This window comes from Hylobates moloch, unplaced genomic scaffold, assembly GCF_009828535.3.
Source record: "Hylobates moloch isolate HMO894 unplaced genomic scaffold, HMol_V3 SCAFFOLD_17, whole genome shotgun sequence".
NCBI classification, from domain to species: Eukaryota; Metazoa; Chordata; class Mammalia; order Primates; family Hylobatidae; genus Hylobates; species Hylobates moloch.
In genome coordinates, this window is record NW_026652292.1 from 75425208 (window position 1) to 75495438 (window position 70231).

General features: G+C 50.9%; 1 protein-coding gene across 4 annotated transcripts; it reads left to right on the plus strand.

The window, feature by feature from the left end:
• Positions 1-13148: 13148 nt before the first annotated feature.
• On the plus strand, positions 13149-54375 carry WDR1 (WD repeat domain 1). 4 transcript variants are annotated; one of them, XM_058430091.1, is made up of 15 exons: positions 13149-13330; positions 13750-13871; positions 26146-26236; positions 30969-31116; positions 32215-32395; positions 41537-41614; positions 41905-41985; positions 42341-42574; positions 43421-43513; positions 44768-44919; positions 46499-46586; positions 49686-49796; positions 50756-50929; positions 51234-51378; positions 53224-54375. In XM_058430091.1, the coding sequence occupies exons 1-15, from the start codon at positions 13315-13317 to the stop codon at positions 53328-53330; spliced, it is 1821 nt and encodes a 606-aa protein (XP_058286074.1). In that variant the 5' UTR covers positions 13149-13314; the 3' UTR covers positions 53331-54375. The 4 variants fall into 4 exon arrangements, with proteins under 4 accessions (XP_058286074.1, XP_058286077.1, XP_058286076.1 ...); XM_058430094.1 differs by lacking the exons at positions 13149-13330; positions 13750-13871 and having other exon boundaries at positions 30969-31120; XM_058430092.1 differs by lacking the exons at positions 13149-13330; positions 13750-13871; positions 26146-26236; positions 30969-31116; positions 32215-32395 and adding exons at positions 37394-37659; positions 37975-38038; positions 40860-40967.
• Positions 54376-70231: the final 15856 nt, after the last annotated feature.

Consider the following 70231-nt stretch of genomic DNA (forward strand, 5'->3'; position numbering starts at 1 on the left):
AGAACAGAAGCCATCCCCTCTCGGACTCAGGACTTAGTTTTCCTGCAGATGCAATTCACTAGCAGTGACCCCCAATCCCTGCGGCTCCATCTGCATAGCCCACATAGCACAGCTGCCAGCTGGATGTCCTAGGAGAACAAGCATTCCCCAAGCTCTTTGCCAGCCTGTGGGACTGAATGACATAGAAGCCAAACCTTTAAGCAATAGTCTCTAGTGAACTTTCCCTGTTAAGAGGTCTCAAAGGCTTCCCAAGGACACTGTCAGGAAGAGCTGTAATGCCTTCTCTAGTCTTGACGGCCCCAATTGCATCCCCCCACCAAACCCTGTGGGGTATGCTTTGACGGCCAGCCCTCTTTAGTGAAGTCCCCCCTGATAGACCCTAGCACTGTGACTCACTGGGTATGATGGTACTGTCAACTTGATTGGATTGAAGGATACAAAGTATTGATCCTGGGTGTGTCTGAGGATGTTGCCAAAAGAACATGAGTCAGGGGGCTGGGGAAGATTGTGCCCACATCTGGTGGGCACAATCTAATCAGCTGCCAGCTAATAAAAAGCAGGCAGAAAAACGTAAGACTGACCTAGCCCTCCCAGCCTATATCATTGTGCTGTGCTGGATGCTTCCTGCCCTCAAACATTGGACTCCAAGTTCTTCAGTTTTTCTCCAAGGTTTCAGAGCCATCGGGACTGGCTTCTCCTTGCTCCTCAGCTTGCAGACACCCTACTGTAGGACCCTGTGATCATGTAAGTTAGTACTTAATAAACTCATATCCGTTCTTTCTGTCCCTCTGGAGAACCCCAATACTGGGCTTGCACACTTGTACCTACAGAGCAGTGGTCTGTTCCACTTGTGGTCTGCACACTTCCCCTACCAGGGAAGGGTTTTTTGCATCCCTTCACTCAATGCAAGATGGAGCTCCAAAACGCCACTTCCACTAAGTCCTTCCAGGTCATAAGGGGTAGGGGAAGCGCCCTCTTGCATCTTAGCTTACATATTCTCTAGTTGGTTCAAGATTACCATCTTTTCATCTCCCCATAAGTAGTCAGTGCCTCACTCAGTGATATGAGGTCGATCTTACACTAGGGCCATGATTCTCTACACAGAATAGTTGTGAGCATGGACTTGGGCACCTGGTATTCCTCGGTCCTAGTCCACTTCGGCCTTTCAGCTGAGACATCTTGGGTAGTTGGGTACTCTAATACCTACAATGTAGTAAGAATTTAATAGACACACATGTTGATTTGTCCCACACCTGGAGAACATTCCGTTTGCAAAGCACCGTGATCTGTCTCCAAGTCTCAAACCAGTCCTGCCAACTGTCCGGTTTTTTTTGTTGTTTTTTGAGACAGTCTCGTGCTCTCACTCAGGCTGGAGTGCAGTGGCACGATCTCGGCTCGCTGCAAGCTCCGCCTCCCGGGTTTCACGCCATTCTCCTGCCTCAGCCTCTCGGAGTAGCTGGGACTACAGGCGCCCACCACCACACCCGGCTAATTTTTTTGTATTTGTAGTAGAGATGGGGTTTCACCATGGTCTCGATCTCCTGACCTCGTGATCCACCCGCCTCAGCCTCCCAAAGTGCTGGGATTACAAGCGTGAGCCACCATACCAGGCCCAATTGTCCGTTTTTATGAGTGAGACACTCAGGTGTTGAGCAAAGCTAGAGTTATCGATACCTTGTGTCTTGTTAGACTGATAGGTCCAAGACTCACCCACATTTACACCCTGTGTGCCTCTGGGTAAAGCTCTTTCCATCTGCAAGACAGATTAAAAGCTTGTTCCAGATCAGCTCAAGAGGACAGAATGACAAGGCCAGGTCTACTTAAAGACTGCATGAATAAGTGACTTCAAACAGCAGCTGATTATCAAGAGTCGCTACCCTCAAGTGTTTTATCCTCAAGTGACTGGTATCCTGTCAAACCAGTTTTGATCATGTTAGTGATTTTGTTAGAATGGAAATTTGTATCTTTATGGCCAAGATACCCCCCCACTTAAGCCTAGACCTAATTTACCAACACTAGTTTATGTACTATCCTTGCCCTGTTAAGTTCAGCCAATTCCCTTTAACACGAAGCATAACAGGCTCACCATCATCCTCAAGCCAGAGGGAATCGGTTTGCTAGTCAGATACAGCACTGTGGGAACTAACTTTGGGACCAATGCCACAACATTAAGATGAGGACCTCACAGGAGTTTTCATTCATGTGGAATTAAAGATAGCTACAAGTTAATTGTGCATCCTAAATCCAGGATGTTTGTGCTGAGTAGGGAAAAAGCAGGAGATACGGGACATGGTTCCAAGGAGACAATCAGGGCCCACACCTTGTGTGACAACTCAAGTAGAAGTGGGTCTAGCTGAGAGTCATTAGGATGACAGATCCCAGTGTAGGCCCAGTGTAGTACACCTGATCGTGCCATCACCTTGATATCTGCAGCTAACAGCATGATGACCATAAACCCACACATCCTCAGTACTTGTGACTCTACAGAGGAACTTGAAATGCAATGGATCTGTTTAGTAAAGACTTGACTGCAGAACTTTCTCAGAAATAATGGTCCAACTTGCACATCAGTTGAGAGCATCACTGTATAACATGCGAAGTGTTTGGGAGAGTTACAACTTAAGTACTACCTGAAGACACCAGCTACAACATCCAGATGTTTCACGTACAGTGGGGTAGGGCTTCTGTGAGTACGAGATTGCTGATACAGAAGGATCAATCCTCATGGTGCATGCGAAGGAGGCAGTCAGATCCCTTGCTGCTTGGTGGCTTCACTTTTAAGTGACTGGCATCACCCACCACCCACTGTATTGTCTAAACCCATAGGTTCATCATATCCCTGGGCTCCTTTCCTCTGATATCAAGGACAATGCTGTGTTCCCCTGCCTGCCTGCCACATCTCAGGCTTGCTGCCCTCCATCCTCCGTAGGCCACCACTCACACTGGCCCAACTCCAGTGTCCCAACTGGTCCATTTCACCCCACCACCCTCCACAGTGAGGTCAAAGTAGTGACCCCAACAAGTCAATCTGATCCACATCATGCTTGACACATCCTGATGGCATCTGATCATGAGGTCACTGGGGACCCTCCATGAAACAGCCCCAGTGCCACTCTCCCTGGCTCCCATTTCCAGCCCTACTTCCATTCCCCACAAGTATTCAGGGAGACTCCATTCCTTTGCCAAGCACATCACATAATCTACTCTTCACATCCTTCACGTATCAACTGTAGTCATACAAGAGCCTCCCTGACCTTCACAGAAGGGTCAACATGGTTCCTAGTTTCCATAGTGCCTCCAGCCACCTAGCATGTACGTCGTGACATTCAAACACTTCTGATACTACCAAGCCTTAACACAGCCTGCGTTTTATCCTTATAACACACCAACAATTTCTTTTTTTGGAACCAGGTATCTATTTTTTGGAAAGTTCGTCGCTGGGTTAACAAAATCGCACTTGCCAGTTTGGGTGACACCTCTGGCCACCATGCACTGGGCCCCAAGAAGAGACCACCCTGAGCCATAGCCCTGCAGGCAAGCAAGGACAGCCACCCAGACTCAGGGCCCAATAACAGTACAGAACTAACCAAATGAATTCACGGCTTCCAAAGCCTTGAAAGGTAGCAGTCCAGGCTATAAAACTCTAGAGGCATTGCGTAAGTGTTAAGTCTACAGCAAACACATCTTGTAAAAACTCAATAAGTTTTATATAGAGAGATATAAACTTGTAACATCAACTAACATCTGAACCTGCATGCAGGGCCGGCCCCTCCCTGGAAAACGTCTCCCTGCCTGGGACACACAGCAATCAGAATTTGTATGAAAATACTAGTTTGCTTTGAAGTCCAAAAAATAAATCTCCTAAAGAAAAATCCTATAGAAATCTAATTCTCCGGAAAAAATATCAACTGGAATCACCTCCAACTATTAACCTTTTAGGCTTGGAAGGGATCGTCCAAGCTCCGGGGCAGGCTGGACGTACATTCTTGGCCGTCCCTCTATAGGCGGGATAAACCTTCTCAGCTGTTAAAAATTAAAACTCTCCGCCATGTGGCTGGCTAAATGCTAGAAGCGTTGGGGTGTGGGAACAGGGGTGCCAGGGGCCCATAAATAGCTTTACAAATATACAGGTCGTTTTAAAACAAAACTGCAGAACACACCAACAATTTTACAGAGGGGGATAAGTTACTAGGCACCAAGCTCCAGAATACTGCATCCGTGTCTGACCCCTTGGTGTCCTATAGACATGTGAGGTGCACGACTCCAGATGTTCACAATCCCACAGGTTGTGATAGCCGCCCACATGGTCAAGGTGTCCTGCTATGTTGGCTTCACAATTCCTCCATGGTGGTCAAGGGTGACACTCAAAACACCCTTTGCTTGGAGGCTCCTTTTGATGCTGGGTAGTGATGTGGAGTGGGAGAACATTTGGGAGGGCTGAAATAAGCTTTGTGAACCAAAAAGAGTGGCTGACAACATCAGCCCTTATGACTGAGCACTTGCAGTTTCCAGGTTTCAGATGTTACAAGGAACACTGAACATTGATTTCACCATTCAGCATTGGAAGACCATTCCTACAAATCATATGGGGGAACAATTAGAGACCACTTTCCTATACCAAGATGGGATTGAGAATCGTTTAACATCCAGTATGCCAGGCGAGCGCTAGGTATGTGGCTGACCTGCTGACACTACACTGCCTCAGTCATCTCTAATCTGCAGGGCCAGGTCTCTCTCAGGGTCCACCCTCCGTGTGTCCCACATGTCTAGAAGCCTCCACTGTGGCCACAACTGCAGCATCTTTCCCAATAGGACATAACTGTACCAATTTAACAGCTGTGCCCAAATGTACATTGAAAGCTGTACAAATTAAAATCCTTTTACGGAGTCCATGCCAGTTGCCAGATATTCCAGAATGTGTCGTGCTACTTGGTCTATCAAGCTTCATCCGAGTCTGAGCTCATTTGTCTAACTTCCCCCCATCCCCCGCCTTTGATGTCTTCCCTTATTGAGAAGCCTCTCTACGTGAACCTGAGTTGCCTGTGTACGGAGAGACTTTCTGTCCAATCCCAAGCAATGCCATCGGGAATGACTGCAGCCCTCCCCAGACAGGAGCAAAGGGGACCCAGGTCCTTGTCTAGACCTAGGCCCAAGCCAGGGACTTTGAGACAGTACCCACACTCCTGGTTGGTTTGTGGCCACTGCCATTCTCTGGTCATGCCTAGAAGCAGAAGTAACTTTTACGGCCACAGCAGCCGAGGTAAAAACTGGTCCCACAGTCCCCAAAGGCAGGGGGAGATGCCGAGCAACTCCTGAAATGCTCCAATGCTTGTTTTTAAGGCAGCTGCATTAGAGCATTTTAGGATGAAAGCCAGAACCAGGAGCAGGAGTAGGGAAGAGCTTTTCAGTCACTTCTCCTTGGTGATTCCTTTGCCAGGCAGATGTAGTGCAGGCACACCTAGCCTATTGGATCCAGCTTGTGCCCTAGAGTCCAATTTCCCCAAGGACTGGTGCCCCAGAATGGGTGGCAACACTTTACAGTGTGACCACCACTGCCACTTGTCAAGGTGGGTCACCGCAACTCAACTGCCTCTGCCTTTTCCAAGGCACTGAGGCTGGTGGGTGGGGCTTTAGGGGTGGAAGGATGAGAGGGCAAGCCCTGCCCTTCACTGTAGGGGCTGAGTTTCATCTATTTATATTGAAGTCTATTTTCTCAAGTGTGTGACCTTTTGTTTAGGAACAGGGTGGCTGTTGATGCAATTAAGATGAAGTAAAAACTCAGTGGGTCCTACACTCCAATAGGACCAGTGTCCTTTATAAACAGGGAAGTGGAAACAGGCACGCAGGGAGAAGGCATATGAGGATGAAAACAAGGATGGGGTGGTGGTCCCACAGGCCAAGAAGCAGAGATGCCAGCAGACCATCAGAAGCTAGAGCCTGAAACATTCTCCTTCACAGCCTGGGAAGGAGCCAACCCCACCCACCTCTTGATCTCGGATTTCCTGGCTTCCACAGAACAAAGAATTTCCGTTTAAACCACCAAGTTTATAGCACTTTGTTATGCCAGCCCTAGCAGAGCAGTACACAGCTTCCCAGCCACATGCAGATCTGAAAGACCACACAAGATCCCCACTGCTGGGATGGGCAATGTCTACCCAGAAACACCACCCACTTGGAGGAAGAAGATCAGAGGCACCTGTTTGCCACAGGCAGGCAGAGCCTGAGTCAAAGGAGGAAAGGGCTGAATGACGCATGTCCAAGTTCCCTAAGCCCATCTGCAGTTGGATCCCCCCTCCCTGACAGTGAGGCATTAGAATGGAGAATGGAGAGGCAGGGCATCCAGCTGGTCAGTGTCTCTCCATAGCAACAAATTCAAGAGCCCTCCTCCACTAACAACGTATTGGTCCATGCTGTGTTTTGCAGAGGAGCTGACCCTTTGGGTCCATGTGTTGGGGGAAGCAGACTATGAAGGCAGCTAATAGAAAAGTGTTTTGAAACGGCCAGAGGCCACCGCCAAGGAACCAGGGGCAGCATTGGGAGGTGCTGGCAGGAGCTGGGATGGATTTGTGGCTGTGTCAGGGCTCAAAGATCCTCTCAGCACCCCCTGGAAGAGGGCTGGGATCCAGTTCTGCTTAAGTCTTGAATACTCAAACATGGTGTTGAGATCTAGAGTTTCTATGCCCATGGAGCAGAGGAAGGACCCAAGCACCCAGGCCAATGGGCAAGAAGGCCACCGGGGCGTCTGCGCAAGGAGACTCGCTGCAGAAAATGGAGCCTCATAATGGGAATCTCCATGTCAGCAACAGGCACTGGCATAACCCTCAGACCAGACCCCCACGGCACCACAGGATGCCCAGTGACCACGTAGCCAAGCCCCTGCACTGTGGGCACAAACCAAGCCAGACACCAGTGCTCAACAGCCAAGCACGTTAGCTCTGACCACACAACTGGAGGCCAGCAAAGACCCAGGCACTGTGGACTGAGTCAGAAGGAAAAGGCAGAAACAACTAGGAGTCTAAGTAGTTGCCCTAAGAGACAAAGCTTTCAACTGGAGGGCGACTGACGCTATCCTTGAACTTAGCTGTGTGTGCGCCATTCGATTCTACCTTCACTGGAAGAAAAGTTGGTTATTTAGGGGGCACAATTAAAACTTGCATATCTGATCTATTTCAGCCCTTTCACGTGTAAGGGACAGCTTAGACTGAAGAGAAGACCCAACCCGTTTAACTCCTGGTTGCATCACTTTTCAACCCGGCAAAGTTCCAACCCGAGTTCCCTTCCCTGATGTAAGATGAAGGGCAAGGGCCCACAAACCCAGCGTCTGGTTCACAGGAAGTGCTCACAAGTATGAGGGTAAGGAAACTGTTCCAGGAAGGGTCCCGGGAAAGGACAGGCCGGGGCTCCCGTCACCAGGCCTCACAGCCACACAGTCTCAGAGGCAAGCAGGGAGACAGAAGCGACTGTTCTATCACTTATGGGAGTTTAACAGGAAAGAATGAGACAGGGGAATTGTGTAACTGGCCCAGAGTCGCTTACAGCTACGGGAGCTTCGAAGCAGTGCAGAACACGGCCTTAGGTCCCTCCAGTCTCAAGGCTGAACTCCAGCAGCCAGTTACCCCCTTCACTCACCGGGATCTTGAAAAGGATCAGACAGGTTTCGTTGCCTGAAGCTATGTTTAAGAAATGAAGGTAGGTAACCCAAGTAGGATATGTTCCCTGTACTGTTAAAGTTATGCCGTTGATTAGGTGTTTAAAAGTACATCCTTCAGTAACCTCAAACAAAAGTTATGCCCAAGCTTCCATGACTTGCAGGGATTTAAAGCTGCTGCAGCATACAGGTGTTAGATATTTGCTTATTTGCAAAACCCCACTTTCCAATGGGCTGCTCAAGTGGAAACAAGGGTATTTACAACATAGGCCCCCCCAAGAAGGGATCCAGTAACGAGTTCACTCAGGGTTGCAGATAATTCATTTCTTGCCTTCGCAGAATTAACCGGTAAACACTTTTGCATAGGTTTATGCTGGCAGGTTAGAGGCTGTTATCAGTCCCCTGACAAAGGCATCCAAGTACTTCTGGCAAGGTAGCCCAGTTTCCAGTTCACTTTGGAGAGACAGCCCAGGCCCCACACCCCGGATTTCCAGGTCAAAGGTGGGCACCAGTAGCTGCTTTTGCCCTTTCAACCACCCTCCCTAGTCACAGCTTAGACTATGGACTCGATCCAACCAGTTGATTTGAGAATTAAAGATCTGAAAGCCTGACAGTGTCGCCAAAAGCGTTACACATTAACTCAGGCTGTGGGCAGCCACTTTCCACCATGTGTCAGGCCCTCTAGAGGCCTCGCTGGCAACCACACTCCAAACTCCCTGTGCAGATGGGAGGTGGAGGCAGCGAGACTGGCTTAAGGTGGTAGAGAAAGGTGATTTACTCTAGGGACACTCCGGAGATGAAGCTTTGAGAGTATGACTTAAGCTTATTTATGAGACACAGGGACAGGCCTGGGAAAGGGACTGAAATTCCTAGAGCGGAAAGGCTCCCACCCACTGTACCCAACAGTCCTTTGTGGGGTGGGGGTTCAGTTCACAGGGTGAGCTAGAGGGGAGCAAGCACTACCCTTGCATAGGGCCCTTCCTAGGGGGTTGATACAGTTGAAGGAACAGGAAAGAAAGCCCCCTCTTTTCCTCAGCCTGGACAGAACGTGAAGGTTGAAAGTGAGGAAGTAGCTTGACAGGCTTTGGAGGGAAATTCAGCTGTCCTGTGGCTGTGTTCCTCCCCAAAGCTTCCAGGAGTATAGGCCTCACACCATCTGACATATTTGCAGCTTGTGGCTCTAGAGAAGCCAGGACTCAGGGTGCTCAGAGGACAAGGTGCATTCCAGGAAGCCACACGCCACCAGTGTTTGTGTTACATAAAGCGTTCAGAACCCACTCGAAACTTGTTTTCCCTGAGGGGAAGCTGTCAAACAGCTCCTTAGCACCTGAGGCCAATTAGCAGTTTGCCCGAGTTACCCAATTGGAGCTAGTTTACCCCAAAGGTAGTCGAAGAGTTCTCTCAAATATTGTAAGCTGCTGCTGCAAGAAGTTTCAAGAACATTGTTGCCGCTTTAGAATTAAGTTCAGGTGATGCTTATATTGTTCACTCACACAGCAAAAGGGAGAAAATTGCCACTGTCTAAAAAGCATGCCGTTCATAGATCTAGCACACCTGCATTCTGTTTCAAATTGTCTGGGTGGTCCCCTGCTCTCATCTCTGGCAGAAAGTCGAGACACTGATGAACCCCATAGTCACAGCAAACAAACCAGTGTGTAACAAAATAGGAGTATAGGTTGAGGGTGGACTGGCCTTAAACTGAGGTATCAGTGAAGACCCAGAGACAGGTGCCAGAACAGAATGACGCAGGAGACTCGCTCCTTGAGCCAGACAGAGCCTCGGCACACCAGTGTCTGAGGCCCAGGGAGGATGTTTGGTCTCAAGATAGAGACCTAGGCTACTGAAGGTTCAGCAAGCTTTTAAGGTTACTCTGGCTGCAGTGAGGGGCTCCAAGCAGATGCAGATAAACTGGTCAGGAAGAGGTCAGTATAACCCAGGTGAAGGAGAGCACCGAGAGCAGGGCTGTGCTAGAGAGATTCGATAGATGCAGTTTCTAAAGCAACTAGATTTGGTGAAGGCTTTAAACTAAGTGGGGGGTGAGATTTCTGGTCAGTGCAGCTGGAGATGCAAGGACGCTGGTCACTATCGGAAGCGACACCCCAGAGAAGTCAGCAGGGGAGGGGAAGGCAAAGTGGTCTTTTTCTGGCTGTGGTTCGGTTCGAGTAGGTGCCTTTGACTTTATGGAGCTCCCGGGAGAGTTCCAGAAGAGGCCAGAGAAGTAGCTGGGTCCCCAAGAGATGTGAACCACTGGGGTATGCAGACCTCAGGATCCCCATCCTATTAGGGGGTTATGACAGACATCTGAAAACTCAAGCATATCCTGGCAGTGACCCTTAACATGCTAGACACCCGATAGCAGCTTAGCCACACCCTGGGAGTGCAGGTGTACCTGATCTGTATCAACTGCTTTTTGAAGTGCAGTTCTGTCCAGCCAGCTGCTCTGGACCACTCTGTATGCAAGTCCCCTCCATACACCGTATGTCTTGGCTCTGGGTCTCCTCAGTCTCCAGAACATGGTGCCATCTCTATTGAATTCAGTGGGGGCCCAGCACAACAGGGTACACTATAAAAGGCATGAGTGGGGACTAGGGGAGCCCAAGGAATAGACTGGGCCCAAAGTAAACACGGTTCAGGTGTTAGAGCTCCCACAGCTGAGAACACCAAACTGAGCTCACCCTTCAGGGAAAAGCCTGGAACACCCTAGTGTTCCATTTCCTTTCAAATCCTTCAGATTTCCTGCCACGTTCATTATAGACCCAAGTGACTAGCAGCAAACAGCTCCCCCCACCCCCACTCTAAAACCTCTGCAGCTCCAACATGTAACTTCCTTTCAAAGCTAAAAATAAGCTGTAGAGCCCAGCAGCTGGGGGTTTGGGAATGTTTTACTCAAGTTCGATTGTCTCATTTTCAGTGTCAACAAGGCTTTATGCACAGGTGTAAAGGTTATCAGCTTGTAAGAGCTTGAAGTTGGTCCTTAGTTTTCCTAACAGTCTTGTTACACGAATGCACTACAGGTGAATGCAATTGTATCATTTCAGGGTCTCATTAAGGTGGTTTGATGAGTTCTAAGTTACCAGAGCAGATCCACAGGCCCGGCTTGTTGGCCGCTGTCTGCTTTAGGAATCTGTTTTGTACGAAGACAAACATTCTCCACAGCCCCTCAAGTTCACAAAGCTACTTTCATATCCGTTATTTCCTGATTAACAGTTGTGGGTGGGGAGTGGGGTCATCCCCTGGGAGCATCTCCCAGGTATCAGGGTTGAGACAATCAGTAAGTCATAGGGAACGCGGGAAGGAGAGGTAGTTTGCAAGGGGTTGAAGCTGCAATTTAGAATGAGACAGGTGACACTCATCGAGTGACATTTGAGCAAATACTCGAAGGACATAGGAGTCAGCCAAGTAAATCTCTGGGAAAAGTTTCAGGAAAACAGCCTCCGAGGCCAGTACCCAAGGCAAAGATACAGGTGAGGGGGGACAGTAGGGAGTCAAGTGACCAGGAGACTGTCACCCAGGGCCCTAATGGGCCGTTTTCAAGACTAGCTTCTACTTCATGAAACTTGGAGCCCCTTCAGACAAGCTGAGGAATATTTTACTTCAGAAGGATCACTCAGCTACCCAGAGCACACACGGTGAGGGAAGATAGGAGACAGGCAACATGGCCGCTAACCCAGGTGAGCCACGAGAGACTACGGAAGTAGGTAGCAAAAGACTAACCTAGATACAACCTTAAGCAGAACAGACCTTTCAGGTTAGAGGAAAGCAGGAACCACTCAGCTAGGTTTCAGTGCATTTAGCTACCCCCAAAGTGCTTTGGTTTCTCCCACTTTTACCACCCTAACCCCCAGAGTCCCGAGGGAAAGCTTGTACCCACCCCTACTGAAAGGTGAGACTAGAAGCTTGGACACTTCACAGCCCCTGCTCTCCCCCCGCAACTGAGCCACTGCCCTGCTTTTAGGAGTGGGGCTTGTTTTTGCTTCCTTAGGAAATAACCCTTAACTTCCTTGGAAATGGCAGCTCCCCGACCCCCCCCGCCCGCAATGCCTTTGCCTTTAAGAATTTTTGAGAGAAACAGCACAAGTTCAGGCCTAGCAGAGTAACCCCCACGTTTTTTGCCAGCAACTACTTCAAGGAAGGGCACTTAACCATGCTTGAAAAGGCGTAAACAGCATTCCTCTCCTGCTTATAGAAAGTTTAAGCTACCCCCCCAACAAAGTACTTTGCTTTCTCCCACTTTTATAACCCTCCTAGCCCCCAGAGCCCAGAGAGAAAACTTGTACCCACCCTACTGAAAGGCGAGACTAGAAGCTTGGACACTTCACAGCCCCTGCTCTCCCACTGCAACTGAGCCACTACCCTGGTTTTAGGAGTGGGGCTTGTTTTTTTTTAGGAAATAACCTTTAACTTCCCTGGAAATGGCAGCTCCCCCGACCCCACCCCCAACGCCTTTGCCTTTAAGAATTTGAGAGAAACAGCACAAGTTCAGGCCCAGCAGAGTAACCCCCACGTTCTTTTTGCCAGCAACTACTTCAAGGAAGGGCACTTTAACCATGCTTAAAAGCCGTAAACAGCATTCCTCTCCTGCTTATAGAAAGTCTAAGCTACCCAACAAAGTACTTTGCTTTCTCTCACTTTTACAACTCTCCTAGCCCCCAGAGCCCAGAGGGAAAGCTTGTACCCACCCTACTGAAAGGCGAGACTAGAAGCTTGGACACTTCACAGCCCCTGCTCTCCCACCGCAACTGAACCACTACCCTGGTTTTAGGAGTGAGGCTTGTTTTTCTTTCTTAGGAAATAAGCTTTAACTTCCTTAAAAGCGGCAGCTCCCTCCCCCTACGCCTTTTTTGCCTTTTAAACGTTTAACTTCTGAGAGAGAGGAACAGCACGAGTTCAGGCCCAACAAAGAGTTACCCCTACGTTGTTGCCAGCAACTACTTCAAGGAAAGGCACTTAACCGTGCTTAAAAAACGCAAAAAGCATCCCTCTCCCGCTTACAGAACCCGAGCAGGAGGGCTAGCGGCTCGGGAACGCCCGCGGCCAGTCAGTAAGGAGAGGCCGGAAAGCGCCCGCCACGCAACGCAGTCACAGGTACGGAGAGGTTTTTCCAGACCCCCACCAAAGCCCACCAGTACTTTCAGCGTCTGTAAGAGCCACCCCCCAGCAAATGTTTCCTACAGCCCAGCCCGCTCCTACAAGCTACAAGAAGAACCACACACACTATCTGACTCCCAGAAGCATTGTGACGCTAACAGCCGCCTGCGCCGCCTTTTCAAGGGCCCGCGGGGCGTGCGATACGTCACTTCCGGGGCGGGGCGGGCGGGGCGAGCAAGGCGGGGGTGGGGCCGGTGGGGGAGGGGAGCGCCAGGTCCGCGCAGGCTCGCCAGGACCGCAGCCGCCGAGCCGAGCGCTTGACTATATATGGTCAAAGCTGGGGGCGAGCCGCGCGCGGGGCCGCGCTTCCGGGTTCGGGGCGTCCGCAGCGGCAGCGCGCAGGGCAGGCGCGAGCTGGCCTCGGAGCCCCGGCCTCGGACCGCCCCCTCCACGCCCGGCACGCCCGGTGCCGCCTTCCGGCTCCAGTCCCCGGGCTCGGCCTCGGCGAGGTGTAATTCGCAGCGCGGGCCGGCCCCCGAGGCTCTCGGCGAGCGCGGCGCGGTAACAAGTGGGCGAGGATGCCGTACGAGATCAGTAAGTGCCGCGGCGCGGGGTCCCCGAGCGGCCGCCGCGCTGTCCCGGCCCCAGGCCCTCGGCGCGGTGCGGGTGGCGGGGTGGGGGGGAGTCCTCGGGGCGGGGGAGGGGTGCGGGCGCCGGCCGGAGGCGTGGCGGGGCCGCCCTCAGGGGTGCAGGGCGAGACCCCCGCCGGGGAGTGCGCCCCCAAGTTGGCGCCGTGGGCCGAGCCGGAGGAGCCCAGCTGCCCCCAAGGGCCTGGCCCGAGGCGCGGACCAGGAAGTCGCGCGGTCCCTGGCGCTCCTGGAAAGTGGAGGCCGCCCTCCCGGCGCAGTCAACAGGTGACCGGCCGAGACCGGTGAGGGGCCCCTTCTCCTCCCTACTGTCCCCGCCGTCCCCGCCCTGCCCTGACATTCCCCTCCGCATTTGTGTCTCCGCAGAGAAGGTGTTCGCCAGCCTCCCCCAGGTGGAGAGGGGCGTCTCCAAGATCATCGGCGGCGACCCTAAGGGCAACAATTTTCTGTACACCAATGGAAAGTGCGTCATCCTAAGGAACATCGACGTGAGTACCCCCTACCCTGGGCGCGGTTCTGCTCCGGAGCCACCTTGGGATGGGATAATTTGCCCTCCCCTCCACCCCTCACCTCCTGCCCATTGGCCCGGGGAGGGTGAGGGCGCCACGCCCCCTCTACTGGGAGCCACACCTCGGAGCTCCGGAAGCCGGCCTCAGATTCACCCAGGTCCCTTTCTGCTCTTTCTTGATGAGGAAACTGAGGCTGAGTTTTCGTTTCTGTCTACGGTCATAGCATCCTGAAAGCGCCGGATCGCCTCTGATCTCGGAAGCTAAGCAGGGTCAGGTCTGGTTAGTACGTGGATGGGAGATTAGATTAGTTAATTCTTTAAAAGCAAAGGCTCTGGATTTGAGGGATCAGACTGACCCAGTCGGCCGCTGCATGACCTTGAGAAGACTGGCGATTTGGGCCTCTCTGAGCCCCAGTTTCCTCGTCTGTAAAACAGATGATATGGTGACCACTCTCACTTCCCTTGCTGGTTGGGCAGATGGAATGAATGAGCTGATGGCGTCCCTCAAGCCCAGTGGTGCCTGGTGCACGTTGAGCCCTTGCTGAATGGAATGGCACTCAGCTAACTCTCTGTTAATACCCTGGTCTTCCAGTGTGGCAGAACCCGGACAAACACCCAGGCCTCTGGGCCAGCCTGATCTGCCACCATGGATCTAAGCCCCAAAGCAAGAACAGGAAGCAGTGTGTTCCCATGAATCATTCTCTGCAGGCCTCGGGTACCCAGGCTGAAAAGGCTTCTAGAGCCAGCTCCTTGGGAAATCCTTACGAATTCATGTTATCCCTCTGTAATTGTTGGGGTGACCCAGTCTGTCTGTCAGCCTCCCTCCCTTCCTGGGTTACACGCTTAAATTTTGCTTCTCCCTTCCTCAGCCTGAGTGATGGAATTGGGGGAGTGGGAGTTGGAGGTGCCGGCCTGGCCATTGGGTGATTTCTCCTGTGCTGTGCTTAGTGGGGGCGGCTGGCACAAAGGTGTATGTTTTGATTGATTCCATAGGCCACAGGTATACAAGGGTTGTCAACTTAAAGTCAGCCTGATTTCCCTTGGTAGGTTGGGACTGTTGATCAGACACACTTGCCCTCCAGGAGGCCAGCAGCTGGCTGAGGGAATGAAGAGGTCTCTGGGTCTCAGTTTCCTTCTCTGTGAAAGGAGAAGCCTCTTGGTCCGAAGAGCTGCTGGCTCTGCCCCCATCTGTCTCGTTAAGCCAGCCAGTCGCTGCTGTTCCTCTGCTGGAAGACGGAGCTCTACCTGCCCAGGATTGCTGGGCACCTCAAATGAGGGGGTGGTGTGAATGTGCTTTGAAGGTGCTAACAACTTGCTAGTCACACAGATTCCTAGAAAGCCGAACGGCCTTGCTTAGAACTGGAGAAAATCACCAGGGATCTAATGGTAATGATCTGGAAGTCTCCAAAGTCAGGTCTTGAGGCTTTTGAGAAAATAAAAATTGAGATAGCCCTAAAGAGATATTTAGTAGTTTGGCAAATAAAATCCACTAACACATCCTCGGATACAGAGCAGTAGGATATTTGGTTTTGCCCCTAACCAGGCCTTCCCCATCATTGCAGTCCACATTGACTTCCAGGGAGGGGGCCTCACATAAAGTACCTGCTGTGCATCTGGCCCTGTGCTAGCTTCTTAAACTGCAGCATCTCTTTCCACCCCACATGGGCCCGTTACTCTAAAGAGGAGTCAGACTTAGCAAGGTGAGGCAGGCCAGTAACTGGAGCTGCTTCTAATGGTGTGGTCATTCAGGGTCAGGCACCCCTTTGCAGAAAGCATTTCCCAGCGTGTGAATCCCATTCTGCCTGTTTCTGAGATCTGTATTCTTACTCCTTCCCGGTGGTTTGCCATTTTCTTCTCGGGTTACCCTCTTTCCCTTCTCATCTATTTTTAAGTTTTTGCAATGCCAGGTCAGCACGAGATGCTACTAATATAGCCCTCCCTGGGCTGGATATAGATCAGGCACTGAGGCTCTTGTTAGTTGGATGGGTGGACTGGGTACTCAAGTAAAGGTGGGTAAGTTTTTTTTTTTTTTTTTAGGGCGAAGTACTCTTGGAAAGAAAAAGTGACATGAATTGGCATGACCATTTTGGAAGGAAGATGGTCTGGTTGGAATGCAGGCTCAGGGAGGGAAGAGGGAAGAAATGGAGGACCAGATCATGGAAGATCTAACAGATGTCTCATTGACATCTCAGACTCAACATACACCCCAAGCCAAATTTGGGTTTCCCATGTGCTCTTCCCCTAAAAGGGAACACCGTTCCTCCAGCTGTTCAGGCCCCAAACCTTGGACTCCTGTTTCACTCCCTGCTTCGCTTCTGTGCCACATTTTAATTTTAGTAAATCCTTCTGACTCCACATTCAAAGTATCTTCAGAATCTAACATATTTCCCCAGCTTCCTCTGCCTCCATCCCCAACTAAGCTATCTTCCCCCACCTGAATTATTGCCCCCTAAACTCCCTAAAACCAAACAGGTCTCCTTGCTTTCACCCTTGCTGCCCTGGGGGTCTGTTCACAACACTGTCCCTGGAGTGGCTGAAACACAAGACAGGCCTCTAGTGGCTTCCCACCTCGGTGAAAGCCAGAGTCCTTACCGTGGCCTCGGCTCCAGCATTCTTGCCTCCTTGCTGCTTCTGGAACATGCCACACATCTGTCTTGGTACCTGCTAGTTATTGCCTTTGCCTGGACATTCTTTCACATAGCTGCAAGCCTTGCTCCCTGTCTTCCCTTTGGTTTCTTTTTCTTTTTTAATTTGAGGTGGAGGCTCACTCTGTCGCCCAAGCTGGAGTGCAGTGGCGTGATCTTGGGTCACTGCAACCTCCACCTGCCGGGTTCAGGCGAATCTCCTGCCTCAGCCTCCCGAGTAGCAGGGACTACAGGTACGTGCCAATACACCCGGCTAATTTTTGTATTTTTTAGTAGATAACAGGGTTTCACCGTGTTGGCCAGGCTGATTTGAACTCCCAACCTCAAGTGATCCGCTCGCTCACCTTGGCCTCCCAAAGTCCTGGGATATAGGCGTGAGCCCCTACGCTAGGCCTTTCCCTTTGGTTTATACTTAGATACCGTTACCTTAGTAGAGGGGCGTCCCTGGAATAGAATTTTCCATCCCCAGCCTTCTCTCTTTCTCATTGCTGACAATAAGTAGGAAGCAAGCTAACAAGCAGCAGGCTACTGCTGCCTACAAGTGTACATAGGGATCTGCCTGTCCCCCTAACTGGGCATCAGCTCCAGGCGAGCAGGGCTTTCCCCTCTGTTTCAGTCACTGCCATGTCCTCGCCTAAGAGAGTGTCTGGCACACAGTAGGTGCTCAGTGAGTTACTCATTGATTAAAAAGCTGGAAAACCAGGCTGTGTCGTGAAGGTAATAGGCAGCCACGGAGGTCTTACTGCAGGAGAACAAGGAAAGCTCAGCTCAGTGTAGATTGCCGGACCTAAATTTTGTGGGATCCGCCTTTCTAACCTAAGAGTCGAGCACCCTTGCCAGCTTTGCACTTGGAGCCCCTTCTGTCATTTATTTTGTTGACTTAAAAGCTGTTTTGTGAACCCAGCATAATGGCACTTCTTAAACCTGTAGAAAAAGGGCGTTTCTTACCTATTTCTTTGAACACATCCCGTTGCCTCACCTGGAGAGGCAACTCTCCTCTGTAGAGTGAAAGACTATAATGGTGGCCATGTAGAAACTAATATTCCAGAAGGAGAGAGCTCCAAGAAGGGGATTCCAGTGAATCATGTGTACACTATGTTTGAGAGAAGTTAGTTCCCCACAGAGAAGGGATGGGTAGTCTGTGCTTCGGGGGTCTAAGGAAGGCTTCCTGCAGGTGCTGGTACCTCCTTAGGCCTGGGGTGGTTCCTTCTAGTTTCCTTACCCTGCCTCCATCGCCTCTGCCTCTTACGACCTCTGTGCAAAGACTGGGAAGGGTCACTCCCAGTGGCTGTGAACGAACCTGTTTGTGATTCTAAACAAGGCACGGGACCATCCTACAATAAAAAATTACCCAGCCTAAAATGCCAGTTGTGCCAGTAGTCCCTGTTCAGAAAAAAAAAACAAAAAAAACAACTTTTGCCTCACAACAGAGGCCCTCTTGTGTGCTGCCAGGCAGCCAGCAGATTTGCTGTGCAGGCAAGTTTGGGGCCTGCTTTTTAAAGTATCCAGTTCCTAGATTCCAGAACCAAAATGCACATTTGGAAAAGTGATGTCTATAAAATTGAGTTTCCGGGAGTGCAAGGTTTGTAGCAATTTGACACTGCTGGGAACCCAGGCGCAGTGTCAGTGGACTTTTCTCCTTGAACGGGGCAGACCAAGTTGGGGGTTGGGGAGGGTATTGGGCTCACTCTTGGTTTCCCTTGGTGCGACCTGCCACCATTCACATGCAGAGGACTCCCCTGTGTTTCCTGCAGGTTGGGGGTAATGGTGGCACGACAGAGGGCTTGAGGACTGACCTAGCTGCTTCTCTGGAATTGGACGCCTGCTGAGTCCCTGCATGTATCCAGATGGCCATTGGCCTGTGGGGGTGCAGGATGGAGGCCCTGCCCACATGGAGCTCACTGTCCTGGGTGGGAGTGAAATAAACTGTAGGTGGCAGAAGGAAGTGGTGCGTTGGATTATCACCTGGGCACAAACGAGCTGGCAGCAGCGCCTGCCAGGTACAGAGCCAGGAACCTCTAGGCCTTCAGTCTGAGCACCTGACAGCAGGGGAAGCAGAGGGCGGTGGGGGGCCTTCATCTCAGGAGAATCTGAGTGGCTGCAGGTACCAGTCAGGACGCTGGGCTCCTGCAGATGGGACCACATGTGGGAGGACCGAAGGGCCGGGTGCTTATGGGCTGTGACTGTGGCACTGAGCGTAAGGGGAGTGGACAGGACCCAGGCTGGGAGGTCCTGGTGTGCAGTGGTGGCAGGTGGCTCACACAGCCCTACCATAGCCCAGCCCTGCTCTGAAGGCCACTGGAGCCATTCAGAGGTCTCACAGACAAGTAATCAGATCAAACCTATGGTAAGGAGAAGTTCTGTATCTAAGATCTGAGGCAGGGAAGCCAACTAGGAAGCTGCTGAAAGATGAAGAAGGCATCAACGCAGGTCCCCGTTGCGTGGTGCAGCCATCTCTGGCTCTCATGTTTCCCACACACGTTCACTAAGCCCCTGTCTTGGGAAGCCATACCCTAAGCCACAGAGGACCAGGATTAAAATCTGATTTTCAGGGATGGGTGGTTTTCCCCCACCTCATTCCCCTGAGGGATATCTGGCAATGTTTGCAGACAGTTTTGTGCCACTGGTATCTGAAGTCAGGGATATGGCCAAACATCCTGCAAGGTGCGTGGCCGTCCTTCCACAAAGAACCGTCCAGCCCCAAATGCCAGTGGTACCAAGGTTGAAAACTCTGGTAAAGAGCCTTCGAAGGCACCAGGTTAAGTGCTTCAAAAGAATAATGCCCTGGGTGCTCTGGGAATGTGAGGGAGGAGCCAGCTGTGCCACAGAGTGGGGACAGCTGCTGGAGAAGCGGCAGATTTGAGTTGGGTCTTGAAGGATGAATAAGAGTTCTCCCTGTGCCACAGAGTGGGGACAGCTGCTGGAGAAGCGGCAAGTTCTCCCTGTGCCACAGAGTGGGGACAGCTGCTGGAGAAGCGGCACATTTGAGTTGGGTCTTGAAGGATGAATAAGAGTTCTCCAGGAGGAGCGTTGAGACACACGGCAGAGGTAGGGAGAGACCAGGCAGGAAACAGCATGTGCACCTGGGTCCTCTCAGCCCCACTGTGGCCTCCTGTGGGTTGCTTTTGGTACATTTCTTGCCCTATTGGAGGTAAGGGGAGGGATACTGAAGCCATCTTTGAAGTAAGAGAAAAAGTTTAGCCTCATGCTTAAGACTAGTGGAGAGATGGCCTTGCCCAAGAGTAGTTGGAGATGCTTCTTTGAGTGTGACACCACCTTCTGCAAGGCCCTTGTTAGGGACAGCTGTGGACACAGAAAAGGGCCCTCTGTGCGTCTCTTCACCATCTCAGTGATGGGCGGGCACTCCCTGCCCTGGTGATGTGCCCGCGCCTTAGACCTATGGGTCCTTAGCTTTGGTCACCTTGCTTGTCACTTCTACATATGGGTCCTGCCTGCTCTCCAGGGTCTTACCCAGAGAAAGGCCAGCATCCCACTCCTACCCCCGCCCCACTGTCCAATCCAGTGCATACCCCTGAGCACCTCTCTGTTCTTTGCCGAGTGTATTTTGTGCTGGTCTGTGGCTGACACTTGGTGTGCTTGCCTCTTCTGTTTCCATGTCTGCGAGAGTGGGAGGAATGTTATCATGGGATCAGTGTAAGATTTAACAGAGCTAATTCGTAAAGCATCTTCAGAAGGTTGTCTGGGCCCTGGCGGGGACCTCTGCTTTTGTCTTCATGACTGCCCTGTTGGGTGGATGCCCTCATCTCTCTTTTGAGAGGTAAGGATACTGAACCTCTGGAAGGTGCTGGGATTTGAACCCTGAGAGCCACTCCCAGGTCTACCCTTGCAACTCAGTTAAGGCCCTGGTGGGCCCTGGGTGGGGAGTAGGAGAGGGGAAGACTGAAAAGGGGGGTGGTGGTGTCCTGCTCACACATAGTCCAGTGAGGGGTGCTGCCATGCAGGGCCACACGGTGAGTACCCCCAGGCTTGTTTCAAGGCATCTGAGGCGGAGCTGGGAGGCAGGAAGGGAAAGTCGTTCAGGGCATGGCGGCCTGTGAGTGACCACCCCGTCCTCAGCCAGCTCAAGGAGCTGCCTGTACACTGGAAGCACACAGCTGGTTGGCCAGTGCAGACTTTGTGTTAAAGAATCACACTAACATTGGGACCAACCGTAAGGAACAGAACAAAACCACAGGGAGGAGTAAAGGCCGCCACAGATGGTCCCTGATTTGCAGTGGTGTGACCTGGGATGGCGTGAAGGTGTTGAGCATTCGTTACCTCCCTTGACTCACCGTGGTGTTAGTTACATGCTCATAACCCATGGTGAGTCAGGAGCAGCTGGCCCTGAGTTCAGGTCTGGCGCTGCCACTTAACAGCTGGGTGGCCTGGGGCATATCGCCCAGTGTCTGCCTTGGTTTCTTTGTCATGTGGGATTATGAGGTTACCTTCCTTACAGCAGGTGTTGTGAGGTTTACAAAGAGAATCCACTGAGGGGTCCACCCAGGGCCTATCTGAGAGTAAATAATAAGTGGCCGGTGGGGATTTGTTTCTTCATAAACAGCTACCAGGCTTCAGCCAAGTTCTGGTCTTTGTGGGTATTTGGCAGCTGCAGTGGTGGATCAAGTGTGAACCTTCTCCACTGTGGGGTCCACGTAGTGCAGAAGGCAGGTGGGGCATAAATAATGTGTAGTCCAAGGTGGAAAGTAGTGAGGGCAGTGGGGTGGGAGTCAGGGAAGGTGGGAGTTCAGGGTGGGAGACATCATTTCTAGCTTGGAGCATCAGGGAAGGCTTCTTGGAGGAGATGCCCTTTGCCTGGGCCTTAGAAGATAATTAGGAGAAGGCATTGTGTTGCATAAGTTTACATTCCTTCTTTGGAGCTGAGGTTTTTTGCTATCATTCAGCCTTGGCCTTAGTTGTAGTCACCAGTGAACAGAAGGGCCCTGGCCAGTTATATTTACACAGGTCAGTTACAGCAGTAACGGCTTTCAGCTTCTGTTGCTTGCAGGAACTCGGAGTATTTACAAAGCCAGTGCCCTGACTGGAAGCTGATGCTCACTTGGCCTGGGTGGACCATGGAGGATGCCTGAGACTTTCTCTGGGGTGCCGGGGACAGTCGGCAGCTAAAGGAGAGCACAGGAGGCCCCTTCATCAGTGTTGTGTTGTCAGCTGCTGAAATGTTTTTTGCTTGGGCAGGTATCTCCAACCTTCTAGCATGTTCCGTCAGGTTCACTGTGGGCCAGGAGCTGAGATACCAGTGCCAAGCCTTGAGACCCAAGCCCCAGGACCCAGGGTCATCACAGCCTACCTGTAAATTGGAGTGGTGACCTCTGGCCCCTCTGTCACCACCTGAGACTGGGAGGACATAGGAAAGTAAGAGAGCTTTGAGGGAATCAGGGCTCACTAATTGCAAGTGTTGCTGCCTGGGGCATAGCAGAGTTACGTAAATGTCGCTTCTGTGTGCTTGTTTGCGTGACCTGTGTATTATAGCGAGTCTCAAAGGCGGCATAGAAATTGTACAGGTGCTGGGGGGAGTTTATTTAGGTTTGCCATTCAATAGGATTCTCAGAAAAAGACCAGCTATTCCTGGGCAGGTGGGAGGTGGGGGCTGGTGGGACCTGAGCATAGTGTGACAGAGTCAAGGGATCAAGTCCAAAGCTTCTGCTTCAAATGGGCACCACTGGGCCTTGAACCAGGCCCTGTGTTGGCAGGGCTGGGTGCTGTTACATGCTGTCACTTGCCAAAGTCCATGGGTCCTGGGTCTGCATCGTGTGTGTGACTCCTTGATTGCTGGCTGGTGTCCTTCACGTCCTCAGAGGCCCCTGGCCTCCTCCAGGGGTGATGGCAGAATTCTGGGGCTTGTCTCGAGCTCCTGTCCCAGCCCCAGCTCTGGCCCTCACAGGCCCTGGCCCCCAGGTGTGGAGGCCACTGGGGAAGGGGTCTGGGGCCAGCAAGGTAGAGGGGCTGCACCTGTTCTATCCTCGAGGGTGGAGGTGAGGGGCCATGGGTTGGGGTAGTCGGCCCAAGGAGTGGCTGGCAACGTCAGGGCGGCAGCAGGGCAGCGATGAGTGGGCTGAAGCTTGGAGGGAGCTCAGGAAGGGTGGGTTGCAAGCTGGACCGTGAGGTAATCAGGGTCGGGATTTGAAGACTACCGGCTTGGTGGAGGGTGGAGATGCATTCCAAAGCAGTTATCGCTCTTCCTAGGAGGAACAGGAGGACTGCATTGAAAATGGTGGAGGTAAAAGAGAAGGTGGGTTGGGAGTTGGCAAGGAAAACTGGGCAGGCCTGTGGTGAGGACTAAACGACAGCCTCCCACTGCCAGAGCTGGCCCAGCCTGCAGCAGCACGAGAAGAAAGCCTGGGAGGAGGGGTGTCCCTGAGTGGGCAACTCCAGGGCTGCTCATGGTAGTCTCCCCCAGGCCCCCAGGGAGATGGAGAGACAGAACTTTTGCCTACAGTAGCACTGGGGCTCCTGGAATTGGCTTCCTGCCCTCCCTGTCTCGTTTTCCCCATTCCAGAGTTTTTCCCCAAATAAGCTTCTCAACCCCCAATCTCATTCTTCTTCCCTAAGATGGCAGGAGGGGGAGGAGGCGGGGGAGAGAGGGGCACACTGAGGGTGTCAAGGTGCCATCTCGACCCAGCTAATGGGGAGAGAGCCTCACAGGCCGAGTGACACATGGGGGTGGGAGGTGTCTTTCTGGGTGTAGTAAGCAGCCTCCCCCTGTGAGCTGAGGAGCTGGGGAGGAGGCTGCTCTGACTCAGATGTAAGTCATTATCTGCAGTTTGGAGTATCTCAGCCCCCACCACTGACCCAGTTGTATTTAGAATACAAACGAGAGTGAGTGATTCATCAGCTGGCAGGATTCTGGTGCCCTTTGGGGTTTTTACACACAGCCCTGACCATTTAGGGGAAGGAATTTTTAGGGGCAGAACTTCCTCTCATGTCCCTGCCTAGTCATTTTCCATCTCTGGATGCCCTCTCCAGCCGAAGGCCCGTGGGAGCCTCACCCTTTCTACGGCAGCGTGGCCTGGGGAGGAGGTCGCCCAGGCTGGGAGAGCCCATGAGGCCATCTGTCTGGCAGAATGGGCAGGTGCCCCCGTATGTGAGCGTAGCCCTCCCCCATCCCCAGTCAGCTGTGAGTGGACACCAAACAGGTTCTTGGAGGGGCTGCCTGTTAACTGGATCACTTTCTTGCCAGGTGCTTTGGGTAGGGATTTATCAATGTCAGAATATGAAGCACTAATTGGAGAGGGAGAGGGTTGGATTGGGCAGACATATAATAAATAGCCAGCATCTTAGTTTTATCGAGGTGTAATTTAGATACAGTAGAATTTGTCAGTATTCAGTGTGTGGCTTGGATCTTGAGAGATACCTATATAGTCCCATAACTACCACCCTAGTCATGACAGAACATTCCCGTCCCTCTGGAAGGTGCCCCCCCCCCCCCCCCCCCTTCCACCCTCACCCCCAGCAGCTGCTTATCTGCTTTCTGTCACTGGGGTTGCCTTTTCTAAAATCTCCTTTCATATGAAGTGAGAGGCAATGTGTAGTCTTTTCTGTCTGGCTTTTTCACTTTGCATAATGTGTTGGAGATTGATAGCTGGTGTTGAGTGCATTTGCACTTTGTTCCTTTTTATCACTAAGCATTGCGGTGTGTTGCATGTTTCTCTGTTCACCTGTTGATGGATATTTGGGTATTTCCAGTTTTTGGCCATTGCAAAGAAAGCTTCTGTGACCATTGCTCCCGTGTCTTTTGGTGGACACACGCTTGCATTTCTCCAGGGCAGATACCTAGGAGTAGGGTTGCTGGTGTTTGGTGTGAGTAGTGTCTGTTTAGGTTTATAAATAACCTGCCCAACTCTTTTCCAACTGTACCATTTTGCATTTCCACCAGCGGTGTGAACATTCCAGTGTCCCCATCTCTCTACCCTTGCCAGCACTTGGTGACGCCAGTCTTTTCTTTTCATTGATTCTAGTGAGTATGGAGTGGTATTCTGTTGTAGTTTTGACTTGCATTTCCCAAGGCTAATGACACTGAGCACTTTTTCATGTGCTTACTTGTCATTCATAATATCTTCTTTGGATAGACACCTTGATACATCCTAATTTCACTGGCAAATGATTGTCCCAAAATGGATTAATTTATGACTAGTGTCTATTATATTGCATAATGCTGTGTTAAGTCTTAGGGATGAAAGAGAAGGTCTGTGTAAACTTCTTTTTTTCTCCCCAGAACCACTTATTGAGATGGCTAGTGAGATAAAGGTCATGTTAAGCAGGGCACAGCAGAGTTGGAGGAGATGAACAGGAATGCTAGGGACTACGATGTGTGTTGTGCCATCCCTGTGGACATGTTAAATGATCTGGAAGCACAGAAGAGTGATACGGATAGCTTGGGCCATACTTGGAGGCTTCATGGAGGAGGGAACGCTTCCGTTAGGCCTGATGGGTGAGTGGGTGTCCGCAGGCAGGGAGAGGTGCTGGCCGAGGGCACAGACTACACAGAGACATGGAGCTTAAACAGGATGGCAGAAGGTGGGCAGGAATCAGGGTATGTACTTCTGTGGTCTCAGTCTCGTGAGATGGGGGCAGTGTGGGGATCTTGTGACCTGGAGGCTCCTCAGGTCTTGAGGAGGGGTCTAAGGGAGATGGGTGGGGTGGCAGCAGGTGGGGTCATGCTAGGGGTACCCAGGCATCCTCACAGGAAATCTGATGTGTCCTAAGCCTCAAGCCGACGGGAAGCTGCCTCTTGGAAAGAGCACTTGGTTTGTAAAAAGCTGACAGCAGGTATCAGAGATTAGATGGCCATGTCTTTATTCCCTCCTGAAAGAAAGCTTCACTGTGGAGACAGATTGAGAGCAGCCCAGTGTGTGTGTGTGTCTGTTTTCACTGAGGCCTTGCGTGTGTGTGTATACCGGGAGGGAGGCGCAGGGATCTACTTTTAGCACATTACATGTTGAAACCTCATTGCTGAAGATGCTTCTAGTCTCAAATGTTGGCCCCATTTTTGCCACAAAGTCCACCCAGCCTTTGATCTGTGCTATGAAAGGGAGTGGGGAATAGACTTCCCTTTCCAAACCCAGGTTTTTGATAGAGAGGGCTCCCACAGCTTGTCCTGCTCTGCTCCTGCACAGCACAGCCAGGCGCCGAGTTTGGGGTCCAACATTGATTGGCATCCAACATTGATTGGCATCCAGGAGAGCTGGTCCTAAACAGGAAAGAGAACAGAGCGCTGGAATGAATGCAGCTTCCCACAAATGGGAGGGATTAGAACCAGGGCTTCTTGCTCTAATCCAACTTTTGTGTATATGTTTCACTGATATATTTGTTCTGTATTATGGAAAGTACAGAAAATTAGAAAAGGAAAAAAATCACCTTGTGGTACAATCATAGACTAAAGAAAATGAATTAAAGTAACATAAAATTCTATCACCCAGAGATAGGTAGGCAGGCAGTAGGTGCGTAGGCAGGTGGTATGCTTCTGCGATTTTCTTCATGGTTTTAGCTTCGATGTTTCTTTGTACACCCCTTTCACCCCAAATCTGTTGATGTGGAGAGCTGGAAGCTTGACTGCTTCTCCATTCCTTCTGTTCATTCCGGGGTCTTCTGCAGAACCCAGCCCTCGCTGACATCTACACGGAGCACGCCCATCAGGTGGTGGTGGCCAAGTATGCGCCCAGCGGATTCTACATTGCCTCCGGAGGTACTGTATGGGGCAAGGCTCGTGGACACCTGTGGGGGCCTGGGTGGTGCTCAGAGCCCAGGGCAAAGCTGGGCTTCTGGCCTTGGGAGAGTGGGAGGAGGGAGGTGGGGGGTGGGGGAGCAGGCTGGGGGTGGTGAGTTAGTTGAGGGGAGCCAGTATAATTAGTTTCAGCTGAGGCTGACAAGGAACATGTAAGCCAGGCTTGTCCAACCAGTGGCCCATGGGCTGCATGTGGCCCCGGACGGCTTTGAATGCAGCCCAACACAAATTCATAAACTTTTTAAAACAGGTTTTTTTTTCTTTTCTTTTCAAGCTCGTCAGCTACCATTAGTATTAGTGTATTTTATCTGTGGCCCAGGGAAGCCAAAAGATTGAACACCCCTGGTATAAGCTACCAAAATGCCCCTTTTCAAAACCGGCCTTAGTTCTAGAGCAGAAAAGACACTTTCTAGTTTGTAGTGTTCCAGTTAATTCCAGCTTGGAGGTCAGTAGAAATGCCACCATGAGGTTGGCTAGGGACCTTTTGCGGGAAGCCATGGCATGGTATGTTGGAGCCCGTGTGGCCCATGTGGGCCGTGTGTGTGTGTGTGTGTTTGTGTGTGTGTGTATGGATGTTTTGTTTTGTGTCATCCTTACCCGCTGCTCCTTTCCCAGTGCTAACACAATGCTGGCCTCCAGGTCAGCGCTTACGTTTTATTTGTGGACCGGGCCTTTGCTCTCTGCAGCCTGGGCTTTTGTGTGGCTCAGTGGGAGGCTAGGCAGAGGCAGGTGTGGAGAGATCTTTGCTCTTGAAGGATGTTTTTTTATTCACTTAGTTCTTTGACACAGAGCTTTTCCTGTATACAGATGGGAACAAGAGGCACAGGAGTGAGAGTAGTACCCCTTCCAGAGTGGTGGCCCACTCATTCATTCACTCACTCATTCGTTCATAAGCTCAACAGATACTTACCGCCTGCCTTGCGTGGCCATCTGCAGCCCAGGGAGGCCAAGTGAGTAAGCTGATGTGGGCCTCGTCAGCCTCGCTGGAGAGTGATGGCTGTGACCAAATTGCTGAGAGAGCTAAGCAGCCAGTAGGGGAGGACGGGACTCACGCACGCCGTGGCCCTCTGCCTGTACCACCCTGTGTGCACAGCAGCCTGTCCTGAAGGGTGTATGGGAGATGGTGGGCCTTGGGGTTGGGGAAGACCTGGGTTCGGCTCTGTCGTAGTCTGCTTTGTGCTCACAGGTTGGGTAATTTACAACTAACACAAATGTATTGGCTCATAGTTCTTGGGGCTGGGCAGTTGGACAGCAAGGGCTGTTGGACAGCAGGGGCCGGTATCTGTCAAGGGCCTTTTGCTGTGTCAGTCCACGGCGGAAGAGCAAAGAGAAGGTGAGAGAGAGAAGAAGGGCTGGGCTTGTCCTTTTATCAGGTAGCCGTTCGTGTCATAATACCCATTCCCGAGGGCAGAGCCCTCCTGGCCTAATCACCTCTCCATAGGCCGCCTCTGGTGCATTGGGGATTAAATTTCCAGCACATGGTTTTGGGGGGCACACTCAGACCATGGCAGCCTCTTACTGGTGGCGTAGGCTTAGTTGAGTAACTCACCTTCCTGGGCCCGAATTTTCTCCTCCAAACTGGGGGCTGCTAGTGCCTGCCTTGTAGGGTGTGGTGAAGGAGCCAGTAAGGCATGGACATGCCCAGCATGGCTGTTGCACTAATGGGTACTTACCCCCTGGGTGACTCATTACCTGTCACAAAACTGGGGCTCTGTTCTGATCAAGCCAGGCCACCGGGTGAGCTGGCTGACTGCTGTTGGCGGTCAGCCGGGGTCACGGTGAAGGGTTGGGCCTGGAGTCTGGCTCATAGTAGGCATTTAATGGTTTTTGTGTTTAGTCTCCAGCTCCATCTGTAAAACATGCTCTCATTTACATCCCATGATTTATTTAGCTCTGTGATTTATTTTTTCCCCAAGCCCTGCTTGCCAGCAAAAGTCTCTTCATTTAAAGCCCCAAGATTTGGCCCGAATGTCTTTTACATGTTTAACACGGAGCTGAGTGCTCTGAGAAGTGTCTTCTCAGGAGAGGAATGCAGTTGGCGAGGGCCTCCGCCCCTGCCTGGCACAGTGTCCCTGCCCTGTCAGCTGCAAGCTGAGAACCTGCAGGCCCAGGCCTGCCCTCTCCCCAGTCCCCAAAAGGGTGTCCAATGAGACAATTCAATGGAAGGCTGTTGCAGAGACTGTTGCAAAGGACAAACCACATAAATAAGTGGCCATCATGGGACGCTGTCCTCCCTGAAAAGTGCCCTGATTTTGTAGAGGAGCCAAGGGAGTTTTGGGCCATCCTCAGGTCCAAGTGTTCTTGGGCGAGATCACATTTTAGGTTTCTAATACATTTCTTTGAATAGAGCGAAGCAATTGTTAAGGCTTACATTGGAACGTTTGCTGCAGAGATGAAGTGGGGCTAAAAATAGTGTGGTAGGGGGGTGGTTTGGAGGGAGGGGGCTGAGAAAGAGCTGTGCAGGCCCACTAAGTGGGTTGCCTGGCAGCTGGCCCCAGCCCTCTGTGGGATCTTTAGACCCTGTCAGTCTGACTGGTTCATGACTGCTGAAGGACTGAACCTTGGGAAGGGCTCTGCACCTGGGAGACTCCAGCACTGAACACAACAGTCAGTCTGCCCTCTGGGAGCCCACATTCCCACGGGGCAGTCCTCAGTGCACGGGTCATTTCTGGGGCAGGCCCAGGCCTCCTTTTCCTGAGGTTATTTCCATGCTACTGTTCTGTCTGCCTTGGCGCTGGGGCCGTGGCTCCAGGCTGCCCTTGGGAGTCGGCGAGGGCCATGTGACAGGCGTGTGGTTTGGCTGTAGGCCCAGGGCAGGCTTCCTGGAAGAAGGGGCCTCTTCCAGGGTGGGACGCCCTCTGCCTTGTCCTGAGAGCATTGTCTTCTCCATGGGGCAGCATGCGCCCTGGGCGGGCCTGAGCATAGCAGACCATGCAGTCACATGTGCATGTGTGAATGTGTGTCTGCATATGTGTGCATGTGTGGTCATGTGTGGCTATGTATGCTCCTGAGTGTATGTGCATGTCCTTCCTGCACACACAGTGCTCCCCTCCAATGCTGTCAGCCTGTGGTGACTTCCTCTTCTGACCCCTTCTTCCCCCCTACCCCCCCGGCCTGTTTTATCAGTGAAAGGATTTGACTAAGCAGATCTCTAGGTCACCTTTGGAACTCAGCTCAGGCAGGACAGCAGGTGGTCTTCCTGGACCTTGTGCAGAGGACTGGGCCCTTCTGGGACTCCCTTTAGTTAGTGCTGTTCACTGGATTTGGCATCTCCTCTTGCCTGTCCCCGCAGCTGGACTGAGAGCGGGACAGTCCTTATGTGCATCTCCCGCATCTCAGGGCGCATGGCCCAGTCTAGGCTCGGGCTGTGTCTGCCCACAAGCAAGGCATCTTTGTGGCCTGTGTAGAGCCTCAGTTAATTCATGGACTCGTTCCACCTGACTCATAATGAGCTCTTTCTGTGCACTGAGGACTAGTTGGAGACTTCGCACATGTTAACTTGTGGAACCTACAGCAGCCCTGTGAGTGGCTCTGTTATTTCCCCTCTTCTGGATAAGGACACAGGCCATGTTGCTTGCTGAGCCCCACAAAGCCTGTATGTGGCAGAGGCTGGATTTGAACCCAGGGCCCCTGCTTCCAAGGCCTGGCTCTTAGCTGCTGCCCTCCTTCGAGCTGCTCAGCTCCACCAAGAAAACAAAAGCTCTTTTCACTGGAAGCAGCTGTAGAGCTGTGGTGGTTTTTAACGTGGCCTGAGGATCCTCTTAAAAAGGTGCCTTTACCTGCTTAGCGGATGGGACTGAGGTTTTAAAGCGTGAAGCCTTGAGAGTTAGTCTAGAATGCTCCCATTTCTTCACGCCAACACAGTGCTCATTTGGAGAGGGTGTGTCGGGATTGGGACTTGGTACTTGGTGACAGGATCATGGTGGGGGCTTTGGGGGTACGTGGCCCCCAGTGTTGCTTCTGTTACAATTGGCTGCCCACGCTCCGGTGAAAAGAGAATCAGCATCAAGTTCTGTGTATAGTTCTCCTTCCCCCGCAACACCCACCTGCTACTCTCACAAAAGAATCTTACGCTTGGATTCCTGTGAGTCGTGGAACTGCTCGGTGTGTGAATGAGGCTGCCGATTTGCCAGGCAGCAGCACGCTGTTGGGAAGCTGCACAGGGAGCTGGGTCTGCAGGCCCAGGTGGAGGCCATGAGGCCACGCTGAGGCATCACAGTGGGCAGCACGCTGCACCCTCACAGCTGTGCACCTCATTTCCAGAAGTTACTGCAGCAACTACAAAGGAGAGGCAGGTGTAGCCAGTGTCGTCCCATTCCACAAAGGTGGCCTGAGGCCCACACGTCATTCTGATGCCCCTACAAGAAAAGAAACAGTGAGAAAACTAAACTGCTTCCTGGCATATCGGAGTTTGCCATCATGTGTCCCTGGGCTTTTTCTGACGTCTAAGCAGGGTTTGTTATCCAGATGATTTCTGGCAAAATGCAGAGGCCCCGAATGGCAGGCCTCTGGATGCCATGGGCTCTGACTTAAGAGTGGCTGAATATTGTTGCCCTAAGGCAAGTTCTCTTCACTAGGCCTTTTCCTCTAGAAAACCTACGCAACCAGACGTGCTGAGTGGGCCTATGGCCACGTGGCCCTGGCCTGGCAGTGACCTGTGGCTCCCCCCCCACCCCCCTGCTGTGCCCCACAGATGTGTCTGGGAAGCTGAGGATCTGGGATACCACGCAGAAGGAGCACCTGTTGAAGTATGAGTACCAGCCTTTCGCTGGGAAGATCAAAGACATTGCTTGGACTGAAGACAGTAAGAGGATCGCCGTGGTCGGGGAAGGAAGGGAGAAGTGAGTCACTCCTCTCAGCCCCTCCCTGCCCTATTCCTGTGGCTCATGCGTCCATGTGCCATGACCCTGGAAGGGGGATGCACTGATGTCTGTAGTAACTTGGACTTGTGAGGGTTGAGCTCCCAGTAGGTGCTGGGCCCCGTCAGGGCTGGCTGCAGCCCCAGGTAAGGTAGAACTCCACATCACACTGGGTTTGTCACCAGGGCCCAGCACTCGTGTATCTCCTCTGACGTCCTGAGTCCCTTGCCTCCTAGAACCCCAGCTCTCATGCCCACCTGCAGGCAGCAAGAAGGGGACAGAGTGAAAGAGCAACACCACTTCCATTTGGGGTCCCTCACAGCAGCTGCCCCATGAAGCTGCCAGGGAGGCTGAACTGTTTCTTCCTGCTGGGCACCTCCCCCAAGGGTCCCTGATGGAGGAGGGAGGGGCAGTGGATGCTGGCTTTGTGGCACTGGGTGGCTACTGACCTCAGGGGCCTAGTGACTGGTGAGGTCAGTGCTGAAACCCAGGTTTTTTTAATTCAAGAGAGTCAGAGCCCCCTGCAGCACCATGGCTGGCCATAAGCCCTTGAACTTGACAGTGGCATGTCTGTTCTTCACTGAAAGGCACTTTCTCGTACATGTTCTAGTAGGTGTTTTTCCATGGCTTTTCAAGTCATTCCTGTTGGTCTTAATTCCTTCTTTTTTCAGTAGCAAATAGTAACTAAAACAGTGTTTTTGTTGAATGTCAGCCAAGAGCGGGCCATCTCATTCCTGTAGGGGAAGGTAACTGTTCCCTCCCAATAGAACTGTAAGGAGAGCAGTGAAACCATAAAGATAGCCCCGGGCCCTGTGGCGTGGGGCCCCACAGACACACACATGCATTCCCTTCCCGAAGGCGCCAGCTTGCCCCATCTTGTTCTTGGGTCCTTTGGACAAATGCCTCGTGGAGCCAGAACCCCAGTGCTTCCTTCATTTGTCCTTGTGGCATTCTGAGCTGCCTGCTGACAGTCACTCCATTCTCTGTGCACTGGCAGCTCAGCTATCAGATTGCTTATCAGCCTTCTGGGATTGATTTTTTTTTTTTTTTTTTGTCTTCTACTCTTGTCATTGGGTCAAGGTTTGGAGCAGTCTTCCTGTGGGATAGTGGCTCTTCTGTGGGCGAGATTACAGGACACAACAAAGTCATCAACAGCGTGGACATCAAGCAGAGCCGGCCATACCGGCTGGCCACGGGAAGCGATGATAACTGCGCGGCCTTCTTTGAGGGACCCCCATTCAAGTTCAAGTTCACAATTGGCGTAAGTGAACTTACTTTTTGGGTGAAATTTGTGGTTTGTATATGAGGCTAGCAGAGGCTGAGCCTGTTTAGATGCTGATGGCAGAGACCACAGCGCATGCCACGTATGCCATGATACACAGATAGAAGTGGGCTCCCAGGGGTGCGCAGAGAGAGGGAGGGCTCCCCCACCCAGCACTCATCCTCCCCAGGCCCTCAGCTGGGCATGGATGGTTCCCACAAGGAAGGGCCCTGCCCTAGGATGGTGTGCGCCTGTCAGGGGTTGGGGCAAGGACGTCCCTGAGGCTGTGTAACCAGGCAAGCATCTGGGGCTGGAGGTGCTCATTAGAGAGGGTAGCCTGCAGGGCCTGCTATTAGCTGAGCCACCAAAGTGGCAGAGGAAAGGAGCTTGCAGGACATCCAGATTGGTCTCTCCTAGAGACAGGGCAGTGATGCGCCTGCAGAGTGACAAACGGTTAGAAGACTGAAAGATACTTTGTGGGAAAAATGTGCCAGAAAAATGCGGCAGGCTTTGGGTGTAGCTGGCAGCATCTCAGAGGCCCACGCCGTGCATGCGCCCCGCCTTAGATAGGTACCCAGGCCTTGCCAAGCCTCCTCACTTCTGCCTTCTGCAAGACGGGGGTGTGCGGGGGCCAGCAGCATCTGAGGGTTTTGACTATGAATTTGAAGTAGGAGAGCCACCTGGCAGGTCTGGAGCATCTGTGATGCCCATTTTCCTGCCCCAGCCTTGCAGTGAGGGGAGGAGCCCAGCAGCCGGTCTCAGCACAGTCCCACGGCTCTGCCCTGGCTTTCCCCATCCCACTTGTGCTTGCGCTGAGGATGGACGAGAACAATGGACCTGGAAACGTGCATTTTAGGGACTATTGATGTCCTTGGAGGAGGTTGTTTTTGCAGATTGGACCAAGGTCTCGGGACTCCTTCTCTTGGAACCGTCAGTGGTTTCACTGTCTGCCTCATGGAGGATTAATGAGATCATGTCCTTAAAGTGGCTCAGTGAGGAGCACTGTCCATTTTAGTGACATCATGCCATGAATCATAAATAGCCTGCACAGTGCAGCTGGAAAGGGCGAGGACGGGACCCACAAAGTGGGCAGAATTTCCAGAGGCTGTTCTTGGCTTAGGGTACAGGAGGGCTTTCCAAGGATGCCCCCTTTGTAGTGAAACAGGCTTTATTTTGTCACGGAGCCACAGGCTGAGCTGGGCCTGGCTGGGCAGGTGAAAGCATAGGGAGGCTCCCTGTATGCAGCTGAACATGCAGCAGCTCTCAGACTCTGCTCTTGTGGCTACCACCTAGTGGGTAGGTAGTAGAGACCTGGCTATTTTGGGAGCTGTGTTGAAGGCTGTGGCCTCAGGCCATGTTTCTTCGCTAGGGTGGAGGCACTGCAGAGTAGGGTGAGTAATACTGAGTCAGCTACACACCTCGTCTCAGCCCAGGGCAGGAGGAAGCAGCTCAGAGGCTTCTGTGGTAGCCAGAAGCCGGCTGTGGGTGGGGGCTCCTTTGCCTGCCCTGGGAGGGATCATTTCCACTCTGCAGCTGTGCGTTAAACCCAGCACAGGGTGCTCAGCGGGGTCAGGGGCACCAGTTTGTTCCAGGGGTGGGCTGGAGCCTGCCTTCTTCACCAGGCTGCTGTGCCCCTGTGTGCTTGCTTGGGGGCTTGGCCAGAACATTATTTCTCTTTAGTTGTCCTTTCTAACTTCAGAAAGGACTTCACCCCACTGCCCTGGCCCAGGAGTGTTGGGTACAAATGTCTGTCCAGCTAGCCCAGCTCCAGGGTGAGTACCACCATGTGTCTTGAAGTCTTTTGTGGAACCCATAACCATGGGCCCTGCCTGAGGACCTGGGAGAAATAGAAAGGGCTGTGGCCTGGCACAGAGCTAGGTGCCTGTGCCCCCCTCGGGTGAGTCATGCCTCTGGGCCCTCCTGGAAACAGGGTGACAGTGACCCTTGCATGCTGCACCCTCAGCCACAGGGAGGGTGTGAGAGGCAGCAGTGACCATCCACATGCTCAGGAGACTTGTGCAGGCTCAACTGCCTACGCATAGGAAGGACAGGAAGGGTGCTCAGGGACCCCACATCTGCCCCCGAATACCTTCTGAGTTGCAGATACACTTTGGTGTGTATCTGCATTTAAGCCCTCCGGACCCCAGAGGAAAGCTGCGGTCATGCTCTCCAGGACCAACCCCAAGACAAAGGGAGCGCATGCAGGCTGGGGGAAGTGAGAGGAGGCGTGAGTGCTAACATGAGGCCCAGCCACAGTCGGCTTTGAGGACACGGTAGGCTGAGCATCGCTGGGCTTCCTCCCATATGTGGGCTCTTCTGATGCGGTCGGAAAGCCTGGGATGTGGAAGTTCTCAGTAATTAATTGAGCCTTTTATAGTAAAAGATTTTAAAACTATGTCTGGGCATTTTTTATTTTAGAGGGAATTAAGTTCCACTTACTGTGAAATCCACATAGCAGTGGTCTTTTTTCCCCAGATCTCTCATTCCGCAGCACATGACGGCTGGGTCTTGGCTGCCTTCGCCTCCGCACCAGCCCTCAGGCCGTGGTGGCCTTGCCTGCCGCTCCTCCCCTCCTGAGAATGAGCAGCTGTGGTGGCAACTTGGGCCTGTCTTCATCTGCACCTTCCCCACCCACTCCCTGTAGAGGCCCCCTGTGGCTGGGACCAGGAAACTGCCCTGAGCTTGAGGGTGCAGAGGTGGGATGGCAGGTGCTTCCTTAGTTACCTGGGTGAGAGAGGGACTGGCGTATGACTGCGGAGGGACCAGCTGGGTCGAGTTGGAGCTGCTGCCTTGAAAAGGAACAAGGCATGTTCTGAAGGTGTTTGAGTACAAGCTGAAGCAGAACTCCAAGATGCTGTGCCTGAGCTGAAATGCAAGCAGCATCGCAGAGGAAAACAAGAGGGGCCCTGCCTGTGGAGTCCGGGAGGCCACCTTCATCTCGCCGGCCCATGTTGGGGGGTCATGTGGCTTTTCCTTTTTGCTGAAGAGCCCATTGTGCAGAGTGAGTGTGGACTCCCAGCTCAGCTTGAGCCAGGCTCCCCTGTGTGCCCCTCATCCTGAGGGACCATAGCCCAGCTTTGGTCTTCATTTGCCTGAACCTGAATGAGGCTCCAGAAAGATGGGAGTGGAGGAACATTTGGCCTGGAATAAGCCTGGGTGCCGGCTCATCCCTACCCAGTGACATTGAAGACGTGGTGGGTGACCTGCGGAAGTAACTCCCGGGATCACAGGAGAACGGTTCTGAAAGGAGACCCTGGGCACAGTGGTCTCAGTCTCCAGCGCTGACGTTCTGCAAACCCAGGGGTAGGTTCCCCTCAGAGGGTCTGACCATGGCCTGAAAAGGGGAGGGTGGCGAGACCATCTCCCTGCCTTCCCCCATCTCACGCATGGGGATGTCTTCATGCCAGGCAGGCTCCTGGGATAGGTACTCCTGGATGGGTTTAAAGGCCCCACTGAGTTTCTCTCTGTTGTCTGCCTTCGCCATGCGCATTACTTGGGCCAGGTTCTTTGCCTCTCTGGCCGTCCACTTCCTCCAGTCGGGTGAGCAGTTGGTGGTCTAGGATGACCACACGCCCCCCTCTGGAGTGTGGCTCACAGCTGTGTGCATGTCCTAGATCCCAGGAGTTAGTGGTGCACCGGATAGTTTGTGTCTGATGAAATGGTTAGTTAGAGCAGCGTGTCATCCTGGGGGCTCAGCCTCATGATGCGGAACTGAGAGCTCACTGCCAAATCTAACAAGCTGTGATTCTAGGTGGGAAAATGTTCAGCACGGAGGACTCCTGGGTTCCCTCACTGGGGTGCCACTGCTCCCTCTGTTCCATCGCCTCTGCCCTGCAGGGACCTCATACCTCACATAGTTCTCCCACTTGAGGCTGGAGCCAAGCGGGGCTGGAAACCTCAGCTGTGGCTGTTATCGGAAGTGCTGCCTTCCTGATAGATAAGGAAAATTTGAGCTCTAAACAGGCAAGGTTTCTGATGGTTATTCTTTTTCTTATTTCCTTACTCAAGACAGGGCAGAGAGCAGATGTTTCAGCCTTTCCGGCATGTATGGTGGCTGCCTGGGCCATGCCCCTGTGATGGGCATGCAGGACCCCCTCCCTTGTCCTCAGCACGTACCACCCCTCCTGTCTGCTGGCCTTGCTCTTCACTGGGCTGATGGCTGACTCCTGAGAACTGGGGACTGACAGCAGGGAGGGTGACCTGGCCCAGGTCACGTGGCCAGTAGGTGCCCCAAGGACGGTTACGATGAGCCTCTTGTCCCTTCATATGGTTCTTGTTCTCCAGGAAACATGGTGACTGAGCTGACCCGTCCCGGGTGACAGGAGAGGCAGGTGGGTAGGTAGCTCCTTCGTGCCCCTCAGCCCAACTAAGTGGGCCGGGCTGCAGGGCTGCCCTAGGGCACTTTGCAGGGAAGTCTGCTGGGAGGGATGGGTAGGCTGAAGGATGGGCCAGAGCCAGCCTCGCAGGTCACGGTGTAAAGGTGTTTTGGGAACACCCACTGACCAAGGGTCATGGAGGCCTGTGCTGGGCTTGTGTGGGGTGGGACTGGGCACAGGGGACTGAGAGCCTGTCCCTTTCTACCAGCTCATAGGCATGTGAACAGCCTAAGGTGGGCTTGTGGTCCTCTTGTGTACAGGGTCAGCTGAGGCTGGGGGGAATGGGGTGGGATCCCAGAGGGTTCCTGAGCTGACTAGGTAGGTAGTGAGCGTGTGTGTGCTGGAGACAGGCCAGCTGGGGCCTGTCGCTCTGTGATGTGGACATGGGTGTGGTACTTAATTATGACCTCAGTGCTTCAAGCCTCGGAATTATGACCTCAGTGCTTCAAGCCTTGAGTGAGAGGGAGCATATTGGTGGGAGGGAGTGAGGACTGTGGCGAGGGGGGCTTGTTGAATATAGGTCAGTCTTGGCTGTGTGTTGGCTGCAAGGGAGGACAGGCAGGAGTGTGGACCAGACACCGTGGGTTGTCCACCAGGGAAGAGGCTGGACTGAGACTGCTGCAGCCCCGCTGATTGGCTGGGGTGGGACAGAGGCAGGGGGCCAGTGAGGGCAGCCTCAGGAAGCTGCTGCCCCTGAACTCCCTGGGAGCTTCCCCAAACCCTCTCCCTCTTTGTTCGCTGGCCTGGCCTCCCTGTGGAAAGGGCTATTTTTAGCCCTCGGTTTTTTTGGTTAATGGGCTTTTCACGGCTTCTCCCTTTGAAGGGGCTATTTCAGGAGCAGACACCAGTCTCTGCATTTGGACTCCTTGGCTCGAGGTACAGGAAAAGGTGATGGGGATGAGCTACTCGAGGGGCATCTGCGTCCCTGGACTGTGCTGGGCCCCTCCCTTGCCCCTGCTGGGTTCTGGGGCCAGGGAGGGACACATGACACCACCCTGCCAGAGCCTGTGGGAGGCGTCCGCAGAGGTGAACCACAGACTTGGATTTGGGGTCCTGGGGTTTGGGCGAGCAGGAATGTCCTCGCTTCTGGGACCTGGAATTGGAGTAGGAATGTCCATGTTTTGACCTCAGGGAGCCACTGAAATGGGCATTTGTTACAGGTTGGAATTGAACAGTGGCTGAATAGTTTTCTCCATTTTGTAGCAAGAGCCATCAGCATCCACTGTCGCACCCACTCATCTGGGCTTGGGTGATTCGGGCATTTGGGGTGAGCTCTTTTCTCAGTTCTTAACTCATTCGTCAGAAGGACCCAGGGGTCAGCCAGGCCCAGCCATCTCCCTGGCCCACTGCACTTCAAGGAAGCTTAGGCTGGCGTGGAGGAGCCAGTGCGAAGTTAGCGGCAAGGCGGGGCTGTGCTGGCCAAGGAAGCGGAGTTGGGCAGTGAGAGAACTCAATGTGCTGGTCAGAGGTCTAGGATTCAAGCTGTGGTTATGTCATGGTCAAGGTCGTGTGACCTCATCTGGACGGAGTAGTGGTGCATACACCCGTGTCCACCCCCCGCCCAACAGGGGGTCTGGAAGGGCTTTGCCTCAGGCCCTCCCACCTCTGCCTTCACTGCAGCCAGCTCCTTCCTGCAGCTCTCTCAGGAACTGCCCTGTGAGGCCCTTTGACACAGGGAATGTGGACCCTGTGGGCTGACATGGACAAGGGACCGTGGGCCATGTTGACACAGATAGGAGGTGGACCCCATCGGCTAACCCCGACGGGAACAGGCCCTCAGTGCCTGACGGCTCCCTCTTGGTGGGTAATAGCAGAAGGGGGGTTGCAAATGGGCCTGCGGAGTTAGGGATCTGACCTCTTGAGATGACTCTGGGCTGGAGCACCCCCAGGCTTGCCGAGCAGCTGCCCAAGGCCCAGGAGCCAGCGCAGCTGAGACGAGAGCTCTGGACAGGAAACTGGAGACCAGATTCGTGCAGGTGATGTGGCTTGAGTTACCAGCAGCTCCAGGCCTGCTGTTCTCCTGTGAAGAATTTGCCCGCAGGCTCTCCGTGGCCCCTCTGGGGGTAAAGCGTCTCTGGAGGGCCCCGGAGCCCCATCTGGAAAGTTGGTTTTCACTCTCAGCAGCTGAGTGGATCGGGCCTTCTGGGGAAACTGCTTTCCCCAACTTCATGTACCTAGAAATGCTAGAAAACTTACAACACAGACCATTTAAGCAAAAAAGGCCAGCCTTAGAACTGTGAAAAAGGTACAAAAGGAACTAAAGAAGCAAGATGCAGAACTGCGCTTAAACACAAGGAAGGGTGACCTCTAGCACCAGAGCCAGAGAGGACCGTGCAGTCCCGTGTCCCCCATTCCATCTCCTAGTGAGCCCTGGGCCCGCCTGGGTACTGCATGCCTTGTAGTTCGGCACTGCTTTGCCTGGCCAAGCCTTGCAGCACCCAGGTGCTGGGGGCAGGCAAAGGGCTCGCCAGCCCCATCGCTTATGAGCTGATCACAGACCTGAGCCCAAGTTCAGACTGAGCCAGCCTGGTGCTTCCATCCCTGTTCCTCGTGGGCGGTGACCACAACCTACAGAGGACGAGCTCTTCAGTAATAGAACGGAATGCAAGCACCATGACAGCACTCCCTGAAATGAGGCAGGGAGGACAATCTGCTCATCCACTGGGATGGAAACGTGACTGTCGTTGCCCTCAGTAGCTCCCGAGGAGCACTAGGACTCCCCTTGTCAGAATGTGTGATTTCTCGGGCTTTCATCTGAGTTAAAACACGGGTCAATGAGGTGGGAGATCCTGGTTCAGGTGCAGGGCCAGGGCCTGCTGGGCCTGTGTCCAGCCTGACCCCAGCCGTGAGCAGGTCTTGGCAGCACCCTGAGGAGGGCTCACCTGAGGCAAGCAAGTTTGGGTTGTTGGCTGGAGGAAATGGTTTAATCTTTGAAGTGCAGGAAGCCCAGGGTTGCTTTGTTCCACAGCTCTGGGGTCGCATCACTCTTGGGCCTAGAGAGATTTCTGGGGCTGGGAGTGGGCCTCTCTACGAGAACTGCCTGCCCTGGGGACATTGCCAGACTGAACCTTGTCTGTATCTTCTGCTGACTCTGACGGACTTTGTGGGGACATCGATTTCCTTGAGGGTGGCCCTTGGGACCCCAGGCACCTGATTCCTCTTTCTGGGCCTACGTTTCCTCATTGGTGAAGTGGGCACAGCTCACCTTGGTGGGTTATTACATGAGTGTCAGAGGCAGCATTGATGACGTGTTAGTCTGCTGCAGCTGCCATAACAAAGTTTGTTAAGCCACAGATTGGGTGCCTTAAACAATGGAAATTTATTCTCTGGAAGTCAGAAGTCTGTAGTCAAGGTGTGGGCAGGGACGCACTCCCTCTGAGTCCTTCCTTTTCTTTCCCAGATACTGACAGCCCTGGGGGTTACTTTTTGAGAGCAGAACTCCCATCTCTGCTTCCAGCTTCACTCCAACTCTGTATCTGTGTCCAGATTTCCCTCTTACAAGGACAACAAGTCCTGCTGAATTTACAGCCTGCCCTAATGACCTCATCTTAACTGGATTGCATCTGCAAAGACCCTATTTCTGAATAAGGTCTCATGGGGTCCCAGGGTTGGGACTTCAGCATGTCTTTTGGAGAGGCACAGTTCAACTGAAAACATTACACAATCAAACACGTGCAGGTCCCCCACACAGGTAGTTCATGCTTTAAAATTAAGTCTGTGATTTACTTCGAGCGCGGGGCAGGTTATCCGCCTTGGGTTGAATTGCTTTTCCTGAAGGTTAGTGTCCGTACCCGCTGAGCAGCGAGCCCTTCCTGTGCCGAGAGAGTTGGTAGCACTGGATGTGCATTTGCTGGGTTAGCGCCACCTGCAGGTGGGCAGCAAGAGGGCAGGGCAGGTGTTGGCAGCTTTGCAACTGCTTGTTTAGAGGATCATTCTCTGATATAGACTCTTGTTGACTGAGGAAAGAATGCATTCATTTCCTTATTCAAGTAACAGAGTCGCCCCTGGAAGTCATGTCATTTCCCTTTAGTCGTTCAGGCTCTTGTTGTGGATGAAGGTCATAATCATTGTTTACCTTTGTTTAAAAGTTAATTATTGGCCGGGCGCAGTGGCTCACTCCTGTAATCCCAGCACTTTGGGAGGCCGAGGCGGGGGAACACGAGGTCAGGATATCGAGACCATCCTGTCTTAACAAGGTGAAACCCCGTCTGTACTAAAAATACAAAAAGTAGTCGGGTGTGGTGGCGGGTGCCTGTAGTCCCAGCTACTTGGGAGGCTGAGGCAGGACAATGGTGTGAACCCGGGAGGCGGAGCTTGCAGTGAGCAGAGATTGCGCCACTGCACTCCAGCCTGGGCAACAGAGTGAGACGGGGCTGGGGCCTCCAGGAAGAGGCCTCCTGGTCTCAGTCATCGTGAAGCTTAAGGATCGGGGCTTGAGCTCTTTCATAGCCCAGAGGGAAGAGGGTGGCTGCTGGGGGCACCTCACTGTGGGGGGCATAACTGGAGGTGGTCTGCCTCGGCTCGGGCTGATCAGCTTTCCCAGCAGGTAGAGCGGTCAGCGTGGCAGGCAGGCTAGAGCAGACTCCTGCCCTCCACTGAGAGACTGCCCGGGATGTTTATTTAAGCTCTGAAATTTTCCAGTGGACTAACAGTTCACACTGATGAACAGCTGGAGCTACAAGCAGACTGTATTTCATAGAGAGCATTCTTGAACCTAGAGTCAGGCCTGCGGCCCCTCATCAGGCAGGTAATTGTTTTCCTGCAGGACCACAGCCGCTTTGTCAACTGTGTGCGATTCTCTCCTGATGGGAACAGATTTGCCACAGCCAGTGCTGACGGCCAGGTAAGAGCTGGGATGGGTTTGGGGGTGGGAAATGGCTTGTCTGCCTGCTCCTGTGACTGCTCAGAGCCACAGGCTGCCTAATGCTAGTCCTGACGTGCAGAACTTAGACGTCGCCCTCCACACCTCTGCAGACATGTCGTCAGAGCCCAGTAAATGCATGTCTGCTTTTAAACCACACTGGGAGCTCAGTCTATTAGCCCTGATTTTCTAGAGCCACAGTCCATGGAGAAACTGCTTACTCTAGAGGGTGTTCACACACACGTGACCCACACGTTTTTATTTCTTGGAAGATATACATCTATGACGGGAAGACTGGGGAGAAGGTGTGCGCACTGGGCGGAAGCAAGGCCCACGACGGTGGGATTTACGCCGTGAGTATGCGCGTGTTTCCTGGCCTAGTGGTGGGAATTTGGCCAAGTCCATGTGTCAGTCCATCCATACTCACTCCGGAGTCAGACAAAAACTTGAAATGAGGGGCTACACGTCGGGGCGGTTTTATGCCTGTGCCCAGAAAAGCTTTAAGGTCGCAGTGAGGTGATGGGAGAAGGTAGTGGCTGGAACAGGAAACCTGGAGGCGGGTTTTGTCCTTGCCTCACTCACGTCTCACCCCCTCTCTGGGCTCCTTCTGGCCTACTCAGAAACAGTCGCAGTGGACAAGCTGCTTTTTGGGGTCTCTCTCCAGTCTGTAGTCCTCTGGCACATGACACACTGCTTTTTTCTGAATAGATTAGTTGGAGTCCCGACAGCACCCATTTGCTTTCTGCTTCTGGGGACAAAACTTCCAAGATTTGGGACGTCAACGTGAACTCCGTGGTCAGCACATTTCCCATGGGCTCCACAGTTCTGGACCAGCAGCTGGGCTGCCTATGGCAGAAGGACCACCTGCTCAGTGTCTCCCTGTCTGGGTACATCAACTATCTGGACAAGAACAACCCCAGCAAACCCCTGCGCATCATCAAGGTAAGGCCTGCCCTGGGGAAGGCTCTGCCCCCTGGGTGGGCAGGGAAGAGACCAGAGTGGCCGGCAAGGAAGGGGAACCGAGGGGAGGCCAGGTGGAAGCCAGAGAGGTGTCCTCAGGCCTCCTTGGCCCTTAGGGTTTTGGTGGAAGGCTGGGATGCTGGTTGCTTTCTTGGGACAAGAGTTTAGCCACGGTGGCAGGCCAGGTGCCAAGTTCCCCTTGAGCTACTGTGAGAGCTGGAGAGTCAGGCCTAGTGGTTCGGGGCAGTGGCCATCGCCCCCAGCTGTTGAAAGCGGTTACTTCCTGCAGGGCTCGGCCTTTCCCCGAATTGGGAGTGCGCAGCCTGTGCTTTATCCAACTGCAGGCAAGAGCAGAAGCTCACTGAGCACCAGGGCAGGTGACGGGGCATCGCTGAGGTCCAGGGGCAGGAGGAGGAGCAAGAGCAGTGGCCTTGGCCGTCAGCACTAGCTGTGGCAAATCTGTTCCCATCAGGAGAGAATCGCACACAGTTGACAAAGCGGCTGTGGTCCTGCAGGAAAACAATTACCTGCCTGGTGAGGGGCCGCAGGCCTGACTCTAGGTTCAAGAATGCTCTCTATGAAATACAGTCTGCTTGTAGCTCCAGCTGTTCATCAGTGTGAACTGTTAGTCCACTGGAAAATTTCTTAGGGCTCGTGGGCCATGCATTCAGGCAGCTGGGGATACTGGGGCCTCAGAACACCTGCACTGCCATGGATTGAGGGGCGTCCGCCCCCTCCATTACCCAGAAGCTTTGTTGGCGGAAAGCGGGTAGCAGAGGGCAGGGCAGTGTGTCCTCAGCTTACCCGCCCAGTGTGTCTCCTCCACAGGGTCACAGTAAATCGATCCAGTGTCTGACGGTGCATAAAAATGGCGGCAAGTCCTACATTTACTCTGGGAGCCACGACGGACACATTAATATCCTTTGACTCAAAGAGCTGGCTCCGGAGCTGCTGGCTCTAGGGGGAAATTTCCTGTTCCCACGGTGCCAGAGGCCAGGCCAGCCAGGTGGCTTCAGCTGCAGCCACAGCTACACGCTCTTCTGACCAGTGTGGCCTCTAGGGGTGGCCTGTCTGTACATGGGGCCCTGGCAGCTCCAGGGCTTATGCTGAGGAGAAGCCATGGGTGGCTCCGACCTGATCAGTCCCTTCTTGTCGTGCAGCTCTGAGAGTGTGGCTTAATGGCCCTGAGCTTGGGCTGCCACTCCCTCTGCCAGTGGCAGCTGGCGCCAGCCTTGGCCCTACTCCACACGGTGGGATTCTTGATTCCTAGAATTCACAAGCACCTGGACACCCTTACGTTGGGTCCCCTTGTTTTAAAAATAGGAAAACCAGAGCCCAGAGAGCTAACATGCCCTCCCCAGAGTCACGCAGCCTGTGGTCCACAGAGCCAGGGCTGGAGCTCCTGCGAGGTGCTTCGTGGCCCTTTGGTGATGTTCTCTGGAGGTGTTTGTGTCCCCCCTTATAAGTCCTTGTCTGGGTTTCTTTAAATGAGTCCTGGTTTCTCCCTGATGGTGGGGGCTTCTGTTGTGTTTTTGCTGCATGGCCTGGGGCTGGTGACACCCTGCTCACGGGTCTGTCTTGAACCTTGGAGCCACCATCTGCAGAGTGCCTGGGCAGGGATGCCCACACACGTTGCTGATGATGGCACCTGCTGTGCGTTGTTCTGCTGCCCTCCCTGAGCACCATGCTGTGTTGGAGACTGCCTTTTGTGTGGACAGCTCTGGTCTGCATGTGCTGTACCTCCCAGAGGGACTGTCCAGGACCCAAGGGGGTCCCCCCAGTGCTGGGAGAGGAGGGAAGACATGCCACCCTCTGCCCCCGAAACGTAAAGAAATGTGGGGTTTCTTTACCCAGGCAGAGGGGTGCGCCTGCCTGATAACTAGCAGCAGAGGAGACCCCGGAGTCTCCCTGGCTTGCTGGTCCCCGGTGGGCCTCCAGCACGGCTCCCTTTCTGCCTCATCCCAGTCCCTGTGTGGTGCACCCACACTTCAGATACCCTTCCTAAGAATGTGTCAACAGTGGACACTGCAGGCTTCCCAGGGGGAATGGTTATGTCCGTTTACAATAAGATTCTCATTTGTTGATGTAAACGGAGAATCTTAGGACTGAAGTCACACCTGAGAGCACCCAGCAGTCCCAGGAGCCGGGCTTTTCCTTAACCCTGCCCTACATTACTGGGATTCAGAGACAGGGGAGAACGACTCCTTCGCTGGGAAAGGCCACACGAACCAGGTGTCCAGGATGACTGTGGACGAGTCGGGGCAGCTCATCAGCTGCAGCATGGACGACACCGTGCGGTACACCAGCCTCATGCTGCGGGACTACAGGTGAGAGCACTCAGGTCTGTGGGGGTTCTGGATGAGCCTCAGCTCCCCGTGGAGGGCTTGTGCCTCCAGCAGTTCCTGTTCTGGAGGACGCCTCACCTGCTCCTTTCACCTTTCCCGCCCCGTCCCCAGCATTGTTCTCCTGTTGTCAGCCCTGAGCCCAGCAGGGTCTGTGTTACAGGTCCAGGTGGTCTGGGTGATGCTCTTGCCCACAGACGACGACCAGGTGTGGACTCTGTCCTGGAAGCAGGGGCAGCAGATCACAGCCCTGTTCTTCGGGAACCTGCTGCGGTCTCTCCCTGTCTCCCTTTCCTCATCAGTAAAGGCGGGTACAGTGGAGCCTGCCTCAGGCTGTTGCGGGTTAGGTGAGCTTGGCACAGGGCAGGTGCTGAGTACAAGACAGCATTCCCTTTCTGCTCAAGGGTGAGATGGGCACACAGTGATCTGGTTAAAAGACAATGTCTTGTTTGTTTTTGCTCTTGGGCCTTTGATTGGCAGTCAGTGGAGCTAGGAGAGTAGCAGTTTGCAAGTGATCTGAAGTCCTAAATGCAGTTGGAGGGACTTGTAAGGGAAATGATCCAGGCCCTGACGAGGCCACTGCACATCCAGTGTCCCCACGCCCAGGTCTGACCCCTCCTCTGACCCTACATTTCTTGTGTAGACCCCTTTGTGACCCGGTAGTCCTGCCTAAGTCGTGTTGCCTGAGAGATGGGGACTCCTGGGGCCTGTTGATGGGAGCCTGGCACAGGGTGCAGCACGCAGCTCCTAGCAGGTGTGCTGTCCTTGTAGCACAGGCCCTGCCTGCCTGGCAGACTGGGCATCTGTAGGTAAATTGGGCCTTCCGATGAGTGGCAGAAGCGGCCCCAGAGCCCAGGCATCTGGGCCCTGGTCCTCTTTCTACTGCCCTGTGATGACCCCACTCTTAACACGTCCCATAAAGGTCTTCCTGGGCCAGATAACCGAAGGCAAGGCCCTTACAGAGCCAGCCTTGGCCTGGTGACCTTGCTGCGGAGCCTTTGGGGATGCCACACTTGGCCCAGTGACACAGAAATTTCCTTGATTGTCTCAGTTTTCAAGAAGTTTGTGTGTATGAGTCTTTCTAGGACAAGTTTTGATAGCATTGGCCAAGGCTAAAGATAACATGATTTTCACCCATTAAAGGTAATGGATTCTTAAAAGTTACCCATCCATTTTAGGGAGCAGAGCTCAATTCTGTCTGTGCTCAGTAAACTCCAGAGTCTTTAGCCAACAGACAGGGGGAAAAAAGCCACATCTGGGTGTAATGAGGGCTTACCACAGATAAATAAGAGCATAAACAATGCCCTTCACTGCCTCCTGCCACTCCTACCCACCCCCCACCCCTCCCCCACCAGGCCCCCATTATTATTTATAATCTCTTTGCACCAGAGTCATGGGTCTTTTTTTCTACCGTCCCATATTTTAGCAAGTCTCTCCAGTACAGATGGCAGTAGAATTGCCTTCTCCTAAGGAGCAAAACTGCTGTGGTTTAACGTAAATATGTATGCATACCTACACTGAGCTGCTGCAGTGTCGAAGTAATGTGCTTCCTTTCTCTCAACAGCGGACAAGGAGTTGTGAAACTGGACGTTCAGCCAAAGTGCGTAGCTGTCGGCCCTGGGGGATACGCTGTGGTCGTGTGCATTGGGCAGGTAGGGACCTGGCTTAGTGTTTGGGTCGGAGCCTGCAGCTGTGTGGTGCCTGCTTGCTGAATTTGACTCACATCCCATTTGACAGTTGCTCTAGCCAGTGTTTTGGTTGAGTGCTCATTTGCACTGCATTAAGGGATCTCACATATTTAATCCTCACCACCATCCTGTCAGTTGTACAGATGAAGAAATGGAGGCACGGAATGGAAAAGTTGGTTGTCCAAGGCCACAGCTGGTCAGAGGGCAGAGCTGGGATTTGTCTCTAAGCCTCAGACCACGCTGCGTGCCCATCAGCCTGTAAGGTCTATGAGAGACTCTGTGGGGTGGGCCTGCCTTTGCTCCTGTTCACATCCCAGCCCTTCTGCGTTGTAGCTGTGTGACTTCTGGCATTTACCTCACCCTCTCTGAGCCTTAGTTTCCCATCCCCAGCACTCACAGATCCAGGTGATTATGAGGAAGTACATGTAAGGCTCCTCACACCATCTTGGTTCCTTTTACAGATGAGGAGGCTGAGGCCTAGAGCAGCTTGGTACTTTCCCGCATGCAGAAGGGTAGCACCTGATTCCCTAGCCTGGCTTCTCAACCCAGACAGCGGGGCCATCTGCACACCTTAGGAATATCCGGACCAAAGCCACCTGAGACCCAAGCCTGACCCACTTTATACAGAATTCTGCCCTGCAGAATATATTATCTGCTGGCGGGCTTAGGCTTGCTGGCATGTAGACCGGGGAAGGCAAGGGGCACCTGTTGGCACAAGTGGCAAGCCCTGCTAAAGAAAGCTGCTTTCAGGACCCTCTGGCCCTCCTTTGCCTTGTGAACTTAATTGCTTTAGGGAGAGTGGATTTCTCTGTGTCCTAGATAATAAGAAATCCCTGCCAAGTAATTATTGCAAACAGCCTGGACAGCCAGTGGGGGTGGGGAGGTGCAAAGGGAATCCACACATGGAGTGCCTCGAGGCCTGGGGGAAATGCTACAAAGCAGAGTTCTAGAAGGCTGGCAGGTGGCCTGTCTCTACAGCAGGGCTCTTCCCAGCCAAGGGGTCTGCACATGGGGCTTTGTGGGTGAGGGGATGAGGCCTAGGGCAGAGTGCCCTGTGTCTCCAGACCCAGGTTTCCTCATCTGTAAAGTTGTGGTCATCATAGGCCACCCTTTGCCCTGAGGCTGAGAGGATGTTCAGATGGGCCCAGGTGGCGCCTGCCACCTGGGAGGTTAGAAAGGACCCCGGTAGGGTTGTGGTGTGTAGGGGACAGGCTCCAGGTCCCTGCACCTCCTCATGTGGCATTTCTCTGTGATCTGCTGTTATCCGATCCGCCCAGGGCATCTGGAACCCCTGCTCTGGGTCAGAATTTTCTGCAGAGCTCCCTGTCACCATTCAAAGGGTTAGGAGGGTGCTGGGAGGGGCCTGGGACTTTAGATCAGGAAACAACCAGGTTCAAGTCTCATGTCGGATGAAGCTTCAAGCAAATGCTTAGGCCCTCATTCTTCACCTGTGAGTAGGTAAGGCCACCCCCAGAGCCAGGCAGATGACAGAGGTGCGTCTTCAGTAGTAGGTTTTAGTCAGGGCGCTGCTGCCATTCATCCCGATCCACCCACAATCCATGCAGAAACAGAAGCCCAGAGGGTAGGGGCAGAGGCTGCCTGCCCTCATGACAGCTAGTGGCGTGGATAGGGGCACACTGGGATAAAGGCAAAACTCAAGAGATGAAGGCCACTCTGTCTGGGAGCGGTAGAGTAAGTTAGAACCGGAAGAATTGACAAGGAGGGGAGACAAAAGGAAGGCCTCTGCTGCACGTGCCAGAGGCAAAGGCCCAGTGTGGGTGCTGAGGCTTGGATTCTGGGCAAGTCCCGGCTCAGCCTGTGGGAACTGGAACCTTGGGTGTGCGGCATAAGCACCGTACCCCATTTTCTCCTCTGAAACGGGGAACCCGATCCCTGCCTTGTGGGGCTGGAACACTCACAGCAGAGCGCTGGCACGTGCCCAGGGGCTGTTGCTGTTTTTGGTTACTGTTGTTAGTACCTATCTTACCCTGAACATTGACTCCCATCTTCATGACAGCCAGGCACCACTGGCTACTGAGGCCCAGGATGGTTATGGGCGGTCCCTTCATCCAGCAAGCAGCTGTGCTGGGGTCAAGCCTCGGTCTGTCAGTCTTAGGAGCCCTGCCCAGTCAGCAGTGCACCGTGGGGGTGTCCCCACTGCAGCCCGGACACCTGAGTACTTGGCACCCTGGCAGTTCTGAGGGCTGACCGGCATGGCTCAGCCCACGCTGAGGACAGTCTCCTGCCTTCTCGCCAAGCAGGTCAGGAGTAAAGGCAGTGTGGGGCTGGTGTGGCAGCCACCATGAGAGGTGCGTGCTTCCCAGTGGTCTTGGGGCATCAGGAGAAGCGACCCCGGCCCAGGGAGTAGGCACCGGCCTCCAGGCCACTGTGCTGTGCTGCCATCTGTCCCTCTCCCCCTGCGAGTCATGCTTGGGTGGAGAGCAGAGTGTGTCTGTAGACTAGAGTGTTGCAGCTCCACTGCCAGTCTGCTGGAGTCAGAGGCGGATGCTCCACAGCTGGGTGCCTGTGTTGTCTCCTGGGCGCCACGAGGTTCTCCTCCTGTCCCCGGGCTGTAGGAGAACCACGCGCTGAGGAACTCTGTTTCTTTGTTTTGTTCTAAGAAGCCAGGACCTAGAATCCCGTGTGCCATCTTCTTTTGCACTGTTGGTTTGGGGCCTTGTTGCTCCCCAGTGCTCCCATCCTGACGCCTAGGAGTACTGTTCAGCGGAGTGCGTTTATTTCCCTCACTGACTGGAGGAACTAAGTTTCAGAGGCCAAGTGACTTTCCAAGAGGTGGTGCTGTGGTGACAGCCGTGGAAGTAATGTAGTGATGACAGTAATGGTCACAGTTAGTTGTGTTTCCTGCCCCACCTGACTGAGGGTCACAAGGCTGGGACTGAGTCCAGGTGGTGTGGCTCAGAGCCCCAGGTGGCCCTGCAAAGAGGTTGGGGATGGAGCCAAACCCAGCTCCGGTGATCCCCAACAGGGATGCACCCCTCCTGCCACTGAGGGCTTTGTCCTGAAGGGCTGGACCGCCTGACCAGCTGCCTGTGTGTGCCACAGATTGTCCTGCTGAAGGATCAGAGGAAGTGCTTCAGCATCAACAACCCCGGCTACGAGCCCGAAGTTGTGGCAGTGCACCCCGGCGGGGACACAGTGGCCGTTGGGAGTGCGGTAAGTCGCTTTCCTCTCCCCTGTGCCCTCTGTTCTTGGCATGTGGGTGATTTGGGGACAGCGTGAGCTGTGTGAGTACCGGGGCTGTCTCAGGGAAAGCGAGGGGTCAGGGGAAGGATGGGGGGGGGGCGGTGGGGGCGAGGGACCTGCTCTGGGGCCCAGCCACCTCCTGCCACCCAGAGCTGGAGCCTTCCCCTGCCCTCCTCGGCACTTCCCCCACCTCACTGCCTGGGTGCCCACAAGACTTTGGACAGTGAGGTAGAAGGAGTGCCAAGGAGGGGACAGCTGGGGCTCAGAGCCAGCCCCATGAGTGGTGGGTGGAGTGCAAGAAGGTAGCAGGTCAGGAAATCAAGGAATGGCATCCCCTGGGGCTGTGCTCGGCTCATAGGTTGAATGAAGAGTGACAGAAATTTCCCAGCATCTTCAAGGTACAGTGCTAACCAGGCATTTTATACTTTCCCTTGAGTTCTGCCTCGGCGTAATTTTCATGCCCTTGAATTTGTGTGTGCGGCCTGGTCACAGTGTGCCTGGCCAAGTCCTGAGTGCTTTGTAGAAGAGCTCATTTCCCCTCCCCAGCCCAGGAGGGCAGCCCTCCGATAACCCAGTCCTGCAGCAGGCATGGCGGTGCCCTCCATGCTAGGGGCTGGATGGGTCTACGTGCTGCCGGGTCCTTAGGTGCCGGATGTGACCGGGGCATGGAGTGGCTTCCTCCACCAGCCAGCTTGAGGGCCTCAGGAGACCAGCGGTGCCCCGAGGTACCGACAGCCGTTTTCAGAGAGCTGCGTAGGTTTCAGGCCCATCCACGGGAAGAGCCATGCCCAGCGCCTGGCATGGGCCCGGCAGAGCAGCAGTCAGTCGGAATGGCACAGTTTCTTAAGCCCTCGACCCCTCCCTTCACAAAGGGTGGGTGTGGTGTGTGTGTTCGGGGGTGGCTCATTTCCTCTCTATCCCTGCCGTAGGATGGCAACGTCCGCCTGTACTCCATCCTGGGCACCACGCTGAAGGATGAGGGCAAGCTCCTAGAGGCCAAGGGCCCCGTGACCGATGTGGCCTACTCCCATGACGGCGCCTTCCTCGCAGTGTGTGACGCCAGCAAGGTGGTCACAGTGTTCAGCGTTGCTGACGGCTACTCAGTGAGTGGCGGCGGGCTCCTCCTCTGTCCCCGTGCTGGGCGGTGCAGGTGGCAGTGGGAGGTTATCCGTGATTTGGTGACCTTGAGCTGAGCCTGTCTGAGCTGTAGCTTTCTTGCCTCTACAAGTAGCAGGTCCCTCGTGCCATGCTTCTGAGGAGTCAGTGGGTTTGCAGGGGTCACTGGCGTAGAGTTAGAGCCTGAGAAACCTGGGTCCTCGTTGTCGCCATGAGGGGTAAGCGAGGTGATATGGGCAACTGTGGTCTGAACCTGACCTGCCACCTCTCTTGTTTTCAACCTGCAATTAGGAGAACAATGTTTTTTATGGACACCATGCAAAAATCGTCTGCCTGGCCTGGTCCCCAGACAATGAACACTTTGCCTCCGGTGGCATGGACATGATGGTGTATGTTTGGACCCTGAGTGACCCGGAAACCAGAGTCAAGATCCAAGGTGACTTCCACCCCCAGGCCTTGGCAGGGACCACCCATGGTCCAGGGCTCCACAGGCCACTTCACTGGCTGTCCCCTGGCTGCGGTCCCCAGGGCTAAGTAGCCTCTGTGCTTGTAGACAGGTGGCCCAGAAGAGGTGTGGGTCTCCTTCCCTCCAGCAAGCACCAGCTGCGCTGCTGGCCGTACTGAGGGACCACGGGGGTCCCACGCACAGGACACCTGCTGAGCTGAGTGAAGGCCTCACTTTTGACATCTTCACTTTCCCCACTCACCCCTTAAATCCCACCTGGGACCAGGGTCTCCCGCTCCCTAAGACAGCCACGTCCAGTGTATAATGTGCACCTCATGTAGTGTGGAAATTTCCTGGTAGCCACATTTAAAAAGGAAACAGGTGAAATGATTTGTAACAGTAGATTGTGTTTAGCCCCGCATGTCATCATTTCTCCCTATGGGGGTTGTGATGTCCCCACGTGGCCACGCACGTATGGGGAGGCAGCTCTGTGTTGTCCAAACCCTCCCCTCCCCGAGTGCCCCCTACCGCTCTCCTCCTAGTGTGTGGTCAAGTCCCCTCATCCATTCTCCTTGAAGACATCCTTTTGTGTTAAACATTAATGGGGCCCTTTCCTATTTAAAAATGTCTGAGCCCACCCCCCAGAGCCCATTCCCCAGCTGCAGGCTTCAGGTGCGGGACAGGCAAAGAGGGAATGCAGCCCAGTCTGGAAGGGAGGAGACACAAAGCAGGTTTCAATGTCCATCTTGCTTTATAAGGCAGTCGACAGTCTGGTAGTGAGAATCAAACAAGTTCATGAATGAAATGGATCCAGAAAAAAATACAGCAAGAGCTAGTCGGATAGAGATTAGGGGGTTGGGGTCTATGTCTTCACTGTGAGGTCACAGGCCACCAAACACGAAGGGACCTCGGCGTCGGGTTCTCTCATACAGATAGTGCACCTGGAAAAGAGCCAGCCTGGTGATGTGGACAGAGCGCTAAAGCCTGGTGCTGTGGACAGAGCGCTGAAGCCTGGCCTCACAGCCAAGTCATGCTTGGTGGTTGAAGGCACTCCGAGGCACCTGTGCCACCCGCAGGTCAAGGCTTTCTGCATCAGGGTGTATGCTGTGCCAGGCAGGGGTGGGGGCTGAATCTCACCCTGTCTAGGTGCGGCTGCAGATGTAGAGGCTGGGGGCCACCCAGACCTGGGGAGCAGAGAGCTAGTGGGAACCCCCTTGACTGTAGCTGGGAGCCTCCCTGGGCTTCATAGGCAGAGCCAGCCACAGAGGAGCCATAAGCGCACAGGCACCGTCTCACTGTTGGCATCTCGGGTGGGTGGAGGCAAGATGATAGGGAATCAAATCTGTTCACCCACGGTGTGACTGTCACAAGAGGGGAAAGTCAGTGATCCCCCCAGTCCTGTGTTTTCCAGCCTCTTAATTGGTTGTCATGCCTGCCCCATTTTAATAGGGCATGGATACAGTGTAGCTGTTTGTGTGTTGTCTGCATGGCATCCCTTTTATACATAGGAAGACATTGTTATTTCACTCCCTTGGAACTTGATTGTCAAGACTTGGAGAGAGGGAGCCACTGGCATCTGTAGGTGGAGCCAGGGATGCTGCTAATTACCCTGCAGCACACAAAAACAAGGTACCCGGCTGCGGGGTTCAGGAGTGTCACGCGGAGAATTCAGCCCCACTGCCACCGTGCCAGACTCCTGAGTTACAATGATTCGTGGCCATTTTGTTGGGGGCCCTGGAGATGATTTAGGCACAGGTCGTTCCATCTTCCTAGTCCAAGATGTACATCGATGCAGAGAAATTTGGCTTTTCGTTAAATCTCACCCTTTCTTCCCAGATGCACACCGGCTGCACCACGTCAGCAGCCTGGCCTGGCTGGACGAGCACACGCTGGTCACGACCTCCCATGACGCCTCTGTCAAGGAGTGGACAATCACCTACTGAGGAGCCCCACCCCCGCCTCTGGATGGACCGAATCAGGGACTAGAGTTTAACTGCCGTGGAACATGTCATTTCTCTATTTCTGTGACGCGCCCCCATTCCTCCACCCCACCGCAAGAGGCAGGAGGGCCCCGTCGTGACCCTTGTCTCTGCAGGGTGTCTGTACACGTTCTTCTGAAAGCTTTAGACAGGAACAGTTTGCACATGAAAAATAAAGCGAGCACCTAAACAATGTGTGGCGCGTAACTAAAACCCACAGCCCAACCAAACCTTGAGAATGCGGAACATTCCAGAGGCAGTAGCCTCCAAAGCACACAGAGCCACTGGCCCCACCGTGGCTCTCACTGTCTGTCAGGGGAGGTTGTACAGGTGAATGAGCCGGGGGGCTCATGTTCCTGCCTGCAGAACATTTCTGTACTAGTGATAAGAGGGAATATGCATTGCAGTTCAGCAAAGCCGGAATTCTGTGTTAAGCAGATGTCTGTCTCCCTAGTGTGTGACTCAAACCTTGTGGCTGCCTTCAGAGCGCCACCTCCAGATCAGATGGGGACACACAACCCCTGGATATGTTTCATTGTCAGATTTTGTGCTTGATTTTAAGAATGGAATTGTGGGTTGTTTTGGTTTCTTTCCTTTTTTTTAATGTGTCTTAACTGTTGCCTGTCAGTGTTTACAAACTAGTGTGTTGACGGCACCGTGTCCAGGTTTTTAGAACCCTTGTTAGCCAGACCGAGGTGTCTTAGTCACCATTTCACCATCATGCTTTGATGTTCCCGTCTTTCCCTCTTCTGCTCTCAAGAGCAAAGGTTAATTTAAGGACAAAGATGAAGTCACTGTAAACTAATCTGTCATCATTTTTACTTTCCTTTTCTTTTTCAGTGCAGAAATTAAAAGTAAGTATAAAGCACCGTGATTGGGAGTGTTTTTGCGTGTGTCGGAATCACTGGTAAATGTTGGCTGAGAACAATCCCTCCCCTTGCACTTGTGAAAACACTTTGAGCGCTTTAAGAGATTAGCCTGAGAAATAATTAAATATCTTTTCTCTTCATTGTGGATCACTGACTTTGTGTGATGGGGGTACGTGGAGCGTCTGGATGGGGAGGAACGTTTGTGGGATTTTCCTGGCTTTAGAGGTCTTAGCAGCCTCAGGCAGGAAATGTTTGGAACACAGGATTGTCAGATCCATCGTGTGGTGGAAGGGAAGCCCCAGAGAAAGGGCTGGAACCCTCGGTTCCCACTCCTAACCATACCGCCAGATCACCCTGTGACGTGGGTCACATCCCTGCCCTTCTCTGGGCCTAAGTTTCTTTGTCAACTGAAAACACTGGACTAGATGATGTCTATATCCCATCTATTTCTCAAATTCTTAGCAGCCTGTATAGCTTTCAGGTAAGGAATAGCATACATTTAGATGTTAAAAACCAAATTCCCAAACATCCAAATTCATTGCAAAGTGAAAGACACTGTTCTTTGAAAGTGCCTTTTGTACTTTTGTAACAATTGTAAAGTTGTCTAAATTTGCAATCCCAATTAAAAAAAAAAAATCTTCAAAGAGTCTAATGATACTGCTTCTTAGAAAAGTCAGGGGATAAAATGTTAGTCTATAACATCTGAAGCTGGGGCTCCCTCTTAATAAAGTCCACAAATGACTTTATTCCTATGTGTATTTTGGGTTAGGAACAAGGTACTTTTCACATCAATGGTAATGGTGAACCATTCAGTAAATGGTGATGATAAAACTGGGTGACAAAAATAGTCTTGCTTACCTTGTCTTTGTAGCAAAAACTGTAAGAGGGCAAGAAAATACTGAATTTAGTCACACAAACACGAGTGTTTCTAAGAATGACAAAAATGGTAAAGAATAGAAGTGATACATTTGACTATGTATTTTTAAAATCTGTTGAAGAGGGAAAAGCCACCAGTCCCAAAATCAAAAAAGACAAATGGCACAAAAACTTTCAACATGTATTAGACCAAAGGATATGTTCGTTTAACACCTGACATAATTTGTCTTTAATACAGGTTAAATTTTTTTCATGGATATTATGTCCATACATGGGAAAGTTTTCAAAATATATGATTAAAAACTAAGTTACAGAATAATGCAGGTAGTGTGGCTCCATTTGTGAAAAAAAGCCACAGACTCAAGGTACAAAACAAGGCCCTGAGGCTTAGAAGATCCATGGCAGAAGGGAGGATACCTCTTGTTCCTTCATGTGATGAAATTAAAGGCATAAAAAAATCTCTACCCAGGATCTGCATCAGTTTCAAGGAGGAAGATCTTTATACTCACAAGTAAGCTTTAAAGGAGAAAACTTAAAGCTACTTTTTATCCCTGGAGAGAAAAAAATGCAGGCAGCATTTTCCGGCTAATTGTTTGTTGGCAATCTGTGATCACAAGGCTGAGCACCAAATTGGAGTCTTTTGGGGAGAAGAGAGAAGCTAGACCCCAAGGCATGACCCAGATGGAGCCAATCCTCATAATTGTCCGTTCAAGGCAGAATGATACCTTCATGCACACCAGCTTCATTCTGCAGACCAGCTTTGGCTACCAGGAACACTGTTCAGGATTCCAAGACCTTGGGCTGCAGTGGAACTAGACGTTGCTCTGAGATCAATTAGCAATGACCAGCAAGGATCAACACCTGTGGATGGAGAGGGGCTGGGAGGGTGCAGGCATCTCCTGTCATGCTCATTGGCCAGCTTAGAGACTTGCAGACCTGGCACTCGCCCTAGAGGAAGCAGTGTAGTGAGAAAGCCAGACTAAGGGATGTTGGATTCTGTTTCCAGCTGTGACACACCGACCTCTTGGTAAGAAGAAGCTCAACTAGAAGACTCAGATCCTAAGAGCCTCTTGGGGATATAGAACAAAGTCTGCTTCCATTGGGGCACCGCCCTTGTGAAATGATCATGTAGATAACATGCATTAGGACAATTAGATCCGTTTTTGAAAAGTGAATGTGTGTGTGTGTGTGTACACCTGTGCAGACTGACGGGGTATGGTGGAATCGAATCCCTGCTGCAAAGTTTTCACATTTACAGCTGATCACTGCATTAACAAAAATGTATTGATCACCAAACTGACATTGTTTAGCATAACAATTTTTCTTCAAATGATTACTGTGTTAGCAAAAGGATCTCTTGGGTTCAACCTTATGGGAATTTGGCCAGTGTTTGAGCCTATTCGAACCTCATGGATCATATCTGGACCTCTGAGAGCTGGGGGCCCCTTTGTGCTGTAAACCAGTACAATGTAGTGCTCTTGACACTAGGAAATTATTGAATACCCCAAAGAGCTTTTGGTTATGTGTCCTTCCAAAAATGGAAAGACAAAAAATTTTAAACATTTATTAATGTCTCTACCAATTATAAACCCATTACATGTTATAGCAAACTTTAAAGAAAAACCTTTTTCAAAACAATAGAAGAGTAAGATTGTTTTACATTTTGGAAAATCTCTCACGTCTGCCTTTTCCATTCAATGTGTGAAATACATTTTTTTTTTTTTTTTTTTTGGAAATACGTGAAGAAAATGGTCTCCCACAGATTCACAGTTGGAAAAGGAATAGGAACTTGAATAGCGTTTTCAGAGAACTGGATTTTCATCCTTGGCACTATACCAAAATCCAACAAGTGAAAATTTCTTAAAGGTTCATGCAGTGTGAAATCTGAAACCCTATCAATGAATCTTTAGCCCCCCTGTCAAAATCCACTTGGAACACAACTTTTATCTGTGTACGATTTTGTGCCATTCTTTGATTATTTGAAAAAAGTGATTCATTGAGTTATGCTAATCTTTCAAATGTGGACAAATTTCAGAAAGTATTTTTAAAAATCACATTTCTACAGGTAACCACCAATCTCAACAGAAACATCATTTAACTGTTAACCCACTGGGCTCATGGAACTTCCAGTTCCAAATGAATATTCCAGGTCCTGTGTCTGTCCTCGTGCTTTCCCATCATCTGTCTTGTTTGCCAGGCTGAGGCTGAGTTGCATCTACATTTTGATTTGAGAAGAGGCAGAAAGTGTGGCAGAGGCACACGTGCAGTCTTGAGGGCCACACACCCACCATGTCCACTCCCATTTTATGAGGAACTCTTAGTCAGGTAAGCATATCTACCTTGGAGGGGCAGGTGGCTGGAGTAGGAGGCTGGCAGCCCCTGGTTAGGTGGCCCCAGGCCCAGCCATGACTTGCTCCAGGGGAGAGAGAAGAGAGTCAGCCCACTCTTCATGAACCAAATTCTAATACAATACATCCTTGACACCTTAATTTGCCTTGCTAAGCTTGAGTTGCTTTGGAGAAGATCTGGGAATATAATTTTTCCTGACATCTCTATTAACAGTATCCTTGGATTGCAAGGTGAATTTTTAAAAATATTTTATCAATTGCAAGTGCTCATCTGCCCAAACCAAGATTTTCTCAATGCAGTTACTCTGCAGCGAAAACAAAGTGGAGAAACGTTTGATTACTGAGATGGATATGAAATTGCTGAGACTGATACAAAACTGCAAATGTCCATGATAGGAAGCTTCAGTCCCAATCTGTAATCTAAACTTATTTAAAAATAAAGACATAATTATTTTGATGGGTAAAAGATAAAAGGTTTTTTCAGCAACTTTGGGGATCCACTCACTGCCATGTCTTGGTCACCTGCCTTTTCTGGCAGTTCCTTTCGCTTTGTTGCCAATGCGATTTGGAGGAAAGAACACTGGGCTCGAATCAAGGACACTTAAATTCCAGACTCTCCTCTGCCATTGTCAGCTCGGCATCTTTCGCTGCAGACAAAATGCCTCTGTGGTTTTCAGTTTCTCCATTTGTTCATTTCTTTATTCATTTTTGCTGTTTTTTTGAGCATTATGCCAGATATTGTTTTAGGTTAAGGGTTAGTAATATGAGAATTACAAATTATAATAATATTAGCTGCTACTATTCACTAGAGGCTAAGTAATGTGCAGACGATGTGTTATGCACTTCACAGATATTTAGGTTCACCTGATAAAATACAGGATAGGCTGGGTGCAGTGGTACACACCTGTAATCTCAACTATGTGGGAGGATCGCTTGAGCCCAGGAGTTTGAGACCAGCCTGGGCAATGTGAGTGAGATCCTCCATCTCAAAAATAAGTAAATAAAGTAATAAAATACACAACATCCAGTTACATATGAAAGATAAATAATTTTTTAGTACAAGTATATCCCAAATATTGCACAGACATACTAAAAGCATTGTTGATCTGAAATTTAAATTTAACTGGGCATCCTGTATTTTTTTTAACAAAATCTGTCCATGTTACATACATTGTTATTCCACTTTATTCTCACAATAGTTCTATGAGGAGTAGATGTTATATCCCCATGTAGCAGACAATGAAACGGACAATTACCAGCTGGGTAATTTTGGGCAAATGATTGAACTCCTGCAGGAAGTAGAATAGAGGCTTGAAATTAATTGTGCCTGACACTGAGCCCTGATGGAAGTTCTTTGTTATTTCAGATGCAGAAGACGTAGGAAGACAAGCCGCAGTTGTATGGTTGCTGCCTGTGAAGCAGTGAGCCACCTGTCCCTGTTTGTGTGCAGCAAATGGATGGCAGCTCAAAGGGTTAAACTGAAGATAATTGAATGAAGGGACCCTTTGGAGAGGCGCAGGTAGGATTAAGGAAGCCAGGATGGGGTGGAAGCACTCAGGAAGTAGCTCAGAAGGAAGCCATTCCCAATGCTGGGCCTGCAGACACAAGGGGTGGGAACCTCTACCCACCAAGAATGGGAGCCAAGAGTGGGAGGCTGGGGTGTATCTTGGAGCCTCCCATTGGCCCAAACCCAACAGGAGCCGTAGGAGGCCCTGGTTCACAGAGCCCCTCCCCAGCTCTGTAGCTGCCACCACTTGGCAACTGCCCTTAGGTGCACAGCAAGACTGAATAACCACAGTGTCCCTGCAGATGGGGGCAGTCCTGTGCACGGCCTCCATGAAACCCTCACTGTCCAGCTCCTGTCGTGTGGCTCCACCAGCTTCAGATTGCATCTTCTGTCATCATGCTGCTGCCTCCACGTCCCATTTGGGCAGCTCGCCCTCCAGGGTAGCATCTGCATTCTGGGAAGGAAAGCTAAGAAGGGAAGGTGGAGGAGGAAGGGGTTAGTGCTTAGAGTAGCAAAGCTTTTTTTGTTTGTTTGTTTGGACGGAATCTCTCTGTCAGCCAGGCTGGAGTGTGGAGGCGCAATCTCGGCTCACTGCAATCTCCGCCTCCCGGGTTCAAGCAATTCTCCTGCCTCAGCTTCCTGAGTAGCTGGAACTACAGGTGGTGCCATCATACTCAGCTAATTTTTCCTGTTTTTAGTAGAGATATAGGGCTGCATGGGGATTACATGAAATACTCCAAGTAAAGCCCTAAATGAATACTTGACCCACAGCAAATATAATTAATATTAGGAATTATTGTTGTTTTTGTAGATGTGAAAGAAAGGCTGTTATCAAACTGTAAGTAATGTATACATGCTAGTTACAACTGTGAACACAGGACAGGAAATAAGTATCCAAATAGTGATAATATACAATGAATTGTGACTGCTCCTAGAGAAGCCAGGTGAAGGCCAGGGGAAATTCAGAGGACCATCTCTGGCTGGGAAATCAGGGCAGGCTTCCTGGAGCAGGAGGTCCCTCAAGACTGGAGAGGACACTTTCAGGAAGTCAACCAAGACTCAGGATGTGACATTCCTGGCAAATATCAAGGTGGAATTTAGTATCTTCCAGTGTTCTTACATGGAATCATTTGTTCATTTCTCCTGTGGAGATTAAAAAACTACAAACCTCACATTCTTTACCACAAAAATCTCCCATTTTTAAAATTCTTACATTTAGTCCTAGATTTCTGTGAGTCTTCAGTTTCCTCATTTGCCCCTGGCTATCATCATCCTACATAAAATCAGGGATGGTTGGCATCCTAATTGGCAGCGACTAGGAAAAGGAAACTGAGAGAAGATAGGATACTAAGGGTGCCACTGCCTAGAAAATCTTGTTAGATAATGATAGAAGTTAGCAGCATTGATAACAACACATGTTTTTCACTTATTGAGGTCTAAGTTTTGGGTCATCCAATTATCATCCTACTCTTTACCTTGTCACCACAAAAATGTTCTTGTTGGGTGAGTCAGAATTTATTAATTACCTATCAAGCAATTGAATATTATATCAATAAATTATGTAAATATTAATATTTTAATAAATAGCAATGCAAATTAATAGTTAATGTGATTAATTCTTAATCAGCTAATTAATTTTAAAAGGAAAAAAGAATCTTAGATGGAACATTCCAGAGATGTCCCAAGACATTAGATACCCTATGCCAAGGAGGCACGCTTTCTTGTCCCACGAGCCAGGCTAGCCCCAGGGACCCTAAACTGGGTCTTTTCACTTAGATTCTATTGCAGCATTTTGTGATTATAACCTGATCTGGTACAATGACCATTCCACTCTTCCACTCCCCTATTTTTTTTTTTAAGAAGGATAAAAACCTCCTTGCTCATGATACTAGTGTCTTCCATATAAATGGTTATCAGGGTTTGTGCCTTCATAGGGACTTGAAGAGGGCAAAGCTGTTCAGTCATACAACAAAATCGCTTGTCCCCACAGGCCCTGGTGGGATGTCAGCATTATCCTTTCCATGTTTTGGTGTGGGAAATGGAATTGCAGGGAAGCTAGGTTTGGAGTAACTTGTATCCCTGGGATGATGGAAGTGGCTGCAAGACAAGAAGCCGGTTCATAGCCCAGCATCCCTGATGGGCGGGCCTCACTGCTACTGCAGTAGGACAAAGTAGACTGAAGGGTCTTCGCAATAGCAAAAGGAAGCAACCACAGGACTTGCTTTGGTGGCCTTGAGGGAGCCAAGATGGCCGCCGTCAGACACATTTAAGCTTGATGCAAGCAGATGCGGGCTAAGTGGCCAGTATAAACTGAAGTGCACTTTCGGGGCCCACCTTCTATGGTAGACACTGTTTGGACTCAAACACACTGCCATAGAGATGTGTGCTGTCTGATGAAAAAAGCACTACCCTTGTGAACAGAAGACTAGCCTGGGGTCCTGCACCTGTTTCTCACCCACTGATTAATCTTGGACAAGGTAATCATAGGCCCTGAACCCCCATGCATAAAATGGCATGACACGCCCCCACCCCAACATATGCCACCAGGCTGGTGAGATGTAGGAAAGCCACATTTGGGGGGAGTTTATTAGCTAGGGTGGTTTAGACACACAGGCAAGGAATGAGTTCTTAAGAACGTAACCGAGGGCTTGTGCTCTTGTATAAGAAATACTTCTGTTTGAACTAGTGCTGCCTTCACAGAAGATCACATCATGCAGCCAAAAAACTAAAAGGGTTGTAAGGGATAATGCTGGCTGCAACCATCAATGTGGCCCCATTGAGAGCAGGATAAGGACATTTACAGATGGAGACAGACACCATCTCACTGGCAATTGAATTAGAATCATCAGCTTAGCTCGCTTCTGGTCCCGTCACAGATTAATCTAAATGGCACCCCAAGGAGACATCATTTTTTAAGCAGTTTGGGATTAGAAAAGGTCACACTTCCGAGAGCGCTCCAGAGAGAAACACAGTAGTACCACTGTCTTCTGAATTCTAGCTTACCCTGACTTTGTTTGTACTGCATAAAGTCAGGTCAAGCAGTATGCCTCAAATAACTTGGATTTTTGACAATTACGCCTTCTTTCATGCCTGCCTTCCTGCCCTCCCTTTCAATTCCTTTCTCTCTCCTACCTCCCTCCCTTTCTTCCTTCTTTCAATTTGGAAACAAAATGAATATTATTTGAAGATTGCAAAGTATTATTCATCAAAACTCAGGTTTGGCCAAATTAAATGGCCACAAACAAACCACAGTCTTTGCCCTGGGAGGAAAGCTGCCTTGATCACTGTCTCAGCCACAAGAAACAAACACATTCTTGGGTTTAGCTGACATGTCCCATAGAGACCTCATCCGTTTCTTCACTTTATGGCACATGGATGTACTAGTTATTTAGCTTTTGCTCATGTAACTTGTAAAACCTTCTCTAAGTGGCTTTTAAAAACTTGATGGTTCTCACTCTGTTGCCTAGGCTGGAGTGCAATGGTGCGATCATGGCTCTCTGTTGCTTCAAACTCCTAGGCTCAAGGGATCATCACATCTCAGCCTCTGGAGTACATGGGACTACAGGCACGCATCACCATACCTGGCTTCTAAGTGGCTCTTGCTCTTTTCAGTTTTTCCTTTCTTTTCTTTCTTTCTTTTCTTTTTTTTTTTTTAGCTGGAGTCTCGCTGTTGCCCAGGCTGGAGTGCAGTGGCGCAATCTCGGCTCACTGCAACCTTTGCCTCCCAGGTTCAAGCAATTCTTGTGCCTCAGCCTCACCAGTAGCTGGGATTACAGGCACATGCCACCATGCCCAGCTAATTTTTGTACTTTTAGTAGAGACAGGTTTCACCATGTTGGCCAGGCTGGTCTCAAACTCCTAGCCTCAAGTGATCCACCCGCCTCAGCCTCCCAAAGTGCTGAGATTATGGTATGAGCCACCGTGCCCAGCTCTTTTCTTTTTTTTCAGGCTTTACTTTCAACCGGAGAACACTCTCAGCAGTAGCTTTTGCTGTAGCAAGCAGTGTTGACAGCATCCCTCTGGCGGGTGACTTCCTTGAGTTGGCTTCCTCAACCTCAGCACAACCAACTACTCACATTTCAGGTGGGACAGTTCCTTGTGTGGGGGCTGTCCTGTACATTGCAGGGTGTCAGCGGCATCCCTGGCCTCCATTAGATGCCAGTAGTACCCCTTGCCCCAGTCATGACAACCAAAAATCTCTCCGGACATTGCTAATTCAGAAAAGAGTTCCTTTTTATTTTTAAAGAGCTAGGTTTTTGTTGCTGTTGTTAGGTAGAAGAGCTTTACAACTCTGTGATCTTAACGGATTAATTTTCTTAGGAAGAAAAACCATGACTGAGATATTTAGCTTCTTCGTTATAATTCAAAATTCACTCAATCATTTATTCACTCATGTAATCAACTGTAGGGGCAGCAAAATTCCACTTCCATACTCTTAGGGTCCTGCCTGGGCTGGAGAATTTAACTGACATAAGATAGATGAACAGGAGGAAAGCGTGCACATTTTTAAATACAAGTTTTATGTAGCACAGGCACCCTCATAAGGAAATAAAGACCTCAAGAAGTAGTCAGTTACAGATATACTGAATTGGACAAATAATAGTAAGTTGTGAAGAAGCAACTAAATGATGTGGGAGGCTTAAAAGGTAAGACTTATTTTCACAAGGTTGGTACAGAATTCTTTCCATCTCAACTTCTCATCTTTGAGAATAAGACTGTTGCATCTTTCACATAGGGATCTCGTCTTTTGCTTTTAACAAATGGCATGAAGGTCAGAGTGATCTTCTTGCACCTGCTATTTTTCTTTATCTTTTTTTTTTTTCGAGATGGAGTCTTGCTCTGTCACCCAGGCTGGAGTGCAGTGGCACGATCTCCGCTCACTGCAAGCTCTGCCTCCCGGGTTCACGCCATTCTCCTGCCTCAGCCTCCTGAGTAGCTAGGACTACAGGTGCCCGCCACCACGCCAGGCTAATTTTTTTTTTTTTTTTTGTATTTTCAGTGGAGACAGGGTTTCACCGTATTAGCCAGGATGGTCTTGATCTCCTGACCTCGTGATCCACCTGCCTCAGCCTCCCAAAGTGCTGGAATTACAGGCATGAGCCACCGCGCCCAGCCGCACCTGCTATTTTTCAAATGGCTTTAACTTAGTGTCAATATGCCTGAGTGGTGTAATTTCACTCCTTCACAGCCAATGTTCATTGGTCATTAACTAGGCCCAGACACCTCACTTGGCTTTGGGGACACATACATGGAGCTTTGAGAATAAAACAGACATAGGTTGTCTTGTGTCACTGCATTTATTTTATTTTTTAAAGACAGGGTCTCACTCTGTCACCTGGGCTGAAGTGCAGTGGTGCCATCATAGCTCACTGCAGCCTCAAACTCCTGGGCTCAAGTGATCCTCCCACCTTGGCCTCCCAAAGTGCTGGGCCTACAGGCATGAGCCACCACACCTGGAAATTTCACTGCATTTATAGAGCAGTGGAGAAGAGGTTAAACAAGGATTCCAGGAGAGAAGTGCCGTGTTGGTAAAGAATGCTCACATAGCTGTGGGAGCCCAATGAGGGACATCAGGCCCAGCCTGGGATGGTTAGGAATTATCAACCTACCTTTCTGGTTTCCATGAGGTCCTGAGGTACAGAGCCTGGCATATTGCCAAGTCCTTGAATGCCCATTTCCCATTCCTCCTGCCAGCCTTGATTTAGAAGTCCTTCTCCTGCTTTCTGGAGGCCTGCGTTGTCTCTGGTGTCTGAGGTCCCTGGTTGCAGTGCTCAGCTTAAAACAGCAGAGAGCAGCTTCAGATCATGGCTGGGCAGAGGCTGAGTCAGCCTGCAGGATAACTGGCTCCTAGCAGAGGCGCTAAGGAAGCCTGGTATGGGCCAACAGACCAGGCAGGCCCTCCTTCCAAGCCTCGGCCAACAGGAACCCCTGTTTCCTGGCTTTCAGCCCTCAAAGAAACTGCCTGGGTCTGTTTTGAAAGATCTCGAGTTGGCTGAAAGGGACATTTTCCCCATAACTGGCACTGGTTGTCAAGCCTGCTGGGCCCAGCAGGAGGAATGCCTTCTCTTTTATCTCACCTTCTTTGTTAAGAGGATGGGCTGGCAGGGAACTGCTTTGCAATTATCTTGTTTAAGATGAGCAGAGGAGATAGTTGCTCCCTGCAGGGATAACCCAGGTCCCCAAGCCATCTCCTTTTACCAGCAAATAAATAAGCATTATTCTAGCTCATGGCCAGGGTGGGAGGAGGCTTGGTTGACTGGACACAGTGGCCTGGCGCCTCACTCTCCCTATCAAATCCTATCAAAGCTTCTCTGTTCTCAGCTTCTTTCTCTTGGGCAAAAGAGGTAAATTGCAAGAATTTGTTCAGAAGGGGTGCTAATGGGTGGCACTCAGTTGATTTCTCATTCTCCCCACTTCCCCAAATCACCTAGCTGGTATCTCCGTATAAGCAAGCCCTTCTCTACTTGAACTGAGGACTAAAGGAAATATATTTGTCCATATAATGGGGCTTTTATCCAAGAAGCATTTCTCAAAGTGTGGTCCAAGACCACCCCTATCTGTAACAACTTATAAAAATATGGATTTCCTTCAGCTCATCTACATTGCCACAAATGACAGGACTGTATTCTTTCTCATGGCCAAATTTGTATTCCGTGGTATATGTACACTTTCTTCATCCACTCATCTGTTGATGGACACAGGTTGATTCCATATCTTGGCTATTGTGAATAGTGCTGCAATACACATGGGAGTGCAGACATCTCTTTGGGAAATGGATTTCCCTGCCTTTCCTTTGGATGTATACCCAGTAGTGGGATTACTGGATCATATGGTAAGTGAAATAAGCCAGGCACAGAAAGGTAAATACCACATTTTCTCACTTGTATGTGGAAGCTAAAAACGTTGAGCCTATAAAAGTAAGGAATAGGCTGGGTGCAGTGGTTCACTCCTGTAATCCCAGCACTTTGGGAGGCCGAGGCTGGCAGATCATGAGGTCAGGAGATCGAGACCATCCTGGCTAACAATTAAACCCCGTCTCTACTAAAAATACAAAAAATTAGCCAGGCGTGGTGGCACGCACCTATAGTCCCAGCTACTTGGGATGCTGAGGCAGGAGAATCATTTGAACCTGGGAGGCAGAGGTTGCAGTGGCCGAGATCACGCCACTGAACTCCAGCCTGGGTGACAGAATGAGACTCCATCTCAAAAAAAAAAAAAAAAAAAAAGTAGAGAGTAGAACTGTAGCTACTGGAAGCTGGGAAGGATGATGGGGAGAGGAGGATAGGGAGAGGTAGGTTAATTGATACAAAATTACAGCTACATGGGAGGAGTAGGCTATAGCATTCTATGGCCCTGTAGTTAATAATTTGTTTTCAATAATGGTTTCAAATATGAGAGAATTTTGAATGTTTCCAGCATAAAGACATAATAAATATTTGAGGTGATGAATATGCTGATTACCCTGATTTGGACATTATACCTTTGTATACATGTATCAAAATATAATATGTGCCCCATAAATATGTACAATTATTATGTGTCAATTACAAATTTTCAATTTTAAAAAATATGGATTTCTACTGTTTGGCAGCATCTACTAGCATTAGACATATGCCTATCCTGCACCCATCAATTCCATGGCTAAGAATATACAGGAGAACGGAGCGTTTATGCCCAGCCAAAGATACGGTTAGGAACATTTGAGTGGCACTGTTCAATAGCCCCAAACTGGAATCAACCTAGACGTCCATCAACAGGAGAATGGACGAGCAAACAGATTGTGGTTTATCCATATTGGGCGATAAAAGTGAAGGAACTACCAATACAGACAACACGATTTATCTCATAAACATGACATTGAGCAGGAGAATCCAGGCATAAGAGTATCGGCTGTGTGATTCCATTTATAGGAAGCTCAAGAACAGGCTCAACTACTCTGTGGGGCCAGAAATTAGAATAATGTTACCTGGAGTGGGGCTGGGAGTTATTGACGAGGAAGGGGCATCAAGGAGCCTTTTGGGTTATTGGAAATGGTCAATATCTTGATCTGAATGGTGGTTACACACGTACTTATGTAAAAATGAACTGAGCTCTATACTTAATATCTATAAACTTTACTATCTGTAACACACACACACTAGCACACGCGCTCTCACGCACTTCCCAGCCTTATTCCAGACCTACCAAACCCAAATCTCTCTGCGAATCTGCATTTTGCATTCCTGATAGTGCCGATGCACATTGACTACCAGGGTTGCAGGTGGTGCGATTGTGAGGGGGTGCTTTTGTCAACCCCCAAATCACACCAAACCCCATTTCCCATCTGGGGTAGAACATCACAAGAGTTTCATACGTCAGTCCCTAAGGGAATAAGATTGGTGTGAGATTCCCCACCTGTGAAGATTATGGACAAGGACCCTGTGAACAAGGTTGTCATAGTCCCTACCAAGACAGAAGCCACACTGTTACGGAAATACAGTTAGCCAACACTTTCACTTCCTTTAAATTGAAAATTTAAAACAATTACTTCTATCCTTCAAACGTGTTGTGGACAAACAAGTATTTTAAATTTAAAATTGGTCTATATGTAATATTTGATCCTGCTCCTTTCTCTGTGTCACATCATCCCATGTTCAGTGTTAGTAACAAGAGGAGGCAGGACACGTTTGTCAAGTGTCTGGAATAGGCAAGACTTCCTGTATTTAGTCATCTGATTGGAGCCTTAAAACAAACCTATGAGCAAAAAAAACTAGGCTCATAAAGATTAAGCAACTACCACAGAGGTACACAGGAAGTAGGTGCATAGTGGGGATTTGATCCTGATCTAACATCACAAAAAACTCTCTGGTGCTAAGAGTCTACTACAGGATTCCAACTTTATTTTGTTTTAACTTATGGCCATGAGTTACCTCTGTCATTAAAAACTATGAGTAAACCTCATCTTAAAATATCTGCATCTTACCCAACAAGTAAACCATTATTTAATTATTCCCCTAATTTCGACATTATCTCCATGTTTGCCAATCAAATGTCTTGATAAATGTGTTTTAACATAAACCTTGTATTTAGGATTAATACGTTAGGAGAGATTATTACAAATGGAATAACTAGGACAAAGACTATGCACATTTGAAAAACAGGAATAATTTTACTGAACTACTCTCCAAAAATATTCTATTAATTTGTGTTCCTTTCAAAGGTGAGCCTGTCTCATCCCACCCTGGTCAACTTAAGGCATCATAACTTGAAACAAACTTTGCTAGTATGGCACTGCAATTCAATTTGCATGGGTGAGTTTGGTCTTTTTTTTTATTTTTAATTTAATTTAATTTTTTTTTTTTTTGAGACGGAGTCTCACTCTTGTCCCCTAGGCTGGAGTGCGATGGCACAATCTCGGCTCACTGCAACTTCTGCCTCCCGGGTTCAAGCGATTCTCCGGCCTCAGCCTTCCAAGTAGCTGGGATTACAGGCGCCCACCACCATGCTTGGCTAATTTTTGTATTTTTAGTAGAGACGAGGTTTCACCGTGTTGGGCAGGATGGTCTCGAAATTCTGACCTGAGGTGATCCACCGGCCTCAGCCTCCCAAAGTGCTGGGATTACAGGCATGAGCCACCACGCCTGGCCGAGTTTGATCATTTTTAATGTATTTATTATTTGTCTATGTTTTTCCTTACATAAATGTCTTAGACTTTGAAGTGTGAACTCTTCATATGTGTATTCAGGAGCTGGTACTATTTTATATTTGTCATAAATATGCCTCATGGATTAAATTTTGTTTTCTAATAATGTTTAGGTTGCTGACTGGTAAAATGACTTCAATCTTTATGTAGCAAATCTATCAGTAAATTTCTTCATGACTTTTTATTTCTTTTAAACTTAGAAATCTTAGAAAATTAATTAGCAAGTCAGAAGAATATTCACGTTTATTTTCTTTTGTGTTGTGATTTTACTTTCTCCTTATCCATCAATCAACCATGAATGTGGAAGTGTGTGGATGTGTGACACTGTATGTATAAGTGTGTGTGTGTGTGTGTGTGTGCAGCCACAAGCACACTGTGAGGTGAAGATTCAACTAGATATTTTTAACTTGCAACTTCATTAAAAAGTCTTTTTTTAAAAAACTATGATGTCACAATTAATTTATAGTAATTTTTTTCAAGATATTTTGTCATTACTATTTTCAAGGTCAATTTCAAAGTTACATTTTCTAGTTAAAAATTACCCCATCGACCTTTTAAAAAATTGCTACAGTTAGGTTTGTGCTTGATATTCATATTTTCAAAGCAAAGCATATCCTATTTAGTGATACTTATATAGGTATTAAATCTATAAAGATAAACAAAGGAACGATCAAAACAAAAATCAGGACAGTGTTTGCTTCTGGGGAGGCGAGAAGGGGCTGTGATTAGGAAGGGTACATGAGGGAGTCTAAAGTGTAGGTAAAAATCTATTGCTTAACTTGAGTAGTGGCCATATTATTTATCTTTGGTGAATAATAAGATTACAAATAATTTAGCAACTGAAGGAATAGATGTTTATAATCTCACATTTTCTGTGGGTCAGGACTCTGGGCACAGCTTAGCTGGGGTCTCTGCAAGGCTATAATCAAGATGTTGGTTGGCTGGGCTACAATTTTATCTGAGGCTTAACTGGGGAAGGATCAGCCTCCAAGCTCTTGTGGTTGTCAGCACCATTTGGTCTCTTGCTTGCTGAGGACTGGAGGCTTCTCCTCAGTTTCCTGCTACGTGGCTACCACATAAGGTGGCTTACAACATGGCATCTTGCTTCTTTATAGCCAGCAAGGGACAGAGAGTCTCCAGCAAGACTCATGTTACAATCTTTTTTTTTTTTTTTTTTTTTTTTTGACTGAGTCTCTGTCTCCCAGGCTGGAGTGCAGTGGAGCAATCTTGGCTCATTGCAGCCTCCACCTCCCAGGTTCAAGCAAATCTCCTGCCTCAGCCTCCCAATTAGCTGGGACTACAGGTGCGCACCACCACACTCGGCTAATTTTTGTATATTTTTAGTAGAGTCGGGGTTTCACCATGTTGGCCAGGCTGATCTTGAATTCCTGACCTCAAGTGATCCATCCACCTCAGCCTCCCATGGTGATGGGATTACAGATGTGAGCCACCGCATCCATCCAAGACTCATGTTACAATCTTATGTAACAAAACACATAATCGCATATGTGGAACACATACATCCCTCACCTTTACCATCCCCCGTATGACTAGAGGCAGGTCACATGTTCTGCCCACACTCA

Coding starts and splice junctions, on each gene's coding strand:
- WDR1 (XM_058430091.1), top strand. Junction 43,514..44,767: donor ACGACGGACACATTAATATC/CTTTGACTCAAA, acceptor GCCCTACATTAC/TGGGATTCAGAGACAGGGGA. Junction 49,797..50,755: donor CAGTGGCCGTTGGGAGTGCG/GTAAGTCGCTTT, acceptor TCCCTGCCGTAG/GATGGCAACGTCCGCCTGTA.